General features: G+C 48.7%; 1 non-coding gene across 2 annotated transcripts; it reads left to right on the top strand.

Moving 5' to 3' along the window:
- Positions 1-47145: 47145 nt before the first annotated feature.
- On the top strand, positions 47146-60726 carry LOC109769190 (uncharacterized). Of its 2 annotated transcripts, XR_012204354.1 has the most exons (4): positions 47191-48186; positions 48273-48836; positions 48986-49174; positions 58176-60726. It is a non-coding gene; the product is annotated as an uncharacterized protein (transcript). The 2 variants fall into 2 exon arrangements; XR_005772095.3 differs by lacking the exons at positions 48986-49174; positions 58176-60726 and having other exon boundaries at positions 47146-48186; positions 48273-48892.
- The last annotated feature ends 11363 nt before the right edge of the window (positions 60727-72089 follow it).

The raw sequence follows: 72089 nt of genomic DNA, 5'->3' as shown, positions 1-72089 counted from the left end.
AACATTATTATGGAGTGGTTTTTGGTTGAAAAAAACATAGACTTGCCAATAGATTCAAGGCAAAATGAAAATATCGTTTATGTACGGATGCAGAAAGAAAATACAATACAAAAAGTAAGTTAATATATGTAATTCCCGTAATTTGTTAAGAAATAAAATAATTCATAAAATTGCTTGCCTAAATGTTTTATATTGTGGGATGGAGAGAGTATAACTTTACTGTACATTTCCTCTCTGAAAACAACTTTTCATGGGCTCAACAGTTTGCAACATGGGCCAAGAGGAATCAATATGGGCCACTTATTTTGAGAAGGATGAGGCGATCGTTCTGGAACATTGTGGATGGAGCAGCGATGTACTGTTCATTGCGAATCCCACTCTTTTCAGCCGTTGGATTGAGCACACGAATGGCTAGGATTGATGATCAGCCCAATTCAAAACTGGTACAGTATAAATAGTATAGAAATAAGTAAATAAATAAAGCTAAATGCTCATGCACCAGTTCTTTAAATTCATGATTTAACAGGAGGATATTATTTCCTATGATAGTGTCGTTACATTCAGTCGATATTATTCTTAGGCAAAGATAGCGACCAGTCTTCTTTCTCCCACCATTTTCTTCCTACAACCAGCGGACCCATGCAAATCATAGTCAACGTCGTAAAAAGTTCCGGTCCATTTTTAGTTTTCAATAAGAATGTCCAACCCAGCCCAGCACATTGGCGACAACACTTTATCCTCCGCCTTGGTGCGCTCGCCGCGGCGCCGCCGTCCCGGCCTGTCAACATAGTGAATCGGGAGAGGACTGTAGTTGTGAGTATGATAGTACGGACCCACCAGGTCCACTCCTGAACACAAGCAAGCGACTCTTTTATTACTCAGATGCACCCCTCATTTTTTTACTCTAATCCACCCTGCTGATATCTGGGACCCACATCATTTTCAACGTATAGTCAATTAACGACCGAATTGCACAACTTTTTTGAGTAGTAATTCGGAGGAGCAGGCTATAAACTGGGTTGTGCGGTCTCTGCGGCCTATCTAACAACATGACCAGCCCAGCAGTTTTTTCTTTGGGAAAATAGGTAGCCCAGTATTTCTTTTTGAATAATACCCAAGCTAGGCCTATTTGTTTTCTCCGACTTACCGGGCTGCAAATCTTTCAAGACGAGGAGGGATGCATTCCTGCCTGGCCAAAGAGTATGGTCAGTGTCTGTTAAAAGTAATATCAACGGGGTTAAAAATTCCAAAAAATTTATAGCAAATGGGAAATTAGTTTCTTTTTTTGTTTTTGTTCTTCAAAGATATTTTATATTTCATTGGATTTAACATGACATAGTACTAATTTATTTTTAAATTTGTTTTAGTATGGCTACTAATTTTTGGATTAAGAATATTTTGTTCCCCATCAAAAATTTGCGAATTTTCAAAATTTCGCACATATTTAGTTCAATTTTTTAACCCTGGTACTGACCAGAAAATGGGCAGCAATTCTAAAAATGGAAAATGGGCTGCAATAAATTCCATATGAATTAGAATAGAGTAAAAATTATAAAAATAATAGCAAATGGGCTGTACACGCCATAGATTTTGAGGTTGACTTGTTTACGCAAGGCTTTGTCAGTCAACACACGATTCTAGCAGCAGTGAATGTTGGATGTCCATCCAACGGCTGACGTGCTTCTTCAATCTCCGATCTTCCTGCTCGAGCCGCCTAAACTAGCGGCGACGGGACTGCCTGCTCCCACCTCTTGTGGCCCGCTGTGATGCCGCGCAGGCTTCACCGGCCCACCCTACGCCCCCCGCTGGCCTGGCCGCACGCAATCAACTACCTCCTGATTACGTGAAAAAATGATTCCTCCCACTGACATCTGGGGCGCACTGGTTGGGAGGCTGACCTGTGGGCCTACTAAGTTGACGCGTACACAGGGCTTGTCAACATAGTCAACAAAAGATTCTAGCAGCAGTGACCGTTGGATTTGAATCGAACGGTCCTGCTGCTTCTTCAATCGCTACTCTTCTTGCACCAGCCGCCCAAACCAGCGCCGGCGAGACCGCCTGCTCCTGCCTCTCGTGGGCGGTTGTGCTGCCGTGGAAGCCTCACTACACCCTCCTACTCCCACCGTTGGCCAGGCCCTACGGCGATGGCAGCCTCACACCGCAGCCGAACCAGTGAACCCTCGTACTCCTCTCCGCGTGGGCATCCACTGTCGCGTCTTCCCCGGCTTCGCGTCGTCCCCTTCCTAGGCCTCGCCGTCGTCCACCGCCCTGGTGCTCTCGGCGCGGCGTGGTCAACATGGTCAAGGGACGACTTCCATCGGAAGAGTACTGTACGTGGAGAGGCTGACAGCTGGGTCCACGGCCGCAGCAAGGAAGTGCCTCCTTATTACGTGGAAAATAATGATTCCTCCACCTGACATCGCGGAGCCACCGGACGGGCCATCATATTTCGCAAAAAAAACATTTCCCCCTGACTGCTGGGACCCACCAGCTACATCTTCGCACGCAAAGTAGTGCGTCCATATTACGGGCAAAAAAAGGATTCACCCCCTGACTGCTGGGACCCACCAGCTACATCTTCGCATGCAAGGAAGTGCCTGACAGTCAGGACCCACCCGGTCGAAGCATACGTAGCATTGTCATTCTGGTCGAGAACGTGTACGTATATACTGGTGGATGTAGAGGCGCGCACGTGCCGTAGTAGAGGCGCGCACGTAGCCTGTACACATATGTACAGCGGCCAGGGTGCAAGAAAGAAAATACGGCCACGTACGTACATACGAACGGGGTCTCGAACGCCTACTCATGCATACGTACGGCCAGGGCTCGTGTACATGGCTGCGTCGGAACGGAGAAACCGCGTCATCGTCGTGTTCATGGGGAGCCAACCGGCTGGGTCGGAACGGAATGCGTCGTCATGTTCATCGGGAGCCAACGGCCGATGGAAACGAGGCCTGGCATACCGCAGAACGGAGCAAACGGCCTTGTGTTCGACCCGCCACGGTCGAAACGGGATGATGTTCATCGGGAGGGGTCTGGCCTACCGCAAAATGGAGGAAACAGACTTCTGTTTGACCTCCTACGGTTGAAACGGAGTCATGTTGACTGGGAGGGGTGTGGCGTACCGCAAAACGGAGGAAACGGACTTGTGTTGGAGCTCTACGGTCGAAACAGGGGTCCTGTTCATCGGGAGGGGTGTGGCGTACCGCAAAACGGGAGTCCACAGGATACTGTTCATCTCCACCGTCGACATCCTCCAGCCTCCACGGGCTACTGTTCATCCACCGTCGACCTCCTCCAGCCTCCACCTGTGACTGTTCATCCACGGGCTCTTGTTCATCCAGCCTCCACCGGCTACTGTTCAACCAGCCCTCTCCACGGGGTACTGTTCATCCAGCCCTCCATCGGCTACTGTTCATCCAGCTCTCCACGGGGTCGTCCTGTTCATCCAGCCCTCCACAGGGTCCTATTCATCCACCGGCTCGATCGATCAGGGTACTGTTCATCCAGCGGCAACGACCTCTACTATCACGGGTTCCTGTTCATCCAATCCCCATCGGGAACTGTTCATCCAAACCCCCCAACAACACTCACTGTTCATCCAGAGGTAGCATCGATCGGCTTAAGTTAGCAGCAGTAGCAAAGGAATCACTCGGTTTCAGTTAACAGCAAGGGAATCGATCGATCGCTCGGGTTCAGTGTAACGCGTAGCCTGCAGTGCAATCGCTCGGGTTCAGTTAGAGCCCAACACCTCGCTCGGGTTTAGTTAGAGCCCAACGCCTCACACCCACGCGCATACGTGTACGAGAGAAACGTGCATTGCTCAGCCCCCGACCACCCACCGTAACCGGGAACTCCCCGATATTTTGCGCGCCCTCGCTTCTACCATGGTTTTTTCCTTCATGGACGACCCAAAGAATGTCATGCAGCTACGTCTCCGGCCCGCCCAAGACGAAAAGCCCATTTCCTGTCATGATTTTTTGTCATTGAAGTAGGACCCCACCACATCTATGATGATACCGGGTTTTGTCACAGTTATCGTCATAGAAGTGTCATAAGTATGACAGAAAAAAATTTCGTTCGGCCCGAAATGTCATGGATGTGTCTTTTTTTTGTAGTGCGATTGATGGGACGTGGGAGTCTCCACTTCCCCATGCAGCCTCGGCAACCGTTCGACTTGTCGAGACCCTGCTACATGCAGAGAAGACCATCATTACGTGCGATCGTGGAGGCCATTGGTTGGCCTCCTCTTGGCTATAAATGAGGAGAGGGGAGGAGCCCCCCTTGCTCATCTCCTTCTTCCTGTTGCTTGCTCCTTCATCCTCCTAGCCTTGCTGACTTGCCGTAGCACCCATGGCGCTGATTAGGAGGTTCTCCGTCGCGGAGAAAGGGAAACCCCCTCGTGAGGAGCAGGGGCCACTTCCATCGAAGAAAAGGCTCAGCCGTCTCCGCGACGTCGGCGAGAGGCCAGAGGTGACGCGACCGTGGTACGAGCGGCCTCCACCTAGCTTCCCGCTCCCACTGTAGGCAAGGCTCCGGAGAGGGCGGCCGCACCCCGCGCCGCGCAAGCCACGGCTGTGGTGGCCAGGCTGAGGCTACATGGGCTGCAGGCCCGCGAACCTACGCTGAAGGCTCCTCGCATGAGTTTGTGATATGGGTGGCGATGCCGCCACGTACATGGATCCAGCTCCCATGGTTCTTTGCCGAGGAGATGCCGCCGAGGGGGCAGCTTGAGCTATGGCTGTAGCACGCCGGGTGCTGCAGCCCGGCCACGAGGGCGGAGGTCGAGGTCGTCCCCCCGGGCAAGATATTCATGACCCGGGGATGGGGTGAGGTCGCCCGTGCCTGCCGCGCGGAGGGGGCCCTCGCCATCCATTTTGAGTATGACCCGAGGAAGGCCGCCGCCTGGAGTGCTGCCCCGGGGGAAGCCGCCAGCATGGCGCGGTAGCGGGCGTTGAGCCTGCCTCTGGTCCCGTCGATAGCTCCTCCAGCAGCAGCGACGACTCCTGGGAGTCTGATATGTCTCCAACGTATCTACTTTTCCAAACACTTTTGCCCTTGTTTTGGACTCTAACTTGCATGATTTGAATGAAACTAACCCGGACTGACGCTGTTTTCAGCAGAACTGCCATGGTGTTATTTTTGTGCAGAAATAAAAGTTCTCGGAATGACCTGAAAATCCACGGAGACACGTTTTGGAATTAATGAAAAATATTGGCAAAAGAATCAGCATCAGGGGGCCCACACCCTATCCACGAGGGTGCAGGGCGTGACCCCTGGGGCGCGCCCCCTGCCTCGTGGGCCCCCTCGAACTCCACCGACCTCAACCCCAACTCCATATATTCACGTTCGAGGAGGAAAAAAATCAGAGAGAAGGATTCATCGCATTTTACGATACGGAGCCGCCGCCAAGCCCTAACCTTCCTCGGGAGGGCTGATCTGGAGTCCGTTCGGGGCTCCGGAGAGGGGAATCCATCGCCGTCATCATCATCAACCATCCTCCATCACCAATTTCATGATGCTCACCGCCGTACGTGAGTAATCCCATCGTAGGCTTGCTGGACGGTGATGGGTTGGATGAGATTTACCATGTAATCCAGTTAGTTTTGTTAGGGTTTGATCCCGAGTATCCATTATGTTCTAAGATTGATGTTGCTATGATTTTGCCATGCTTAATGCTTGTCACTGATAATCCCCAAGTGCAAGGAATCATCGTAGCAATTTCCAAAGGTGGAAGTGATAAGTATGGAGTGTTGAAACCACAAGGAGCTAAAGGTAAGATCAATATTCTCTCAAGCCCTATCTGCCACTGATATGACTCTACGTACACTGAACGTTTGCTTCCAACTAGCAACGAGAAATAAAACTACGTTGTGGGTATGAAGAGGATAACTTTGCATGAGATCGGAGAGCTAAAATATAAAAGTAGGTGCTGTTATCATAAAGTTAGAATATACTACTAAATATTATAAATAGCGAGTGTGGAATAATGATGGATCGGTGTGCGGAATTGTCCTAGGCAATTGTTAACAAGACCGATAGTTGTCATTACAATTTCATATGAAGGAGAGGCATAAGCTAACATACTTTCTCTACTTGGATCATATGCACTTATGTTTGGAACTCTAGCAAGCATCCGCAACTACTAAAGATCATTAAGGTAAAACCCAACCATAGCATTAAAGCATCCCATACGCAACAATCCCTCTTACTCGGGTTTGTGTTTCAGTCACTCACCAACCCACTATAAGCGAATCATGAACATATTGCAACACCCTACAGCGGGAATCCCTCACGCTTGCGCGACACGGAGGGCACCATAGGACAACACCAAAATAAAACATACAACTCGTATCAATCTATATCATCAATCAACCCAAGGACAAAAGATATCTACTCAAAACATCATAGGATGGCAACACATCATTGGATCATAATATGTAGCATAAAGCACCATGTTCAAGTAGCGATTACAGCGGGGTGCAGGCGAGTGTACCGCGTAAAACAGATGAGGATGGTGATGATGATGGTGATGTTGATGAAGACGATCACCGTGGCGATGATTCCCCTCTCGATGGCACTCCGGCGCCACCAAGAGAGAGGAGGAGAGGTTCTCCCCCTTGTGCTTCCTCCTCCATGGCCTCCACCCTTTGGTCCTTGGCCTTCATGGTGATGATGGCCCCTCCGGGATACTCCTCCATGGCCTCCGGTGATGATGGCCCCCTCCGGCAGGGAGCCATAGAGGGCCTAGATTGATTTCTCGTGGCTATAGAGGCTTGCGGCGGTGGAACTTCCGATCTAGGTTTCTTTCTGGAAGTTTGGGTATATATAGAAGAGTTTTGTGTTGATTTCACGTTAGGGGGGGTCTCCGGGCTGTCCACGAGGCAGGGGGGCACGCCCCAGGGGGGTGGGCGCACCCCCACCCTCGTGGGCAGCCCGGGACTCTTCTGGCCTGCTTCTGGTACTCCGTGGGCTTCTTCTGGTCCAAAAATGATCTCCGTCAAGTGGCACGTCAATTGGACTCCGTTTGGTTTTCCTTTTCTGCGATACTCTAAAACAAGGAGAAAACAGAAACTGGCACTGGGCTCTAGGTTAATAGGTTAGTCCCAAAAATCATACAAAAAGTGTATAATAAAGCCCATTAAAGATCCAAGATAGATAATATAACAGCATGAATACTTCATAAATTATAGATACGTTGAAGACATATCAGTCACTAGGGCCCGAGTGCCATGATTTCAGATCTGAACCTATTATGTTTTCATGAATATATGTGAGTTCTTGATCCTATTTTGCAAGTCAATAGTCACCTACTAATTTTGCTACTGTTACTTTTGCCACCGTTACCGTTACTTCCATACTAATTTGCTACTAAATACTTTGCTGCAGATATTAAGTCTTTCATGTGTGGTTGAATTGACAACTCAACTGGTAATACTTGAGAATATTCTTTGGCTCCCCTTGTGTCGAATCAATAAATTTGGGTTGAATACTCTACCCTCGAAAACTGTTGCGATCCCATATACTTGTGGGTTATCAAGACTATTTTCTGGCGCCGTTGCCGGGGAGCATAGCTCTATTCTTTGAGTCACTTGGGATTTATATCTTTTGATCACTATGAGGAACTTGAAAGATGAAAGAACCTAGATTGTTCCCTCAACTACGAGGGGAGGTAAGGAACGCCCATCTAGCTCTGCACTTGATTCACCTTCTGTTATGAGTAAATTTGTGACACCTACACCTGTTATTCATTCTGATATGTCGCATGTTGTCGATGCTGCCACTTCTTCTATGCATGATGCTTATGATGAAACTACTTCTATGCTTGATAATACTGTGCCATTAGGTGAATTCCTTGATGAACAACTTGCTAGGGTTGGAGAGAATGAAATTATTGAAACAGATAATATTGATGAAAGTGATGATGAAGATTCTCCCCCTAGATATGAATTTCCTGATGTGCCTGAGGGTTATGTTATGGATGAAGAAACTGCTAGAGACCTTTTTGCTTGCAAAGATAGATATGATCTTAAGAAACTGTTAGCTAAGCTGAAGGAAGAGTCTTTGAATGCCAGAATGAAATATGACCCTGCTTTTGCTACTTCACCTATCTGTATTTCTGATAAGGATTATGATTTCTTTGTTGATCCTGAGTTAATTACTTTGGTTGAATCTGATCCTTTTTATGGCTATGAATCTGAAACTGTCGTAGCACATCTTACTAAATTGAATGATATAGCCACCCTATTCACTCATGAGGAAAAAATACGTTACTACTATATCCTTAACTTATTTCCGTTCTCATTAAAGGGTGATGCTAAAACATGGTTTAATTTATCTTGCTCCTGGTTGTGTGCGTAGTCCCCAGGATATGATTTGTTATTTCTCTGCTAAATATTTCTCCGCTCATAAAACAAGCTGCCTTAAGGGAAATATATAATTTTGTGCAAATTGAAGAAGAGAGTCCCCCACAAGCTTGGGGGAGGCTTCTCCGATTACTTAATGCTTTGCCTGATCATCCTCTCAAGAAAAGTGAAATACTTGATATCTTTTATAATGGACTAACCGATGCTTCCACAGACCACGTGGATAGTTGTGCTGGTTGTGTTTTCAGGGAAAGAACTGTTGAGCAAGCTGAATTGCTATTGAATAATATATTGCGTAATGATAATGATTGGACACTTCCTGAACCAATTCCTAAGCCAACTCCTAAGAAAATGGGTATTCTATTTCTTAGTCCTGAAGATATGCAAGAGGAAAAGAAATCTATGAAAGAAAAGGGTATTAAAGCTGAAGATGTTAAGAATTTACCACCTATTGAAGAAATACATGGTCTTAATAACCCGACACAGGTAGTAAAGGTAAATTCTCTCTATAGATTTGATGAAGGTGATATTCCTTGTAATAAGTCTGCTAGCCAATGCTTGGATGAGTTTGATAATTTTATTGTTAAGCAAGAAAACTTCAATGCTTATGTTGGTAGACAATTGAAACGTAATGCTTATATGGTTGAACACTTGACTGATTATATGTCTAGAGTTAAAGGTGACCTTAAACTTATTAGTAAACATGCTTCTATGGTTACCACTCAGGTAGAACAAGTGCTTAAAGCTCAAGATGATTTGCTCAATGAATTAAATAATAAGAAAAATGATAATGCTGTTAGAGTTCTGACTAGAGGGGGTAAAATGACTCAGAAACCTTTGTATCCTAAGGGCCACCCTAAGAGGTTGAGCAAGATTCTCAGAGAACTAATGTTGATACACCTACTCCTTCTAAGAAGAAGAAAAAGAAAAATGATAGGACTTTGCATGCTTCTAGTGAACCTGTTGTTGACAAACCTGAGAATTCCAATGATATTTCTATTTCTGATGCTGAAACACAATCTGGTAATGAACATGAACCTAGTGATAATGTTAATGATGATGTTCATGTTGATGCTCAACCTAGCAATAACAATGATGTAGAGATGGAACCTGCTGTTGATCTTGATAACCCACAATCAAAGAATCAACGTTATGATAAGAGAGACTTCGTTGCTAGGAAGCACGGTAAAGAAAGAGAACCATGGGTTCAGAAACCCATGCCTTTTCCTCCTAAACCATCCAAGAAAAAGGATGATGAGGATTTTTAGCGCTTTGCTGAAATGATTAGACCTATCTTTTTGCGTATGCGTTTGACTGATATGCTTAAAATGAATCCTTATGCTAGGTATATGAAAGATATTGTTACAAATAAAAGAAAGATACCGGAAGCTGAAATTTCCACCATGCTTGCCAATTATACTTTTAAAGGTGGAATACCTAAGAAACTAGGAGATCCAGGAGTACAAACTATACCATGCTCCGTTAAAAGAAACTATGTTAAAACTGCTTTATGTGATCTTGGAGCCAGTGTAGTGTTATGCCTCTCTCTTTATATCGTAGACTCGATTTGAATAAGTTGACGCCTACTGAAATATCTTTGCAAATGGCCGATAAATCAACTGCTATACCTGTCGGTATTTGTGAGGATGTGCCTGTTGTGGTTGCAAATGTTACTATTTTAACGGACTTTGTTATTCTTGATATTCCCGAGGACGATAGTATGTCTATTATCCTTGGTAGACCCTTTTTGAATACTGCAGGGGCTGTTATTGATTGCAACAAAGGCAATGCCACTTTTCATGTTAATGGTAATGAGCATACGGCACACTTTCCGAGGAAACAACCTCAAGCCCACAGTATCAATTCTATTGGAAAAATTTCAACGATTACTATTGGAGGTTTTGAATTCCCTCTTCCTACTGTCAAGAAGAAATATGATATTCTTATTGATGGGGACATGCATATCCCCGTTGAGGTAACCTAGTGTTATTCGAAAATTCTCCGGTTTCATGCGACTCGGAAAGAGTCTGTTAACAAGACTTGATCAACCTTGTTAGTGGATTCCTTTTGATGAGCACGAGATGGATGAATTTAGAAAGCGCAACTCTCTGTACCCTCCTTTTACTTTCTGTTATTTAGATTAAATAAAGCAAAAATAGTATTTTCTGTCTGTTTTCTGAATTATCCTTGCAATAAAAATACCCCAAAAATAAAAGTTCTCCAAATGTACTGAAAATGAAATATGATTTTTTGTAGAATATTTAAGAATTACTGGCACTGAGAACACACTAGGGGGCCCCACCATTTGGCCACGAGGGCACAGGGCGCACCCCGTGGGGCGCGCCCCTGCCTCGTGGGCCCCACGTGGACCCCCTCCACTTATTCCAGCACCCACTCACTTCGTCTTCCTCTAGAAAAAATCCTCCCATAGCTCAAACCCGTGTTCTAGCTTATCTTGCTGCCATTTTCAATCTCTTTGCTCAAAGCTCCATTCACAAAACTATTTTGGGGGATTGTTCTTCGGTATGTGACTCCTCCAATGGTCCAATTAGTTTTTGTTCTAGTGCTTTATTTATTGTAAATTTTTGCTGGTAAGGTGACCCTGTTCTTGATCTTGCATGTCAAATTTATATGGTCCAAAGTAGTTTTAATGCATGATATAGCCTCTAGGCACTTGTGGGAGTAGTTGCTATCAATCTTGTTGAGTTTGATTCACTTTCATTTTGAGTCACTAAAATTTCAGAAATTTTTTAGAGAAAGAAGAATGCATAGGAAAATGTACCTAGGTGGTTCCTCAAGGAAGCAAGGACCAAGGCTAGAGATACGTGAGCCAAACGATGAACCACCGAGGGAAGCTCAAGTGCGGCCTTGTGAATGGCCGTCAGAGGAGTTTATGGTCCAGGCAGGCATCAAGGATGAATTTGACGCGTATGTGCGTAATGTTGATCTTGAGGACTTCGTGTCAGATAAGTGCCTACAGCACCGCTACCTAACTGGTTCCTTTGTGAGGAGGTTTAAATTTACATCCTCGCGCAATTCTCACACTATTTTATTTGATCTTTATGATAAATCAGATACCATGGACTTAGAAGATTTTAATACTTCTTGTAAACTCCCGCAGTGGGGCAATGTTAGTGAACCTCGCAAATCTGAATATAAAGACTTTCTTGCTAGTATCACTGTGGGGGAATCTAGAGAAATCACACAAGCTACCATAGGGAGTATTCATTTCCCTTCCATACATGATTTTGCTCTCTTTATAGGTAGATGCATTAACGGTAAAGATGAGGCTTCTCACATGTGCGTTCCAGATCTTAGTGTCCTCAAGAGTGCGGTATTAGGTGATAAAGAATATAACTTGGGGGCCATTGTTGCACGAAGGTTGCATCTTAACGGTACAAGTGGATATTTGTTTGGTGGAATTTATGCAACTCGTGTAGCTAATTATCTTGATCTACCAATACATGAAAATGATATGCAGTTGCCTCCTTCTTATCTAGATTATAGTGCTATGGTTCGCCATCTGTTTCTTGAGAGGAATGATCAGTTCCTCCAGTATCGACTAATCTTTGACAGACGTCGCACTGTCCATGTTGCTCTCCCTGCTCCTACTTTCTTTGACTTTCAGGCAAAAAGGAGATATGTTATAACCAGGAAGGAGGCGAACGAGTATGAAAGGAGGACGGAGGCAGCTCGCCTCCAAGCTGCAGCTTGTCAGGCAGTAGCCGCTGCATCTCAGTACGACCCTAGTTACAACTTTGGATATCCGCCAGGCCAGTAGTGGCCATAGACCAACTTTTTCCAAAAGTCTAAGCTTGGGGGAGTATGTATCTCTCACCGACATTACATTCATATTCACACACTCATGCCAGTTGTCGGTGCTCATACTTTTTCATTGTACTATCCATGCTAGTTTATATTCTTTTCTAAGCCTTCTTCTTGTGTGTCTGAAAAACCTTAAGAAAAACCCAAAAAATAGTTGTAGCTTTTAGCTAGTTTACTTTCCATGCCTGTAGTAGTAATTAAAATAAAACCCAAAAAGATTTCTCATTCTTCTTTTGCTTGTTGGGAGCTTTCCCGTGTAAATAGTTTTATTTCTTTTCTTTTCTTTGGGGGTCGAGAGGAGAAGACCATGATGAAAATGTTGAGTGGCTCTCTTATGCATTATTGTTGATTTAATCAAGAGCCCATATTACCTTGTCTTCTCACTTGTATTAAATGCCTGCAGATTCCAACTTAGTCCAATGCACGTGCACTATTATTATTATTCACATCGTTCGGTCGTGCGAGTGAAAGGCAATAATGACAATATATGATGGACTGATTGAGATGAGAGAAGCTGGTATGAACTCGACCTATCTTGTTTTTGTAAATACGATTAGTTCATCATTCCTGATTCAGCCTATTATGAATGAAACATGTTTGCAATCACAATTATAGATTATAGTTGCTCATGCCATGCTTAATTTGCTAGGAGTTTATAATGGTTTACCTTGCGGGCCAACATGCTATTAAAATGGTTGTGATGTGGTATGATAGGGTGGTATCCTCCTTTGAACGACGAGCGGCTTGACTTGTCACATGTTCACGCATGTAGTTGAAACAAAATCAACATATATAGCCTCCACGATATTTATTTTCATGGTGATTTATATCCTACTCATGCTTGCACTCATTGTTGATTAATCTTGATGCATGTTCATGATCACTCTCTAGTTGGTCGCTTCCCAGTCTGTTTCTAGTCTTCACTTGTACTAAGCGGGAATACTGCTTGTGCAACCATTTCCATAAACCCCAAAGTTATTCCATATGAGTCCACCATACCTTCCTATATGCGGTATTTACCTGCCATTCCAAGTAAATTCGTATGTGCAAACTCAAAACCTTCAAAGGAAATTCTGTTTTGTATGCTCGAATAGCTCATGTATCAACTAGGGCTGTCTATATCTTCCATGCTAGGTGGGTTATTCTCACGATGAGTGGACTTCGCTCATCATCCACGAGAAAATGGCCGGTAACCGGGATGCCCAGTCCCATGCTCAAATCAAAATAATTGCAACAAAACTCCCCTAGGATTGTTGTTAGTTGGAGGCACCCGTTGTTTCTGGCAAGCCATGGATTGATGTTTGTTGGTGGTGGGGGAGTATAAACTTTACCATTATGTTTGGGAACCGCCCATAATGTGTGTAGCATGGAATATATCGTGATCTCTTGGTTGTTATATTGACAATGAAAGTATGCCGCTCAAAATATTATTGAATATCTATTTCAAAACTCGAGCTCTGGCACCTCTGCAAATCCTTGCTTCCCTCTGGGAAGGGCCTATCTATTTACTTTTATGTTGAGTCATCATCCTCTTATTAAAAAGCACCAGTTGGAGAGCACCGCTATCATTCGCATGCATTGCTATTAATTTACATTGAGTATGACTGTGACTGGATCTCTTTTACCATGAATTACATGTCTAATCAGTCCTTGATCTTCATGGGTGCTCTGCATTTATGTTTTGCGGTCTCAGAAAGGGCTAGCGAGATACCATCTTGTTATATCATGTTATGATTGTTTTGAGAAAGTGTTGTCATCCGAGATTTATTATTATTGCTCACTAGTTGATTATGCCATTGATATGAGTAAACATGAGACCTAAATGTTATTGTGAATATGGTTAGTTCATAATCTTTGCTGAAAACTTGAATGATGGCTTTACATACTTGCAACAACAAGATCAAATAGAGTTTGTAAAAGTTTTTCTTTATCACTTTCAGTTTGTCAACTGAATTGCTTGAGGACAAGCAAAGGTTTAAGCTTGGGCGAGTTGATACGTCTCCAATGTATCTATTTTTCCAAACACTTTTGCCCTTGTTTTGGACTCTAACTTGCATGATTTGAATGAAACTAACCTGAACTGACGCTGTTTTCAGCAGAACTGCCATGGTGTTATTTTTGTGAGAAATAAAATTTCTAGGAATGACCTGAAAATCCACGAAGACACGTTTTGGAATTAATGAAAAATATTGGCGAAAGAATCAGCATCAGGGGGCCCATACCCTGTCCACGAGGGTGCAGGGCGCGCCCCCTGCCTCATGGGCCCCCTGGGACTCCACCGACCTCAACCCCAACTCCATATATCCACGTTCGGGGAGAAAAAACTAGAGAGAAGGATTCATCGTGTTTTATGATATGGAGCCGCCGCCAAGCCCTAATCTTCCTCGGGAGGGCTAATCTGGAGTCAGTTCGGGGCTCCGGAGAGGGGAATCCGTCGCCGTCGTCATCATCAACCATCCTCCATCACCAATTTCATGATGCTCACCGCCGTGCGTGAGTAATCCCATCGTAGGCTTGCTGGACGGTGATGGGTTGGATGAGATTTACCAGGTAATCGAGTTAGTTTTGTTAGGGTTTGATCCCTAGTATCCATTATGTTCTAAGATTGATGTTGCTATGACTTTGCCATGCTTAATGCTTGTCACTAGGGCCCGAGTGCCATGATTTCAGATCTGAACCTATGATGTTTCCATGAATATATGCGAGTTCTTAATCCTATTTTGCAAGTCAATAGTCACCTACTATGTGTTATGAGCCGGCAACCCTGAAGTGACAATAATCGGGACCACTCCCGGTGATGACCGTAGTTTGAGGAGTTCATGTATTCACTCAGTGTTAATGCTTTGGTCCGGTACTCTATTAAAAGGAGGCCTTAATATCCCTTAGTTTCCAATAGGACCCCGCTGCCACGGGAGGGTAGGACAAAAGATGTCATGCAAGTTCTTTTCGATAAGCACCTATGACTATATTCGGAATACATGCCTACATTACATTGATGAACCGGAGCTAGTTCTATGTCACCCTATGTTATAACTATTGCATGAGGAATCACATCTGACATAATTATCCATCATTGATCCATTGCCTACGAGCTTTTCACATATTGATCTTTGCTTAGTTACTTTTCCGTTGCCACTGTTACAATTGCTACAAAAACTGCTACTGTTACTTTCGCCACCGTTACCGTTACTACCATACTACTTTGCTACTAAATACTTTGCTGCAGATATTAGGTCTTTCAGGTGTGGTTGAATTGATAGAGTATAGCGACTCTCCCGAGCCTAGCGAGTCTCTGGAGTCGAGCGGCGACAACTACGTGCCTCCGAGCTCTCACCGGGCCCGGAGCGTGGCAGCGGCATCCGCTCGGTGTCGATGATGATTTGGATGGGGTTGGCGTCGGCCTCTCGTGGCCCACTGTTGATGATGGCGTTGATGGCGACGCCCGTAGCCAGGGCTTCTTGAGGTTTTTCCTTATTTTGTTCCATGCTAGGAATCGAGATAAACCCCGTGGGGGTGTGTAAAGAACTTGTAATGCTTTTGCTCCAATGTTTATTAGTCCTAGCATAAGGTTGCGGCTGCGTGTCTTGCTTCGGCATTGTTCTCCCTTTTCGTTCTCGCGGTAGCTTAGCGGCCTACGCCGGTAGGTCCCAGTCCCCAGGCAGGCCTCGGGCGTCGCTGGTATGCCAGGTCGCGATGCCGTGGTCAAGGCCAGGAGGTGAGTGGCCCAAGGTCCGATAAGAGCTCCTGAGGCGCGATGCTCAAGAGGTCCCCTTTGGCGTGCAAGCATCTCCCTGAAGGCCGAAAAGGGAAGCGTCATTGCCAGAGCTAGATTGCGAGAGTCAAATAATCCAGGCAGCGAGTTCGCGCTGGTTAGTATAAGCAACTTATCTTGACGAGCCTAAGGTGATTCCTTTGTGCGACGCCCGATTTGCGCTTCAACGGTGGTGCTACTACGTAGGGCTCACGCCGGCCTCCCCTTTCCTTGCTCATCTGAATGCTCTGCGTCGTCGGGTTCCGACCCTCGAGCGAGGCTCAGCCGCCGCTAGTATGCTAGGTCACGATGCCGTGGTCAAGGCCAGGGGGTGAGGGCTGGAGAGTCAGTAGGAGATCCTGAGGCGCGATGCTCAGGAGCCCCCCTTTAACGCGCAAGCGAATCGCATGAAAAAGGGGCAGCCGGCGGGGCCGCCTGCAGTTAAGCTCTAGAGATTCCTGCGGGTTAGTCTGAGAGGAGAATATAACTCATAATCGCATTTGCTGTCCTGCCACTGATCTTTCCGTAAGAAGATGGAGGAACTGAGGATCTAGTGAGGTGACGTGCGCGGGGCGAGCCGCGAGCCAGAGCTCAATCTCTCAGGTTTGTCAGCGTTGTAGGGACGGACCCGAGCACAAGCGCTGTGCCAGCATGTGTAGCCCCCGTTGCGGGATGAGCAGGAGGCCGGTCAGCACACGGGAGGCTGTGAAGGGAAACAAGCAAGCAGGTGATAACATAAATCATCTTACTGGAGGAGATAACGCTAGTTCTGATAGATGCAAGAACAATACATGCCATAGGGACGGAGCCACGCGGACTGGGGATAATGCAGCCCGAGGGGCACCCCCAACAAAGTAAATCAAAGACACGAAAGGATACATGTCACAGGGATAGGCCCATGCGACCTGGGGATAATGCATCCCGAGGGGCGCCCCCAACTGAATAAACCGGAAAATGTCACCTGGCACCGTTGCTGAAGAGATGTTGAAGTACCTGAAGACGCGTGCTGAAGAATTTGCTCCTCACGAGCCGCCTGGGTCCTGAACCTTAGGAGGCTCTGGGTGCTCAGGTGGCTTGCGAAGAACAGTCGCCATCTCCGCCAGGACCGCCTGGTGCCTGGCCTCCAAAGCCGCCAGAGCGCTCCGCATGTGATGCTGGAAGGTAACAGCCGTGTTCGGAGGACAAAAGGCATGTGAACGTAGCTGTGAGGGGGGCCCTCACACCAACCAACGTGCGATGGCCAGAAGTGCTCCTGGGACGCGGCCATGTTGAGCCCTGGAATGTTGACGTAGACGCGCAGCTCGTTGTCCTTGCCAGGACAAGGAGCCGCGCCAGGTGGTGGGCGGCGGTCGTCGCGCATGGCTCTCGCCTCTTGAAGCTCCTCGGTTGCCGTGGTGATGAACTCCTGAGCACCAGGCACCCCGTGCCTGGTGCCCTCCTGGCAGAAGCGCGCGCTGAAGCACGCCTCCACGTGGTGCCCGATAGCCTCCCTCGTGACATTGGCTAGGTTAGAGCCCTTCAAAAGAGAGCCCCCGAGCCCAGCCTGAGGAGGGCGCCGGGCCCACCTTCCTATGCGAGAGAGGGAGGCGCCCCATCCGTGGGCGCATGTCCTGAGGTGGTGCCGCCGGAGACACCGCTCTCCTGGGGCTCTTAGCGGAGCGACTGCTTCTTCTTCTTGGGGATAGCCTCGGGAGGGTACATGGTGCCTTCGTTGTCTGGGTCCTCGACCGCTGCAGCCTGGTAAGCGCGCTCAAGAGAGCACACCGCATGCTTCTCCTCACAGGCGATCGTGATGATGTCGCGGTTCCCTAGCATCTTGAGGACATTGTAACCATGATGAGTAACCGCTATGAACTTGGCCAGGGCTAGATATCCAAGGATGGCACTGTACGGAAGGCGGATGCGGGCGACGTAGAAGTCGATGAGCTCGATGCGGTAGTTGTCGCGCTGGCCGAAGGTGACAGGGAGGCGGATCTGCCCTATCGGGGTGGTGGAGCTGTCGGTCACTCCTGAGAAAGGCTTCGTGGGCTGCAGCTGATCATAGGGCACTTGGAGGCGGTCGAACGTCTCGATGGAAAGAACATTGAGCCCCGCACCGCCATTGATGAGGATCTGCATGACAAGGACATTACTGATGACGGACGAGCAAAGCATCGGGAGGGCGACGGCAGTTGCCGCGCACTTGAGCTGGTCGGATGAGCTAAAGGTGATGGTGCACTTGGACCACCTGAGCGGGTGTGTGGCCTCGAGCCTGGGGAGAGCCGCGTTCACCTCACGAGCAAACTGCTTGAAGATGCGCTGAGAGGTTGGGGCCTGAGCGCCACCTAGGATGCAGGCGATGGCGCGAGGCTCCTGGAAGCCCCCAACCCCCTCGTCCTGGTGGTGGTCGTCGTTCCTTCTTGGTGGTGGTGGCAGCAGAGGGAGGTCGGTGTTGTCCTAAGGACGGTCCTCACGGGGCTGATCCCTCCAGGCGCCCTCGTGAGGCTGGCCCTGCCAGCGGTCCTCACGAGGCTAGTCGTGCCACTCCTGGCGGGGGCCGCGGTCGTCCCAATGTCCTCCACTTTGACCTCATCCATGGCCGTAGCCTCAATCGTTGCGCTCGGGGAAACTACTAAGGCGCTCATCGCGGATGGCCCTGAGCTCTTGACAGTCATTGGTATTGTGGCTGGGTACGTTGTGGAAGACACAGAACGGACGGCTGCCTTGGATGACTCTGGGTGGTCGCAGCTGGGCTTCATCTCCGGTTCAGCCATGAGCACGGCCGCCCCCTTGCGCTTCACGTCCTTGGCCTTGGCCTTCTTGTCTTCTGGGTCGGCCGCTGGGAGCTCGAGGAAGGAGAGGCGTCCTTCCTCAGCTCTCGCGCACTTGGTCACCATGTTGAACATCTCCAGAGCCATGCACAGGTCCTCGTGTATGGCGAGCTCCTCCTTCATCTTGACATCATGGACCCCATCGGAGAACGCCGAGATGATGGCCTCGTTCGAAACCTTGGGGATCTTGAGGCGAACATTGTTGAAGCGTTGGATGTACTTCTGAAGGGTTTCCCCTAGCTGCTACTTGATGCGTCGCAGGTCACCCGCGACAGGCGGGCGGTCGCGAGTGCCCTGGAAGTTGGCGACAAAACACTCGCGCATCTCGCACCAGGAGAAGATCGATCCCACGGGCAGGTTCAGGAGCCACGAGCGTGCACCATCCTTGAGAGCCATGGGAAACCAGTTCGCCATGACCTTGTCATCGCCGTTGGCCGCCTCGATGCTCAGTTCGTAGAGCTGCAGGAACTCTGCAGGGTCGGGGGTGCCGTCGTAGCGCAGAGGCAGGTCGGCTTGAACTTCCCCGGCCAGACGATGCTGCGTAGCACATGATTATAGGCTCGGCAGCCCACGGTGGTCATGGGAGCTCGGCGCGAAGGTGGAGCCTGATCTTGGTGCTGACGTGCCACCACCGCGGGTGGCGCGCGGTCTTGACGTGGTGGTGCAGGGAGCGCTGGAGCGTCTTCTGGCAGCCACTGGACCTCCTGGCAGCTCTCTTCTTCACGCGCGGGCGCCCTGCACAGCGGGTCACGCCGTGGGGCCATGCGCCTTGGACCGAGGGCGACGTCTTGAAGGGGAGGTGGCGGAGGCGCTCCATCGGCTACGTTGCCCGCGGCAGGCGGCGGGCGAGGTAGCGAGAGGGACGGTGCAGGAGAGCCCCCAGCGGCACTGACAAGCTCGGTGATGCGGTCCAGCTAGTCTTCGTAGAAGTCATTGACGGGGCGGTAGCGCAGGAGCTCGCGCGCCATGAGCAGTGCAGCCTGCGTGTCTGCCGGCCCGCGACCAGCGTGAGACAACAAAGCATCCGGAGTCAGTGATGGAGTGGCCGTGCGCCCATCACGCTGCACAGAGGGGTGCAGCGACGAAGCTTGCTGCTCGTGCCCCACAGGGCCGGTGGTGGCGTTGGCGGCAGGCGATGGAGAACGACGGGGAGGCCCGCCGACGGGCACCATCTAGGCGACGCGAGCACCGAGGGCAGCCCGACGCTTAGCACGGGCTCGACGGGCATCAGCCATGGAAATGGTGGAGCGGCGACGGGTCAGCCTACTGAAGAGAGGCTCCGAGGCACCATAACCTGGCGCGCCAAATGTCGGATTCGGGGTTCCGCAGACCCTTGAGGGGTTCGAAGTCTGGGGTGCGTGCGAAGAACTCTCCCTCCCCAGTCTGCCTGTTCGACGTTTCCAAGGCCTAGCTCGACGAACCCATGGGACAAGAGACACTACAGTTTATCCTGGTTTGGGCCACCTTGCGGTGTAATACCCTACTCCAACTTTGTGGTGGATTGCCTCGAGGGGCTGAGCATGAACTAGTATAGTGGTTGAGTAGCCTCAGGAGGTGAGGTGTTCTTGTGCTCGATGAGCTGGTGAGCTGGTCAGGGTGGAATGGATCCGTCCTCTCTATGGTGGTGGCTAAGTCCTATTTATAGTGGCCTTGGTCCTCTTCCCAAATGTAGGCGGGAAGGGATCCCACAACGGCCAAATTCGAAGGGAGACAGCTAGTACAAGTTATCCTGACAAAAGTAGTCTTCGCTTGCAAAAGTCTCTCGTGGTGACACTGCAGTGGGCTCCGCGATGACCTCCATCCTGCCGTCCTGGCGGTCTTGGTCTTGTTGCACTGATATGGAAACCTTTGCTTGAATCCTCGGGACCCCGCGCCTGCGCTTGCCTCCTTAGAACCAAAGAGGAAATTGGTACTCTGCGCCCGCTGGCGCCCGCCTGGCCTTGGTCGTCATGGCTCACGTCATATGAACCTCGCGAGGTGCACTACAAAAAAAATACACTTCCGTGATGATACGTGTTTGTCACAGTAGGTCACGTTTTTTTGTCATGCATGTACATCCATGACAAATTTATGACAGAATCAAGATAGTCATACATGTGCTGTCGTAGAAGTGTTCCATGACATTACCAAAATTATCATGACGGAAGTGTCCACTTCCATGACGAGAAATCGTGCGTCACAGAAGTGCTTTCGTCAAGGGTGACCGACACATGGCATCCACTGTAACGGAACGCCGTTAAGCTATCGGGTCGGGTTTTGGATCCGATAACCCATTAACAGCCCCGACCAACGGGGATTTTCCACGTGTAAAATCATCATTGGCTGGAGGAAACACGTGTCGGCTCATCGTTGGGACAGATGTCATCCACTCATTGGACAAAAGGCGCCTATGATACGTCGACATGTGGCACGGCCCAACAGAGGCCCATTCCTGTGAAAAGGCCGGTCCGTTTGACTTGGTCAAAAGGTGGCGGGCCGGTCCATGGAAAGCCTGTTAACGGCCTATTCGCATATAGCCCATTTACAGCCCGCTAACACAAGGCCCGTTACGCCCTATCCGAATTAGGCCCAGTAGCGTCATCAGGGCCATCAAATATGATTCCAGCCCGTTTTCACTTCTGGCCCATGTATGGCCCATGATGTCTTTCGGCCCATATGAGGCCCTATGTAACTCTTGGCCTATTAACGGCCCGTGGTGAAACTCGCCCGTAATGAACAGTGTATCACTTTACACCCATTAACGGCCCGTGGTGAAACTGGCCCGTAATGAACAGTGTATCACTTTATACCCATTAACAGCCCGTTATTCCGTTGGGCTGTTTCCAGCCCATGTTATCTTTCGGCCTTCTCAGAGCCCATTTATTCTTGGGCTCATTTCCAGCATTCGTTTACTTATGGCCCGTTACTGTAATTTTCTGCTTGTGGGCCAAATTCAGCCCGTGGTTACAGTCAGCCCGTTTGTGGTCTGTTAATATGTTGGGCCGTTTTCATAGCGTCATCAAATACGGCCTATTTACGCTGGCCCGTTATGGTCGGCCCATTGACGGACGATTCCAACTCTAGCCCGTTTACGGCCATAATGCGGTCTGTTTGGCCCATGTTTGGCCAATCGATCATACGGCCCGTATAAGGCCCATTGATGATACGGCCCGCAGAAGGCCCATTGTTTCTACGGCCCGTAGAAGGCCCATTGCTTCTACGGCCCGTAGAAGGCCCACTGTTTCTATGGCCAGTAGGAGGCCCAGTGTCACTATAGTAAATATTAGCCCATGGTTATTGTGGCCTAGTTTTAAAAAATAGGTTATTGCAGCCACTAGCTAACCGCGGAAAAAGAACTGCAATGACTACAAGCAAACAAATAAACAAGACAACAAGGAAATAAATAAGCAAGCAACTGATGCTAGGCTATCACGGCTATTACACATATTACATCCACTGGGCATCAAAGTTCGCCACCAGTGCAAATATAGGGAACAAAGCAGCATATCATATACACTGGTTGTCAAAGTTGGCGACCAGCGCAAGTAAACACCGCAGCAAAACAAATCCAGAACTGAAACCACTTTAGAAGATCTCAAGAAACAATATCCTGGGTACCCATAATGCTGGCAAGATGCTTAGGAAGCTTATTAACTTTCTCTTGTTTGGCGCTTAAATCCTCCAGCGCTTGCTGTTGCACCAGAAAATATGCATCTGAATTCTGCAGGGACTTCCTCAGTCCTTCAGCTTCCTGTCGCAGCACATCTGATTGATGGCTTTCAACTTGAAGTTGAGACTCAAGAAGACGAACTGATTCAGGCAACGAGTTCGAAGAGCTTGTGCTAGTAGTAGTGGCCAGTAACTCGAACACTACATCAAGACAGGACTTTTGGGTTCCGTCACTGTCGTCAAGATAGTTTTATCAGCTTTCTTGGAGACCAACAGAGATGTCTCACTATCTTGAACCTTATCTGCATTACTTCCTTTACCATTGGATAACGCGGTACCGTTCTCCAATATTTTGTCCGCATTCTAAAAGAGAAACAAGCAAACACATCACATGTTTACCATGTTGTATATGAAACTCCTTTTGGTAAATGAGTTCAGTAGTAAAGTGGACAGGATAACAGCATGAAACAAACATATATCTATGTATCATGGTCACTTTATGGTCTATATCATTCTAGTTTTTGCCAAATGAAGATAGAGACACAATTCAAATAATATTTGTTCAAGACAAAGCAGAATAGACAGAATATAAGTGTGGGTAACTATAGAGCAATAACAACACTTGTAATGTGCATGACATGAGAACATAACTGTTTATTCAATTGAAATTGAAATCAACATAGAGCAGGTTACAACAGCAAACCAGTTAAAGAAACAGGTTTAAAACATACCTGTTGCGCCATTGGAGTTTCAATTCCATCCTTCAAATTTGAAAATAGTTGGTATGAGTAAATACAGTAATGCAAGAGCAAAGGAGTATGAATCATAGCTACAGAACCTGACCTGAGAACAAATCTTCTTCTCCTTTAAGCGTTGAGTTGGGATTCGGAGTGGTGGTCCTCATGCTTTGGGCACTGCAGTTCCCTTACTAACTGCTCGTGTTTGGGTGCTCTATGGTGGAGACGGTGCTGTGTCAACTGGAACTGGGTTACTATCTGCCGGGGTTGGGGTTAGAAGGGGTGTAGCTGGTTCTCTGTCCAACTGGGTAGGGGTACAATCTGCGAGAGTCTGGGTTATGTGTGGTGGATCTGGTCCTTGGGCAAGTACAACCGTGGTTTTATCTGCATCAACTGGTAGCACTATCTTTTCTGAAGACCGTGTTGTTACTCCCTTAGATACTGCCATCACGCTCTCCAATTCAAATGGCTGATAAACAAGAAAAGTAATTGAAAGTATAGACATTGTATGATGGACAGGTGCAATGGATAGTGGGGAATAAAAGAGGGCATGAAATAATTCATATTTATGTTGTCTAACCAAACAGGATAGCATGACACAATTTCACATATATGATGGCTAACTAAACAGGATAGCATGACACAATTACACATTATGATGGCTAACTAAAAAAGATGGAAAGACATAGTTCAAAATATGAGACTATGTAAACAAGATGACATGACATAACTATATAATGTGTTTATTAAATAGGTTGGCATGCCATAATTCACATACATTCACGGATAGAATGCCATAATTCAGAATATGATGACTGTAAACACTAAACAGGATGAGATGATATAACTATATGATGTCTTTATTAAATGGGTTGCCATGCCATATTTCAGATAGATGATGTGTATGTACTATGTAAACATGATGGCATGATATAATTCAAATATATGATTTATATAGTAAGCAAGTAAGCATATGGCAATCCATATATGATGTAAAAACTAAGCAATGCAAGACAACATGCATGACATGGGTAATATAACCCTGCCAAGTTTGAGCATAGACCTCAGGGGGGAAATAGGACTAGTCATCAGTCTCTGAATCCTCCTCTGAGGAGCTCTCTGTAACTAGCAAGATGTCTGCTTCAGCAGGTAGCATTGTCTGCTCTGAATACCTTGTTTTCACTCCAGATACTTCCATCACCGCTTCAAATGGCTGATGCACAGGAAGAGTAGTTGAATATACAAACATTGTCGACAAATGGAACACGTAATACAAAAAAATGATAGCATGATATAATTCACATACATGATGATTGGCTAAACAACATGGCATTGCATAATTCACATATATAATGCCTTTGCAACAATATAGCATTGTATAATTCACATACATAATGTCTTGCAACAAGATGGCAATGCATAATTCACATATATGGTAATTAGACACTGAACAGGTGGCATTCACACAAAGCATGTCTAAACTAATCAAATAACATAGCAATGCGAGACACCATACGCACGATATGAGCAACATAACCCTGCCAAGTTAGAGCATACACCTCGGGGGGGGGGGGAATAGGACTGGTCATCTATCTCTGAATCCTCCTCTGAGGAGCTATCCGTAACCAGCGAGATATGCGCTTCGTCAGATAGCATAGTCTGCTCTGAAGACCTTGTTTTCACTCCAGAATTTGCCATCACCGTGTCAAATGGCTGATGCACACGAAGAGCAATTGAATGTACTAACATTGTTGACAAATGTAATATGTAACGAAAAAAAGGATGGCCTGATATAATTTACATATAAGATGACTGGCTAAGCAGGATGGCATTGCAAAATTCACATATATGATGCCTGGCTAAACAAGATGGCGTTGCATAATTCACATAAACGATGAATAAAATAAATAGATGGCATTCGCACAAAGGATGTCTCAACTAAGTAGATGACATATTTGATGTATAAAGTAAGCAATGCAAGACACCATATGCATGATATAACCAACATCAGCATGCCAAGTTAGAGCGAAGACCTCAGGGGGTAAATAGGAGTTGTCTTCTCCTTCTGAATCCCCCTCAGAACAGATATCTTCCTCTCGATTACAATCCGAAATGCGTGGAGAGGGGGCTGCCTTTGCGCCTACCATGGAGTGACGTCTGCATGAAATTTTATTGCCATGCAAGGCTCGTCTCTTTTGCTCTACATGTTTAGTTCCCTTGTTTACAATAACTGTCATGCATAGGAATAAAACATAGTGAGATTATGTAAGGAGTGCATGCAGAAATCCAGAGTGATGGTAGCAACCTGTGGATAGACCCAAAACCAATAATAGCAGGCAGATAATGGCTTCAGTTAAAAAATACAGATAATTGCTTCTTTACTGTTTGTTTCCCACCCAACATGAAACTCATAGTAGACACTGGAGATTAACCAGATAGTAGATAGATACTATTGATAGCGGCCCCGATATGTACCCCACAACCATTTAAAAACTCAAGTTTGACCATTAGTTTGGAGCTGACTGAGAGTCTAATCGGTGAACAGTACGATAAAGTAGCATGTAATATTAAGCGATGCATAACGTAAGCAGACACGAAAGAGTGCGACCTCTCTTGCGGACCCATGTAGTCCTTGAGGTCATCTGCTCGGTTAATGATGGTAATGCAGTTTTCAGGGCTGCCAGCGGCGGGGTAGAAGATCTGAGGCGGCGAAAGACAGTCTGGAGGCCGGATCCCTGCTGTGCTGGACCCCTCTGTCGTTGGAGCAGCTGAGCTGGGGTGGACGACAGCGCAGCAGGAGCGGGACAAACCATGCAAGGTTTTCTTTGACAACTATCTGTAAGAGAAGTAATTCTGTAAGGGCTCGTTTGAATTGGAGGATTCCAACCATGCAGGGATAGGAAATAGACAGGAATATGGTAGGAATGCACGTGCAAAACAGAGAATTTAAAAACACAGGATTTCTGCCAATCTGGGTGTTTGATTCACAACAATTGGAAGATCACAGGATGCAAAGAAGCATGGTGAGATTAAGTCAAACCACAAGAAAATGTACGGTTATAATGCTATTATGCTACTATCTCTTAGTCTTGTGCTTCATGAATAGGAATTTGAAAAGGAGGACAAGTGAAAATTAAAATTCCTACGTTTTTTCTTTCAAGGAGACACTAAAGGAACAAATCCGTGTGCTCAGTGGACAATATATATAACATGTAGAGTAAAAAAGAGATGCAACAAGTGTACAACCTCTTTGGCGAAGCCATGTCGATCTCAGCGTGATTGGGTTGGCCGGTGAGGATGCTCCGGCTGACTTTGCTGTCAGAGGAGGGGAAGAAGATCTTAGGCGTCTGGAGATGGAGCCCGAGGTACTGCTCCGCTGTGATGGAGGGTTTCGTCGTTGGAGCAGCTCCGATGAGTTGTACGACGCCGAGGCAGAAGCAGGACAAGAGAGACAACGAACAACGTTAACCTGAGTGGAATTCTAATAGCATCTCCAATACACGACGTAAAATACATAACCACAAAGTGCTAGATGTAGAATACATCAGCCGCTCATCTCTGAACTTAACTGTCGAAATTGAACTTAACTGTCGAAACTGAACTTAACTGTCGAAACTGAACTTAACTGTCGAAACTGAATTTTGCTGTCGAAATTGAACGCACTAGCAACGTGAGGCTACACGTCGGTCGACTGACTTTTTCATCTCTGGTCAGTCGATTTTGCAGCCGTTGGATACGAAATCAAGGGCCTGTGGTTCATCTTCAACCTCCACCCCGCTGAGCCGCCAGCCACCACCGGCTAAACAGCAGACCCCCGCCGCCCGCGGCCGGCGGTGCGCCGCCCCGCCCGCCCCGAAAACACTCCCCACCGCCGGTCCGCCGCCGCCCCGGCCATCCCTCTAGCCCCCCCTCCCGTGCCGAGCTTTTTCTCCGGCGATCCCCACGCCACCGACTCGCCAATGCCCCGCCACCGCCAGCGACCACCGCCCCCATCCTGAACCCTAAGATAGATAGTGGGGTACCTCTCCGGCGAGCCCCCATCCCCGCTGCGGCTGGCTCTTCCTTCACCCCGGCGAGCCCCCCCCCCCCCCACCCCCTGAAAATCGACTGACCCAAAAGTCGATTCAGTCGACTGAAGTGTAGCTAAATTGGAGCAGCATCGCAAGCAAGAGCAAGAGCGAGAGCAGCAGCGCGAGCAAGAGCAATAGCAAGAGCAGACCAGGCAGGGGACCAAGAGCAAGAGCAGAGCGGCAGCGTGAGCGAGAGCTAAAGCAGCAGCAGATCCTACTAATGTGGACGTCACCGCCGAGGGAGCGACGCCGTGGAGGAAGTGGCCAGCGACGCCACCGTGGATGGAGCCGCGCCGTGTCGGCTCTGGACCGAGCGCCGGCAGCACCGTGAGATCGAATCAAGAAGAAAATGCGGCGATTAGTGTACAACCTCTTTGGTGGCGTCGATTAGGCCGCAGCTTCATCCGAGGAAACAATGATGATGATGCTCTTCCAGCGGTGCAGGTGAAGACGGCGGTGTGGGAATGGAGGTGGCGCGAAAGACGAGGGGAACATCGGGGCAGCTCCTTGGAGGTGGAGGACGGGGTGGCTGAGCCGGCGGGTCGATGAGATCGACGATGGATCCTCATCCGGTATGGTGGATGAGGGACGTCGAGGTGTTGCTGTGGACGACGTCGTCGGGGAAGAGGCTCCGACTGGGTGGCGGACGGAGCAGGGTGTGGGGTTTCGTCGCTGGTTTTCGCGGCCTCGGTGTACGAATGGGTGGGCGGATGGGATGGCAGTGGGGAACCATGGCTTAGAGACGCGCTTGTCTGAAATGTGGGGTAAGTTACGAATGTACCCCCACCGATTTGAGGCGGTTCTTTCGGTTCAGGGGTACCACGGGCATTTCGCGTGTCGGGATTTCACAGGAGGTGGGAGTTTTCACGCGCGTTGTAATTTCGGAATAGCAAGGCGCGGGTTGAGATGGAGGGAGTTGTCGGAGCACAACAAGACAAAGATATATCTTAAATATTTCGGGCTAACAAGACGCGGGTTGAAATTTTCGGACAAGCCTAACGTGTACTGTACCAAATCAATGCGCACTACCAATGTCATTCAAAACTTTGAATTCATGTTATGTTCAGTTAAATTGTTTCGCTACGTGTATAATGCATGCAACCTACTACTCAAATGAACGTTTTAGTGCATTCCAAACGTATATACTACCGCTTCAATATGAAATAAATTTGAATTCGTTTCTTTATTTGAATAAGATCTACTGTAATGATTGTTGTGAAGTCAAAGCATTTGAATTTGTTTATCTGTTTTAATAAGATCTACAATCATCATTATTGTCAAGTTAAACCATCGTTTGTGTATTATCTTCACAACACACCACATGATTAGTCTCGAGTTACATATGAACTATGTGTACTATATGAACTCGAACTAGATTTTTTGAATCCAATTTATTTTGATTTCAAATCACATTACATTTCTAGCTCTAGCTAGATCTTCATAATCTAAACCATGTCTCATATGTATAATGTGTTTATCACATTATGTATGGTGCCCCGCCCCCTACGCCTACAAGTATTTAGATGTGAGTTGCAAACACCACACATTACCACAAATTCAAATAAAATGTGAGAATGTTCGATATATAGTATTGTTTAGATTGTTCGATATTTAGTTGTAAGCTGCAAACGCCACACATTATCACAAATTCAAATAAAATGTGAGATTGTTTGATGTATAGTATGGTTTAGATTGTTCGGCATTTAGCTGTGAGTTGCAAACGCCATGCATTATCACATTATGGTATAACATGTGCACAGCACGTGTATCACCGCTATATTCATGCATGCAATGTTTAAAACACTATGATCTCCTATTCAAATATATGAATCCGCTTTCATATCAAATTATGATCTTTGTTAGTCTCTTACACCCACATAATCCTCTAACCTTTGTAGCCACCACTAACTTTCTCTCGTGCATGCACACGCCCTCCTCGCCCTCCCCCTCCCTCGGCATTCTATGCACCGGGCACATTGATTTTTCTCTTTAGGTCGTTCTCCTAGAGTCTCCACAACTCCTTTCCGACACACACCGATCGATAAACCTCTCCAGCGATGCCTGCCTACAACATACACACACACCTTCAATCTCCTCCTTTATGTGTCCTTGCCTCGTGTCTCTCATATGGTCAGACACACATGTAAACTCTCGCCCCTCTTTTCATCGATCTCACAACCACACACTCCTCCCCCTATCTAGCTAGTAGTTGGGCCTCTCGCACCACCTCCTAGCTCCATTCTCTCTGTCTATCCGTCTCGCTGGGCCTTATTTGCCTCTAACAAATGGACGTACACCGACCGATCTCTCGCTATACATATAGCTAGCTAGGTCCTTATAACTCGTTTTTACCCACACGTCAATCGATCTACCTCATTAGTTGTGTCTCTCCCTTCCTCCGGCAAACAACAATTGATCTACCGATCTAGTTAGGTTTGCTTACCAAACACATGGTTCCCCTTCATCATCCATGGATGCGTCCCGACAGATCTATCACGCACAGGCACACACAGAAACACATCCCCACTCTTATTGATAACATTGCAGTTCCACCCTCAGTTTGTCTAGTAGGCCCCTCCCACCATCTTCGAGAAGCAACTCCATCACCCATCCAGCACTCTACCCATCTCCCTCCCTCTCTCTCTCTCTATCCCATCATATTTCCCGTCCTTCAGTTATGTATGGATGTCGACCGATCTCCCTCAAGACATAGCTGGGTCTCTCCTTCTCAACACATATATGAGTTGTTCTACCTCTATAGTTAGGCCTCTGCCTACCCCTCCCCCCACCCCCCTCCCCCCACACACAGATACATCGAGCGCTCTAGTCATGTCTCCCTGCCACACACAAACTTGACATGTGCCCTCTAATGTTCCGGTAGGCCAGTCGCCCTATATCTTTGACTTGCACACACACACAATTTCGATGGCTCTCTTCATCGATCTCGCACCCACCCACTTGATCCTCTCTTCGACTCTATCGATAGCTATGACCCCTCCCTCTCTTCTTGTGGATTGCCCGACCCTCTATGTATGATATGGATAGGCCTCCATTTCACACACATTGCATGCAAAATTTTGTTTGAGATGTCATCGACACATATTCCCACAAATAATTCACGAAATCAACCCCCCACCCCACCCCACCCCAAAACAAAAAACACTCATGAACATGGTTTGTATCTCTCACACACACCCACGTAGGTGGGGGATGTGCACGAAGAGAAGAGGTGCATGCACGGCGCACGTACTCCCATCTCTTTCCCAACCACACCCGCGCGGGTACACGGTGGAGCTCATTTCTGTATGAAAAAGGCAGCCCACGTGGTAACTTGGCACGTGTACTGGTTGTCCACTTGGTGGAGGGAGGATCGTCTACCACGGGTGAACAAACAAAATGCGAGTTGACGTGTTATGTTAAAAAAAGAGGCAAACCATGTGGGGCCTACCTTAGAGGCAAGGCTCTATACACTGGAGTACTTTTGATGTGTCCCGTCAACTCGCAGAACGAGGAGAAGCTTGCTTAGTACGCCGTCTGCCCCGCCCACGGGCGCGGTGGCTCGCAGGATGAGGTGAAGCTTGCTCCGCCTTACGCCCGCTCCTTCGCCCATGCGCGCGGTGGCTCGCAGGACGAGGAGAAAAATTTACTACTCCCTCCATTTACTCCTCGTCCCTACTACCTTGGTTATAGAGATTATATCATATTGTTTGGAATATATATGTCCTTTAGTAGATTTCAACATGAACTACTAGTACATACTCCAAACACTGATGTATATAGACGTATTTTAGAGTGTAGATTCACTCATTTTGCTCCGTATGTAGCACTCTCCCTCGCCCCTCGCCCACGTGGTGGACGTGCAGCAATTCATTTGGTCTCATATAGCCAGAACAATATATACTGCACTACCATTATTGCTCGACTTCCCGAAGAAGCGAAGAGCCAATCGCAAGGTTAATATTTTGGAGATGCCAAGCGCAAGGTTATAGGAGAGCGAGTAGTAGGTGCCGCGTCATTTATAAATAAAGTTTTTTTCTTCAGTGGCACGTATGCAATATGATAGGTTCATATGGAGAGAAAAGGAAACCGCTCCACTATATACATAGTTAGGACGGGCCAGCCTACACGGTTGCTTGCTGGGGTTGCTCTCTTCACACTCTCTCGCACAAAACGACTGTGGCCACATCTCTAACATCCCAGTAGATCACGTCCGCTTGGGGAAGGGGTGGATGCTTAGTGTAGATGCGGTGGCCGTCGCCGACGGCGAAAACCCACTGTCGGCACGTCCCGATCAGGGGTCCCCGCCGTTCTCTCTCACAAAGCCGGTGAGGTTGCCTTCGTCCCTTGCTCACTGCCGCGACATGGGCAGTTGCCGCCTCCCGCCGCCCTCCTCAAGGTTGAGCTATGTCCCTCAGGTACAACTCCCGTTACAGCCGGCTTGCACCACTGCTCCAGCTGCCCACATCACTCCCTGTGGATATTTTTCTACTTCTTTGCCCCGCACATACCTCTACTGGCTTCTACGTACTGTATTTGTGATGAGTTTATGTCTCATCAACTAGTCCCAGTCATCTTATTCTAATCACGCTTCTTCAATTTCTTTGCCACAGGGATGCTCATCTCGATTTTGGTGAAACTGCACAAAATGATCCGATGGTCAAAAGGTTGCAAACTTCATTTATTAGGAAGCTCGAACGTTGCCAGCAAATTGAAGCCTCGTCAGGGTTCACGGTTCAAGGGCTAGGGACTGCATGGATCGTTTTTTTCTTTAGCTGCCTCTGTTCCAAAATAAGTGTCAACTTTAGTAGTAGTACAACTTTGTACTAAAGTTTGCACAAAGTTGAGACACTTATTTTGGAACGGAGGGAGTACATATTTGCTATGATCTGTCAATCATTGAGATGCAATAGCATGGATGTTAGTCTCCTTTGTATTTGATGAAATGTTGCAACGGGCAACCTTGGACGCAAGATACATGTAACAGAAGCTGGAAGCTTCATAGCATTGTACAAATTTATCTCGCTGATAAATTACAGTACGTACTATACTAGTACTTCTTCCGTTCCTAAATATAAGTCTTTGTAGAGATTTCACCATGAACCACATGCGGATGTATATAGATGCATTTTAAGTGTAGATTCATTCAGTTTGTTCCGTATGTAGTGGAATCTCTACAAAGAATTATGTACTAGTAATAGCTAGCCCCCACTACTAGGAATTCTCTATCCTCTCCTTGAGCCACATCATCAAAATTGATGTAGCCGTTAGATGAAGTAAATTAGTCCATAATAGCCGTCTGATCCAGACGTTGAGAGGCTCCGCACTAAGCCACATGCAAGCATGCAGAAATACCGTGGCACATGCATGTGAGTGGGTTTTAAATCACATCAACATGTCTGCATGCAAGCATGCACCGGTAGCATGCATGTAAGTGAGCTTTTAAGTCCCATTAACATGTCAAAAAGAAAAATATAATCCCATTATGCAGTAGGAGTTGGCTGATCTTTTTTCCTTACGTGGGTGATCTAAATGATGATGGGAGTTTATTTAGTTTGGCTACCACATTTGTCATGCGGTTATAGAGTTTTTTAGTTCTATGAAATCGATAATTTTGCGCAGAGAGATATACCGCTGTTCCGCGGCAATGCGCGGGGACTCATCTAGTAATATTTAGGAACGGAGGGAGTACTATGTAAAGAGTTAGGTGTCGCACGGTGATAGTGTGAGGTGGGCCATGTAATCACTGAGCCTGTGTGTTTTCACTCCTCTTGCACGGGTCCGCTGTAAGAATGGAGAAAATTGTAATCTAGTAGTAGTACCTCCTTTCGCCGAAAGCGTGGGACATCCAGTAGTCCTACCACCTCAGTAATAAAGACCAATGAGCCGTCAAATCACATAGACCCAGCAGTAAGTTGGACGGACGAAGCAACCATCACTCTTGCGCCAGTGAGAGGTCGCGTCCGCTCTGCCCGGGCATGAATGCGGCACCGATTCTTTGGAGCGGCGCTGACCGTTTCGGGCGGGAAGCCCGCGCGGGCGATGGAGGGGCTTTGGGTGGGCCAGGCTGGTCAGGAGCGGGCGTGGCAGCTGTCCACATGTCCCTACCGGACACGCCCGGAAACGAGAGGATGCACCGACTCTCGCGGCTAAAATCGTACTACACTACACAACATCTCTCTGTAGGAGTAGGTCGATCTGTCGCTCTCTCTAACCCACACATGTTGTTAAACACACACACACACACACACACACACACGCACACGCACACACACGCACCTTGGTCCCGTTGCACCTTCTAACGTGACTTATTACAGCTAGACGGAGGGAGTAGTAAGTATACGAGATACGGTGGCACACTGACTTAAGTCGAATACAAGTTCCCAAAATTTGTGTGCATGTTATAATAAGGATTCACTTAAAGTAGTACGTGACCGAACAGAGGGATCAATTGGACAGTGTTCCCGAGCAGCAGCGAGATGTGTGAGGTATGATACACCACTGGCACTTTTAATTTTTCTTATTAATTTGTTTGTTTCACCCTCTGACTGGTGGGACCCAACGTACTACGTGGAGAGAGGTAAGGTGACTAAGGCTGCATTATTTCTGCACCACTGTGGATAGTCTTACCACCAAAGCCACATGACACGATTATGATTGAAATCCCAATGACTCCCACACACACACACAAAAACACGGCATGCTTGTCACACGAATGCAGGAATGTATAAAAGGTTATTTCCCTCTCGTTGAACATAACGGGAGGGTTGTGTAGCTGGTTAGCCTGTTTTCTCATCAAACTTGAGGTCTCGGGTGGATTCTTTGACTGGTCAAAATGCTTTCTAGGGTTTGCACACTTCACACTCTCTCTCCAGTATATATATACACGCTGGGGCCTCAGCGCTTGTAGTTGCTCTCTTCACACTCTCTCGCCCTCTTTCGCTGGAGGCTCAGCGCTTGTAGTTGCTCTCTTCACACTCTCTCGCCCTCTCCAGATCTAAACAAGACTTCGTTGGCATCTCTCTCCCCTCAATGCTGCTCAAAGAGCCGACAGGATCCGTCCGCCGGGAAGGGAAAGAGGCTTAACGCTGTCGCCGTCGGCGAGGGACTACCGGCGCAGCTGTTCACTTTCCACCCAGCGGCGGCGCGGGAGGGCCTCTGACCCCTTCTTCTTCGCCGCCGTCCCGTCGCCCACCGAACCACGCCCCAAGAACCGTATAATTTACTTACACCACATGCATTGCTCTAGCTGCATGTATACCATGAATCTAGGACATGGTTCAAAGAGGAAAGGAGTGGGGGAAAGTAGTGGGAAAAGTTGTATATAGCATGAATCTAGGACGTGGTTCAAAGAGGAAATGAAGGGGGAAAGTTGTATAGCATGAATCTAGGATGTGGTTCAAAGAGGAAAGGAATGGGGGAAAGTAGTGGGGAAAGTTGTATCGCATAAATCTAGGACGTGGTTCAAAGAGGAAAGGAAGGGGCGAAAGTACTAGTTCAAAAAGGAAAGGAAGGGGCAAGGCTGTAGAGTTTGAGCAGGACTAGATTTGCTGCGCTCACATAGGGAAAGGTGTCTAAAGATAACAAAACTGGGACCAACACAAATATGCTCCTTGGTTGTTTGTTCTTTGTTGCAACAGACTGTGCATGACCACAGTACATCGGTAGATGCACATGGTGCTGGTACGTCCCCTGTCCCGTGCAACTCATTAGCTGTTGTTAATCTAAGGCCCTGTTTGGTTAAAAACACCCTAGTCCCTACCTGCTTGGTTCCAGGGACTAAACATGGACTAGAGGTTATTAAATGACATGCTAAAAGACCATGTTACCCGTAGTAATGAACTAATAGAGACAAGGTGCGATGCGTGGCAGGGGCAACTGTTGGAAAAAGTCCCAAAAAGACTCCCTTGGGGTCTTCTTTCTTTAGTACCAAATGCCCACTTTTAGTCCCTAAAAGTCCCTCCTGTATGGTTTAGATGGGACTGACACGGAGTTTTTTTAGTCCCTACACCAAAATGTCCCTGTAAACAAACACCCTCTAATAATGCCGCTGGAAAATTGATGCAATGCCACGGTTAAAAGCAAATTACATGTTTAACAAATTTTATTGTTAGTATAATCTCTATGTTAATATTAATCAATGCCACCGTTTGAGAAATGCTACTGTCTTGCTTTCTTTCCCATTTAGATAAGGTAGGTGCTTCTTTTTGTTGGCTTCGGTGTCATCCACCGTTATTGACCACTAATTGTTTCCTTTGCACCTCTGTGTAAACAGGGTTATCTACTTCACCTCGTTGCCATTGTGACCTTTTGTTGCACTGCACAAAACACTTTTATTTTAAGAGTGTTTTGTGCAGTTCAACCAAAATGTCACACCGACAACGTTGCTTGATTGCTTGATCTTAGAGGAACTTCACAAGAGGAGATCTTACTTCCTATCCGTTAAGGCGAATTTGGTTCAGATCTTTTTCTTGTGAGTTGTTTGAATTCTGCATCATGAGAGGTCAGTACTGGCCTTCTTTCACACAATAATGTTGCTTGATTTTAGTGAACTGCACAAATGGAGACAAGACTTCCAATCTGTATGTGCACCGTAATATCCCATTGAGGTAAGATAAGGATATTACACAACTGCTGGCCTGTATTTTGCCACTTTCATCAGAAAATTAAGTTTAGTACTATACTTGTGCTCCCAAATTGACATGCCAAATCTTACATTGAAGGCGAAGCTTGTCTGTTATTGAACCATGTGATGAAGGGGAAGAACAAGTGGAAGAAAACCAAAAATCAACTCCCGGTGCTGTAATGAGGCACTGGAACTGTGATGACACAAGTAATGATATAGTTTTGCATCTTAATTTATTGCTATGGCTGGAACGAACAATTGTTTTGCCACTGATTTGATGCCACTCTTAATGTAATATGTAATTATCTCTACTTGTGCAAACAGGGATCTTCTTTGAAGATACCATATATTTTAGTGGAACTGCACAAGAAGATGTTGGAAACATTAAATTAATCGAGGAGTATATAGTAAGCATGGCCACCACCGTAGATAGCAACAGATGGTTCCGGAGAAGTGCTTCATCTGTATGCTCTACACAATAAGCCTCCTGACAAAGGTTGGTACTCGCCCACTGATTTCATCCATATGATTGAGCTTTGTCATCTCTATTGGTGTTGTGCTACTGTTTAGATACTGTCATGAAAAAGTGGTATTGTCCTTGAGAAGTGCTTCATCCGTGCTGTTTTAAATATTTCCTTTCCTTTTTTTTGAGCAAACAGGGATGCTAGCATATAGTAGTCCTCTTGTCTTTGCACAACAGGATCATCTTCCTCTTAAGAAGAATATGGAGTACGTGAAGTGACTAGTTCCGATTATGCCAGGATGAAGAATCCATGTCTATCTTCTCATCAGAAGGAGCAGTTGAAGGATGGTTACATTACTCCCCACAAGACCAAACTAACTTCAGCTCAGAAGGACTGACAAATCTCCATTTTTTTGCTATGATGCGCGAGTACAATGTTGTTCTAGGATTCTTTCTGGTGAGTTCAATTTTTCTAAAAGTGTGCTCTACATGGACCATGTAAGTGCCTATTGAAACTGTCAATTCATAGTACAGTTTGCTTTATACTAATCACTTTTTTGTATTTGTGCAAACAGGGGTGCTCAGCTTGATTTCAATGGGAACTGCACAAAATGTTCATGAATACATCGAATCATTCATTTCCACCACAAGAAAGGAGGTGCCGATAAGTTCAAGGCGTTGCAACATATAAGGGCGAAATCATACAAGCTACGCGCGAATTTGGTTGATTTTGGTGGAACTGCACAAAAAGAACAGCTGGTTTATTTAGCACGAGGTGCCATGTCAATGTCCGAACTGATGGCAAACCTTGCCCATTCCACAATCGTAGGCATTTGATATTTTGGAATGGGACAACCTTGTCAAATTTTGCTCATTGATTTTAGCAAGACATGCGTTTGATATTTTCGAATGGGACGCCCTTTGCTGTCAGCAGCGTCGATCAATTTTTTCTTTATTCTTTAGTTGTGAAGTAAATATTGCCTCTGACATGTGAGCCGCTGAGATGCATAATCATCGATTGTTTTGAATGTTCTCTATGAATTGTCAGGCCTGTGTGTTTGATTGCAATGTACAGAAATGCTAAAAAGCTGCTCAAACTCTTTGTACTCCTTCTGTTCCTTTTTACTTCGCACATTGTGAAAGTGCATACTTTTTTGTATAAGATTGGTCAAAGTAGAGATACTTTGACTGCAGACAAAACTTGTATGTAGACTAGAAAGGACCGGAGGGAGTACATGTGAAACTGCTGCAAACGAGGTGATCACCCTAGGAATAATGCTAGTACGTATTGTTTTGCATGTTCATCCAATGCTAGTGATACAGGAATTCAAACTAATAGAAATAAAATCATTCATGCACGGTCGGATTTCATATAAACATGCCGGATTTCATTACATTTCATACATTCTTCAACTAAAAAGGGGTGCGCTGGAGGTATAATTAATTAACCGAAGCTACCGACCTGTGTCCCGCTGAGCCGAACAGAAGCTTCAGTGACTTAACTGCAGGTGCAGTTGCGTAACTGACATGTGGCCTGTTGGGCCCACGTGTCAGTCAGCCAACTGCACCAGCAGTTAAGTAGAAGCAGCGTTCTTCTCCAGCGTAGCTCTCCGACTCCACGTCGCTGCCAAGAAGCTAACCGGCCGTCAATGGTCAACCCGCCTAGCTTGGCTTCAACCGGAGGGTAGCAGCGGTGGCCTTACTCGGACCCGAGTGGCGGCGACCTACCATGTTCTACTCTTCCTCGTTTTCTGTGTGGTGCGGCCTCGTTGGCAGCGGGGCGGGGCCTCGGCGAAGCCGGCGATGTCCTTTGTCTCGTTGCCGGCGGGCGGCGCCTTAGCGGAGTGGTGGAAATCCTCCCCTACGTTGCCGGCAGGGTGGGGCCTCGGCTGAGCCGGCGATGTCCTCTGCCTCGTTGTTGGCGGGGCGGGGCCTCGGCGGAGCCGGCGGTGTCCTCTGCCTCGCTGTTGGCGTCGCTGGGCCTCGGCGGAGCAGGGCCTCGTCGACGCCAGCGGAGCGGGGACTCGTCGGAGCCGGCATTGTCCTCTGCCTCGTCCTTAGTCTCGCCAAACAGCGCCTCGCCCGCTTCATCGCCCTCTTTGCTAGCCTCTTTGTAGGCGGCCGCAGCCTCCGCCACCCGCATGCGGTACTGCCAGCGCTCGAGGCGGCCCTTGCGGGCGAAGCGGTACGAGTCGAGCATCGCCTCCTGCTCCGCCCGCTCCGCGGCTATCTGCTCCTCCGCCTGCAGGTGCTCCTGGAGGAGATGGTGGTTGTAGGCGGCGTCGGCCTGCGCCTCACGCATCTGCCTCACCCTGTCCATATATTGGGCACGGGCCTCGCCGATGGTCATGGTGCAATGCACCGGCGAGGATGGCGCGGAGGAGGGGGTTGGCGCCGGATCGTCGACTACCATGTTCTCCATTGGGACGTCGTCGTCCTCCGGCTGCCTGCCGGCCAGCCGGTCGGCAGCAATGGCTGCCATCTCCTTGTGGTCTGTCGTCCACCCGTCCTGAAGAATGCTGGAGCGCGAGGAAGCCATGGTGGGCAGTAGTGGTGTGGACAGGAGAAAGGGAACGGATGCGGATGACTGTGGCTATGGCCAGCGCAGTAGTTTATATAGCAATGGTGGGCGGGCGGAGGGACGGACGTGTGGCGCCGGAGTAGCCGCCTTGGCAACCGCGTATCATTAATGTGGGCGGCAGATGGACGGACGGACGACACTTGTGTCGTTTGAAGGCGGAGCAATTGCCTGCACCGGGAAGCGGGGCGGGCGGCGCTGACTGTTTCGCGCGAAAAGCGCGCGCGGGCGAGGAGATGACTTTACTTGGAGAGGATGACAATGGGGACCCACCAGGTCCATAGCCTCACGTATGCAAGTGCCTCCTTATTATATATATATATATATAACTATAATTTATTTTGCTTCCTCCTGGTTTCCTGACATCACGGTCCCACACCATTGTCAACCTATGTAGTAGTCAATAAACGAGAGAATTGCACAAGAAGCGGCCGACAGCTGGGACCAAGCAGCTCGAGCAGTATTTGTGTTTTTGAGGTGTGAGCACTGCAGAGTTTTTCGATGTTTAGCCCAGATATTAATTTTTCTCCTCTGAACAACAACGAAAACATCGCTGTAGGTTTTAACTGGGCGGGCCGTGGCCCGTCTAGCCCAGGCCAGATATCCAGCCCAGATATAAATTTTTGTCAAGCTGAAAATGGCTAGCCCAGCTATACTTTTTTTGGGAATACCCAGGCAAGGTCAAGTTGTTATTCTCCGCCCCGCTGGGCTGCAAATCTTTCCTAGGAGGGATGCATTAGGCTTAACAAGAAAATGGGCTTTAAGAAATAATAGATGGGATGTAATTATAAAAAACTGGGCAGTAACTATAAAAAAATGCACCAAACACGTGATTACTTTATAAAATATTATTTTTGGAGATTGAAAATTTTAATTTCATTAATTGTTGCGAGCGCAATGTTTCGCTGGATTTTTACGTAATATAAGTTTATATTGAAATTGTATTTAATCTGACTAGAAATTTCGGGATAAAAATATTTCGGATCCCATCAAAATGTGGGAAATTTTATTGAATTCTGGTTTGAACGGTTGGTTGAAATGGGCTGTACTTTTAACAAACTGTAAATGGGCTATAGTAAATTCCATTAGAATTCAAAAATGGGCTACACATTCTTACAAATCTCAAATGGGCTATAAGTTCTCTACCACACACTTCTGGCCTTACTAAATTGACGCGTCCCCTAAAAAAATAGAGATGACGCGTATGCAAGGCTTTGTCAACTTATAGTCAACACACGGTTCTAGCAGTTGGATGTCCATCCAACGGATGCCGTGCTTCTTCTTGAATCTCGGATATTCTAGCTTCACCTGCCCAAAAAATGATTCCTCCCTTTGATATCTAGGGCACACCTTTTCGGAAGCTGACCTGTGGGCCTACTAAGTTGACGTACCAAGGGATTTTCAACTTAGTCAATATAAACGATTCTAGCTGCAGTGACCATACGATGTCCATCCAACGGTCGTCGTGCTTCTTCAACCTCTGGTCTTCTAGCTCCAGCCGCCCAAAGCAGCGCCGGTCGTGCCGCCTGCTCCTGCCTCCCGTGGCCGGCTGTGCTACCGCGGAGGCCTCACCGCCCCCTACTACTCCCACCGCTGGCCAGGCCATCCCTCCACTCACCCACACCCCCTGTTATTCTGCAGTGACGGCAGCGCAGCCGAACCAGTGAACCCTCGTACTCCTCTCCGCGTGTGCATCCACTGCCGCGTCTTCCCCGGCTCCGCGTCGTCCCCTTCCTAGGCCTCGCCGTCGTCCACCGCCTAGGTGCGCTCGGCGCGGCGTGGTCAACGTGGTCAAGGAACGACTTCCATCGGACGTGGACTATACGTGGCGAGGCTGACAGCTGGGTCCACGGCAGCCGCAAGGAAGTGCCTCCTTATTACGCGGAAAATAATTATTCCTCCACCTGACAGCGGGGACCCACCGGACGGGCCACCAGTATTTGGGAAAAAATCGTTTCCCCATGACTGGTGGGACCCACCGGACGGGCCACCTTATTTCACGAAAAAAAATGTTCCCCCCGCTGTCAGCTTGGACCCACCGGAAGTGCCTCCTTATTACGCACAAAAAATGAATACTCCCCCGGCTAGCTGGGACCCACCTTGGTGGGAGGCTGACTTGTGGGCCTACTAAGTTGACAGGGACGAAGGGCTTTGTCAACTTAGTCAATATGAACGATTCTAGCTCCAGTGACCGTACGCTGTCCGTCCAACGGCCGTAGTGCTTCTTCAACCTCTGGTCTTCTTGCTCCAGCCGCCCAAAGCAGCGCCGGTCATGCCGCATGCTCCTGCCTCCCGTGGCCGGCTGTGCTGCCGCAGAGGCTTCACCGCCCCCTACTATTCCCACCGCTGCCCAGGCCCTGCGGCGACGGCAGCCTCACACCGCAGCCGAACCAGTGAACCCTCGTACTCCTCTCCGCGCGGGCTTCCACTGCCGCGTCTTCCCCGGCTCCGCGTCGTCCCCTTCCTAGGCCTCGCCGTCTTCCACCGCCGTGGTGCTCTCCGCGCGGCGTGGTCAACGTGGTCAAGGAACGACTTCCATCGGAAGAGTATTGTACGTGGAGAGGCTGACAGTTGGGTCCACGGCCATAGCCCAGTTTTTTTGTGATTTGCCAAGTAAGTCGCTTTGTCAGGCCTGTTGGGCTGCAAATCTTCCAAGACGAGGAGAGCTTTCATTCGGCTGGCCGAGAAAATGGCCCATCAGTAATGAGAAATGGGCTGTACATTTTTAAAACACATCAAACCGGCAATTAGTTTCAAATATCTTTTTTTTCATTTCAAGATTTTAAATTACATTAATTTTTATGCGTGGAGAATTTGTTGGATTTCATATTGATATACATTTATTTTTAAAATCAGTTTGAATGTGAGTCAAAATTTCGGGATTAAAAACAGTTCGGACCGCACCGAAATAGGCAAAATTTCATATAATTTTTTAACCGTGGCCACAATATGGGCTGTAATGCTAACAAAAAGAATATGGGCTCCAAAAAAACCCTCAAGAATTAGCAAATGGGCTGTAAATTATTAGAAATAATGGCAGATTTCTGTATGCAGTTTTCCACAGATTTGAGGCTTTCCTAAAAAAAGGTTGACGCACAAGCACTGACTGTTGGATGTCCATCCAACGGCCGTCATGCTTCTTCAATCTCTGCTCTTCCTGCTCCAGCCGCTCAAACAAGCACCGGCGGGACTTCCTGCTCCCTCCTCCCCGCGGCCGGCTGTGCTGCCGCGCAGGCCTCACCGCCCCACCGTACTCCCATCGCTGGCCTAGCCATCCCTCTACTCACCCACACCTGTTGTTATTCTCCGGCGATGGCAGACGAACCAGTAAACCCTCGTACAGTCGTACTCCCCTCCGCGTGGGAAACAACTGCCGACTCTTCCCTGCCTCCGTGTCGTCCCCTTCCTAGGCCTCGCCGTCGTCCACCGCCGTGGTGCTCTCGGCGCAGCATGGTCAATGTGGTGAAAGACCGACTTCCATCGGAAGAGTACTGTGCGTGGAGACGCTGACAGCTGGGTCCACGGCCGCAGCAAGGAAGTGCCTCCTTATTACGCGCAAAATAATTATTCCTCCACCTGAGAGCGGGGACCCACCGGACGGGCCACCGTATTTCGCGATAAAAACGTTTCCCCACTGACTGCTGGGACCCACCAGCTACACCTTCGCACGCAAGGAAGTGCGTCCGGGCAAAAAAAACAAAAAAATTAGCCCCCCTGACTGCTGGGACCCACCAGCTACATCTTCGCACGCAAGGAAGTGCCTGACAGTCGGGACCCACCTGGTCGAAGCGTATGTAGCGTTGTCATTCTGGTCGCGAACGTGTATGTACATATATACTGGTGGATGTAGAGGCGCGCACGTGTCGTAGTAGAGGCACGTACGTGTCGTAGTAGAGGCGCGCACGTAGCATGTACACGTACGTATAGCGGCCAGGGTGCAAGAAAGAAAATACGGCCACGTATGTGTACATACGGGCGGGGTCTCGAACGCCTACTCGCGCATACGTACGGCCAGGGCTCGTGTACATGGCTGGGTCAGAACGGAGAAACAACGTCGTCGTCGTGTTCATGGGGAGGCAACGGAATGCGTCGTGTTCATGGGGAGGCAACGGAATGCGTCGTGTTCATCGGGAGGCAGCGGAACACGTGGGAGCCAACCGGCTGGGTCCGAACGGAATGCGTGGTCGTGTTCATCGGGAGGGCTTGGACGGAACAGACGATGGAAACGAGGCCTGGCGTACCGCACAACGGAGGAAATGGACCTCCTACGTTTGGAACGGGGTCCTGTTGATTGGGAGGGGTCTGGCGTACCGCAAAACGGAGGAAACGGACCTCCTACGGTCGAAACGGGGGTCCTGTTGATCGGGAAGGGTGTGGCGTACCGCAAAACGGATGAAACGGACCTCCTACGGTCGAAACGGGGGTCCTGTTGATCGGGAGGGGTGTGGCGTACCGCAAAACGGACGAAACGGACCTCCTACGGTCGAAACGGGGGTCCTGTTGATCGGGAGGGGTGTGGCGTACCGCAAAACGGGACTCCACGGGATACTGTTCATCTCCACCGTCGACCTCCTCCAGCCTCCACCGGCTACCGTCGACCTCCTCCAGCCTCCACAGGCTCCTGTTCATCCAGCCTCCAACGCGCGCTACTCCACCGGCTACTGTTCAACCACCCCTCCACGGGCACCCCTCCACCGTCTACTGTTCATCCAACCCTCCACACAACGGGGTCCTGTTCAACCACCCCTTCACGGGCGCCCCTCCACCGTCTACTGTTCATCCAGCCCTCCACACCACGGGGTCCTGTTCAAGCACCCCTCCACGGGCACCCTCCACCGTCTACTGTTCATCCAGCCCTCCACCACACCACGGGGTCCTCTTCATCCAGAGGCAACGCCACCGCTCACTGTTCATCCAAACCCCCCCCCCCCGCAACGCTCACTATTCATCCCAGAGGCAGCATCGACCGGCTTCAGTTAGCAGCAGTAGCGAAGGAATCGCTCGATCGAGTTCAGTTAACAACCATCGATCGATCGCTCGGGTTCAGTAACGCGTAGCCTGCAGTGCAATCGGTCGGGTTCAGTTAGAGCCCAACGCCTCGCTCGGGTTCAGTTAGAGCCAACGGCTCGCACACACGCGCGTACGTGTATGAGAGTAACGCGCATCGCTCGGCCCCCGACCTCCCACCGTAACCGGGAACTCCCCGAAATTTTCCTCGCCCTCGCTTCTACCACGGTTTTTTCCGTCATGGACGGCCCAAAGAATGTCATGCAGCTGCGTCTCCGGCCCGCCCAGGACGAAAAACCCATTTTCTGTCATGATTTTTTGTCATAGAAGTAGGAGCCCACCACATCTATGATGATACCGGGTTTTGTCACAATTATCGTCATAGAAGTGTCATATGTATGACAAAAAAATTTCGTTCGGCCCAAAATGGCACGGATGTGTCTTTTTTTTGTAGTGGTGCACCTTGCATAGATATCTCCGCTCCTCGGGAGCCAGCCTAGTGAGGCCACCCCTAGTGAGGTCTTGGTGTCGTTCGCCTCGCGAGGCTCGACCCCTCGCGAGGGTCTTGGGTTGTTGTTGCTGAAGCTGGGCCATACCGGGCCGTTGACGGAGCCACGCCGTGGGCCGCAGGCAGGCAAGTCTGGGTACCCCCGTTCCCAGGACGCCGACAATCTCTTTTATGCATGATTGCTTATAGCCTCGTATTTCTTCTCCGATATTGGGTTTTGTTTGGCCAACTTGATCTATTTATCTTGTAATGGGAAGAGGTGCTTTGTAGTGGGTTCGATCTTACGGTGCTTGATCCCAGTGACAGAAGGGGAACCGACACGAATGTATCGTTGCTACTAAGGATAAAATATGGGGTCTATCTCTACATAGATAGATCTTGTCTACATCATGTCATCGTTCTTATTGCATTACTCCGTTTCTCCATGAACTTAATACACTAGATGCATGCTGGATAGCGGTCGAAGTGTCGAGTAATAGTAGTAGATGCAGGCAAGAGTCGGTCTAATAATATTGAACGTGATGCCTATACAATGACCATTGCCTGGATATCGTCATGATTATTTGAAGTTCTATCAATTGCCCAATAGTAATTTGTTTACCCACCGTTTGCTATTTTTCTTGAGAGAAGCCACTAGTGAAACCTACGGCCCCCGGGTCTCTTTCTCATATTATTTGCCTTTGCGATCTACTTTTCCTTTGCTTTTATTTTCAGATTTATTAAACTAAAAATACAAAATACCTTGCTGCGTTTTATTCTTACTAGATAGTGACGCGTGCTTTGCCGCGCCGTTTCTCGGTTGTGAGTTAATTTTTTGTGGCTATTACGGTTAAAGATGAGCATTTTTACACCGAAAAACTAACAACCCAACTGAACTGATTTGAGCGGTATTCTGGTTTACTTGGTTTATGGTGTTTGGATTGATGTTTCCATCGCTAGTTGTTTGTGTCTTGGTATATTGCCAGTTTTCATTCAATAGACCTCCCTTTTATCTAACTTCCCTACTTTGCGCACGTGCAGGCATAGCCCTAGACCCATGTACGTCGCACGCCCCCATGCACCCCAGTTCGCTCATGCCTTTGCTCTCAGAATCACTCCCCTTACACTGGTTTTCGTCCCCAAAAGGACTCTAATCTCACAACTTAGTTGCCTCCCAAACTTGAGGTAATGGTTAGGTTTAGTGCCATGAGGCCTATGTAGAATGGCTCTCCGACACGTGCCCATGTTGTCTTGGCTCTACAACGTTTGATCTTTCCGTTCTAGCTCTCCCCAACGCTAGCACAATGTCGGTCTTTCACCATGAATCCATCACCCAAAGAGCTCAATGGGGAAGACGGAGAAAGCGGTGACCCAATTGCTTGACGTAGAACCAACAAGCTAGCACCAACCCCCCTCACAAACGCACAAAGCAGAAACCTGGTTTGCCCCTCCACCAATAGCGAAATAATCCGCACACACAGAAGGTGCTATTCAGCATGCAACGCTTAAAAGGACGACCAGGACGTTCACTTCGGTTGGCTACCAGTCCCCCTATTAGGCCTCAGCCCACCCAAAGAAGCGGATGAAAAAATAAAGAGAAGAAAAAACTAAAAAAAAGTAGTCAAGATATTTCAAATGTTCTGAAAAAATAAAAAATATTCACAAATTTAGAAAATGATCATGAATTTAAAAATGTTTATAGATTTGAAAAAAACTGCTCAGGAATCCCTAATATGTTTTAAAATTTAGAAAATGTTTGTGAATTCCAAAAAATGTTCCTCGCAATAATCTTGAATTAAAAAATATTCATGAATCCCGAAAATGTTCTCGAATTGCAAAAGAAGTTCCCCGAAATTCAAAAAAATTCATAAATTTAAAAATATTCATGAATTTAATGGTTTGTTTATCGATCAATATAGTACCACCACGTCAATGTGTGAATAAAAATCCAACCGTAGCCCACAATCGATCAACTTTCTGACATGTGGGGCCACAAATGCAAAAATCACCTTATACTGGGCGGCAGTCGGCACCGGCAACACACAGGGTGTGACAATCGGGAGAATGCCAGATGTGTGCATGGCTGCGTGCATGTGCAAGAGTTAGGTCCAAAGGCATTGATTTGAGCCAACCAGCTTGTGTCTGGGCCTTGTTGGCTTCACGTTTGGACTCAAAATGAAATACATATTGATAAATCTTGCACAAGCGACACACAAAACACACTTCTGGATTCAGCTTGCACCCTGAAATAAATCAGTTAAACCAACGGTTACTCCCACTGACCAGTGGAGTCCACCATGATGCCAAAACCTTGATCGCTCACGACTCCCTTTTTCGAGGGAGCTTAATATCTTAAATGATCTCGAATTGCAAAAGAAGTTCCCCGAAATTCAAAAATGTTTATAAATTTAAAAATATTCATGAATTTAGTAAATGTTCATGAATTTTAAGTTTTGGTTATCAATCAATATAGTACCACCACGTCAATGTGTGAATAAAAATCCAACCATAGCCCACCATCGATCCACTTTCTGACATGTGGGGCCACAAATGCAAAAATCACCTTATACTAGGTGGTAGTTGGCACTGGCAACACAGGGTATGGCAATCGGGAGAATGCCGGATGTGTGCGTGGTTGTGTGCATGTGCAAGAGTTAGGTCCAAAGGCATTGATTTGAGCCAACCAGCTTGTGTCTGGACCATGTTGGCTTCACGTTTGGACTCAAAATGAAATACGCATTGATAAATCTTGCACAAGAGACACACAAAATGCACTTTTGGATTCAGCTTGCACCATGAAATAAACCAGTTTAAACCAACGCTTACTCCCACTAACCAGTGGAGTCCACCATGATGAGCCTAGATCGCTCACGGCTCCCTATTTCGAGGGAGCTTAGTATCTTTAGTGATTAATCGGTGCTCTTCCGGAAAATGAAAATTCGGTGCTAGCACGCGTGCATCCAGTAGGTTCTGGCTGGTACAAGACCAATCTCATTCCATTTCATTAAAGAAAAGCACTGATCGCCCACTGCGTGCCTTATCTCATCGCCACTCCTCTTCTTCTTTGAGGACGGGGCGTCGACCCGTTGGCTGGGCAGCTAAGGTTGCTGCCAGCCCACCCGAGTTCAAGTCCCGGCTTGGACGCGTGATGCTCGCGGAGTTTGCCCTATAAAAAATGCCAACGAGGGTTAGCCCTTGGGTTGGTCTCATTTTTTTTCCTTCTTTTATCCAGATCGCCAATTCCTCCGCTCATCCTAATCCAGCGCTAGTCCTCTTCTTCTTCTCCATCCAATCTAGCCAAGAGCCGCACGTGCGCGGGGCCGTGGTGGCTGGACAGCGCAGCACCCCCTAATCGGCGATGAACCCAGAGGCCGCCAAGGCTGGCGCCTTGGAGCTCCTCTGCCTCGTCCTGATCTGGCCGTGCGCCCCAGTCGTCGGCCCCGTGCTCCTGATTCAGACCGCCTAGCCTTCGCCACCTGCGCCATGCCCTAGAGGTTCGGCCGATCCCGCGTCGCTCATTCTCGCTTCTTCCTCTGCTCGCGGCTCGCGTTGACTGCGGTAGGCCACATGCCTCGTCCAACCACATCCTCTCACTGCCTTTCTCCTCCACCACCACTCCTCTCCCTTCTTCCTCCCCTCCCTGCCAGCCAGGGCACTCTCCCTCTCCCGCCTCCGTTCGCCGCAGGTGAGTGCGCGGCTACGGGTGTCTGGCCAGCAGCAACAGTTGCGGCAATTCCGTGCCCGGAGAAGCCGCGCGCTGGGCGATGTGGAGGACGACGACCTGCCGCTTCCTCATTCGGGCGTCCTCCTCTGCGCCGTCGGTGAGCCCTCCCCTTCTTCCTCCATCTCTCTTCTCTCCCCCGTGCTTCTTCTCTAAGAGCTCTCTCTGCCTTCTATTTTTCTACAGAGAGACGGCCATGGCCGCCCGATGCCCGCGCGCCGCCGGCCAAGGATCCGCCGGCGTCCAGACCCCCTCCACGCCATCCCCATCTCGCCAGAGACCTACACCAAGTCCCATCCAGCGCCCGCAGCTCTGCAGCCCGAGCGCTTCAGCCGCCTCGCACCCGAAGCAGATAAGAGGAGCTCCCAACCACGAGCTTCTCCAGCCCCGGCAAACCAGCAGGGCGACCCCTCCTCCTTCTCACTTCCCTCCTCCTTCCTTTTTTTCCGCCAGGATGCATCACCCCTTGCTTGGCTTCTACGGCGTGGAAGCAGGCGGCAAGCTGTGGCCCGTGCCAGGCGGTGGAGAAGGCAAATGGATAAGCGGTGGTGGTGCCCTGGTGGTGAAGCAGTTTAATTAAGGACCGCACGTAGAATTGTAACTAATGCAGGGGTGTTTATGTAAAAACGAAGCGTTTTCTCACGTACCCACTTAAGATAGGACTGCGGATTGAATTCCCAAAAACAAAGGGGCTTTTCTGCAAAAGTGCAGACGACGTACGACCAGAAGCAATCGCTGGTTTATTAGTAGGTACAGATTTATTTTATTTGGCGTTCGATCTATCAATCTACTACAATTTTATCTCACGTCTATTTGCCTATCCTTAGGTGACGTTACCCGAAAGGGATTGACAACCCCTTTAACAGGTCGGGTTGTGAGGATTTGTTATCTGTGTGCAGGGGCTGTTTACGTTGTGTTGCTTGGTTCTCCTACTGGTTCGATAACCTTGGTTTCATATCTGAGGGAAATACCTACCGCTGCAATGCTACATCATCCCTTCCTCTTTGGGGAAATACCGACGTAGCTTCGAGCCGCATCAAAAGGAATTTCCGGCGCCGTTGTCGGGGAGGATCTTCAACATATACCAGGTTCCTAATCACAAATCTCATCTCCTCGCAATTTACATTATTTGCCATTTGCCTCTCGTTTTCCTCTCCCCCACTTCACAAAAATTTGCCATTTTATTCGCCCTCTTTTTTTACGTTCGTCGTTTCCTTGTTGGATCTGTTTTGAGTGGAATCTTGTTTGCTTTTATTATCGTCATGGATAGTCCTTCCTCTATTGCTTGCACTCCCGAGAATGAAGTTCTCTACTTTAAACAAAGGGGAGGAGAAAATTTAAAAGATGCTTGGTATAGAATTTGCAATACACATAATAGATCTATTTGAAAGCAATCTACCGCCGTTTTTCTACGTTGTTTTTATGTGGGCATCACCACTTGGTATAGATTCGTCCTTGATACAATTACCGGTGGAAATTTCTTGATGTGTCCCTCTCTTGATGCTTTTAATGCTATGGTAAATTTAGTAGGTTCACCGCCCCTTATGATTAATGAAACAACTTTGACTCTTGAGCATGTCATGGAAAGATTAGATGCTATGGAAAAGAAAATGCTTACTGAAGAGCATATTGAAAATTTGGATAAAAGATGCATAATTTTGCTACTAAAATTGGGTCAAAAGCGGGGGAAGTTTTTAAGTTGTTAAAAGAAAAGGGAACCATAATTCATGAAAGAATTGAAGAAAGCCCATCTCGGATTGATAAACTGGAAGAAATCTTTAGTAATTTGAGTATGACTTTTGCCTCCGCTAAAAATATTGAAAAAACTCCCGTAAAAATTGGAAAGACTACCCAAGTTACTAAGAGCAAGGGTGCAACTTCTAGTAAAGAGGATCTTAAGATGATTAGTATCCACCCGGATTTTGTTGAAGCTATAAGAGATCCCTTTCGCAAGAATGAATTCTTTAAATTTGTTCCTAGGAGTATTGTCATTGAAAATCTCTATGCTAAATCTCTAAGGGATTCTAAGTGTTTGATTGAAGACTTGAACAAACATGACTAAACTTAGATCCTTGCTTTATGCCTAGCTAAGGGCGTAAAACTATGGCGCTTTTTGGGAGGCAACCCAATGAATAAAATTTATTTTTGCCTTTGCTTTCTATTCTTGAGTGTTTGCACAATTATGCTACTATTATGATTGTGTTTTTATGTTTTAATTAGTGTTTGTGCCAAGTAAAGCCTTTAGGATCTTCTTGGGTGATAGTTGTTTGATCTTGCTGAAGACAGAAACTTTTTCGCTCAGGAAAACAATTCTTATTTTTAATCTGAGCGTGATAAAATACCAATTTTTTGCAGCAGATTAATATAAAAATTACCTAGGTTGTCCTAATTGTCGGATGTGGGGTTGCGGCAAACCCTTAAGGTTCGAACACTGGGGTCCGCGCGAAGTCTCTCCCTCCTACCGATCTACGCTCTAGCTCGCTAAGATCTCGCGGACGAACTCAACGAACTCGCAACACAGAAAGACACGAGGTTTATACTGGTTCAGGCCACCGTTGTGGTGTAATACCCTACTCCAGTGTGGTGGTTGTGGATTGCCTCTTGGGCTGATGATGAACAGTACAAGGGAAGAACAGCCTCCTGAGGTTGAGGTGTTCTTGTGCGTATGAACTTGTGGCGTGAGGATTCAATCTGAACTAGTGCGGGATCAGTTCAGGCTCGCTTTAGTTGCCTCTACTGTGGTGGCTAGCTCTACTTATATAGGCCCTGGTCCTCTTCCCAAATATTGAGCGGGAAGGGAGCCAACAACGGCGGGCAAATTTGAAGGGGGACAGCTAGTACAAGCTATCCTGACAAAAGCGGTCTTCGCCTGCGAAAAGCTCCGGGGTGACGCCGTCTTGGGCTCCACGATGACCTCCGCCTTGCCGTCCTCCTGGTCTTGGTCTCGTTGCACCAATATGGAAACCTTTGCCTGATGCCTCGGTACACTTCGCCTTCGCTGGCCTCCTTAGCACCAAAGAGGAAATAGGGACGCTGCGCACACTGGCGCCCGCCTGGCACCCGCCTGGTACCGTTCGTCATGGCTCACGTCACGAAAGCCTCGTGAGGTTTCCCTCGCCTTGATATCTCCGCTCCTCGTGAGCCTGCTTGGCTAGGCCACTCCAGAGGCGGTCTTGCATCGTCCGCCTCGCGAGGCTTGGACCCTCGCGAGGGTCTCGGGTGCCTTGTTGACGAAGATGGGCCGTACGGCCTGCTGCTTGGCTACGCTGTGGGCTGCAGGCAGGCAAGTCTGGGGACCCCCGTTCCCAGAATGCCGACAGTAGCCCCCGGGCCCAAGGTGCGCTCGGGCTTGGCTTCGCGGCGAAGCCAAAGGTCAAGTTCGGAGCACCGCGGGCCCCAAAAGCCTGCGGCCTCGGTCGACGCGTGGCGGTTGATTGGACGAGAGCGTCTCCGCTTCTCCACGCTGCCTCGGCAACTGCACAACTTGACAAGTCCCTGCGACATGCAAGGAAAACCATCATTACCTGCGATCGTGGGAGACGCCGGTTGGCCTTCTCTTGCTATAAATGGGGAGGGGGGCAGAGCCCCCGTTGCCCATCAGTTCCTCGCTTGCTTGCTTCTTCCTCCTTGCTCCACTGCTGACAACAATGGCGCCCATCAGAAGGTTTTCCACCGAAGAGAAAGGAAAAGCTCCCCGTAACGATCCGGGGCCACTTCCATCGAAGAAGAGGTCGATCGATCGCCGTGATGAAGCGACGATGCTGTGGTGACGAGTCCTTGGTGCGAGTGGCCTCCTCCGGGGTACCCGCTACCCTTGTACGCCCGAGCCGAGCGCTCGGGAGGTTGGAGCGACGCGCAGCACCGTGCGCGCCACGTTCGGGGCTGCCGCGCCACGGCGTCACGTGCCGTCGCCCCTGGGGTCCACGCCGCGGAATCCTCGCACGAGTTGGTGTTGTGGGCGCCGATGCCTCCAAGCTCCTGGATCCGCTTCCCGCGGTTCTTCTCCGACGTGATGCCGTCGAGGGGGCCTCTCGAGCTCTGGCTGCAGCACGCCGACTGCAGCGCTCCGGCGACCGGAGTGGAGATCGAAGCGGTCCCCACCGGCAAGATCTTCATGACTCGCGGCTGGGGCGAGGTCGCGCGGGTCTGCCGTGCGAGAGGAGCCCTCGCGATCCACTTCGAGTATGACGGCGCCTCCACGCTCTTCTTCAAGGTCTTCGACGCCGAGGGCTGCCGCCTGGAGTGCTGCCCTAGGAGGAGCGCCAGACCGACGCGATCTCCGCCCGCAGCTATACCAAGAGCAGCAGCCCATGGGAGTCCAGTAGCTCTCCTGAGCTTTACGAGACTCCGGAGATGAGCGACGACAGCTACGTGCCCCCGAGCTCTCGCCGCGCTCGGAGCAGGGCTGCGGCGTCCGGCCGTCGCCGCCGCTGATCTGGATGGGGTTGGCGCCGGCCTCCCGTGGCCCACTGTTGATGATGGCGTCTGCCACGGAAGGGTGTAGATAGGATTCCCCTTAGTATCAGCTTTTGTTTCCTGCGAAGGATCATGAATCACCCCGTGGGGGCATGTAAGGGTCTGTAATGTCTTTGGTGCTTATCTTCCTTGTTATGAAAACTTGGTGAGTGCATGTCCCGTTAAGGCTTGGTCCCCCCTTTATTTCCTCGCGATGGCTTGTTGCCTTACGCTGACAGGTCCCGGTCCCCAGGCAGGCTACAGCCGTCGCTGGTATGCCAGGTCGCGTGCCGTGGTCAAGGCCAGGAGGTGTGCAGCCCGAGGTCCAGTAAGAGCCCCTGAGGCGCGATGCTCAGGGGGTCCTCCTTAGCGCTCAAACAGCCATGGTAAGGCAAGAAAGGAAAATGACTTAGCCGCAACGGAGCAGCGGCATGGCGTGATTGACCATTAGGCCCAGATATTTAGCCGATCCTGGGGCGAAACTTATCTTGCTGACTTCGCGGCGTTTCCTGATGTCGCGCTTGGGCTGTGCGCCAACTCGTGCGGCATAGCCAGGTCGGCCCATACGAGTTCCCCTCCCCTCCTGCTCTCCTTAGTGCTCTACGTCCTCAGGTCCCGGCCCTCGAGCGAGCTCAGCCGCCGCTGGTATGCCAGGTCGCGATGTCGTGGTCAAGGCCAGGGGGTGAGGGCTGGAGATCCAATAAGGGCTCCTGAGTCGCGATGCTCAGGAGCCCCCCTTTTAATGTGCAAGAGAATTGCGCGAGAGAAAAAGGCACTCCCGGTGCCGCCTGCTATCCTTCCCTCGGGATCCCTGTGAGCAGGCACAAGAAGAAACATGGTTTGCCGTTACAGCTGTTAGCCTGCCGCTAGTTGCTCTGGGTGAGGTGAAGGCACTGAGGGCCTGGTGAGGTGACGTGCGCGGCGCGTGCCGCGAGCCAGAGTTCGACCGCTCAGATTTTTCGGCATGGCAGGGACGGACCCATGCACCAGCGCCGTGCCTGTGTGAAGGCCCCGGGGGAGGCGATGATCGAGCAGGCGATAGCCGTTGGCAGGTTATGCATGGAGAGCAGATCGATTTGGATAAATGCAGGAAGGTACATGCCACTGGGTCCGGCCCGAGCGGCTTGGGGATGATGCAGCTCGAGGGGCGCCCCCAGCAAGGTAAGCTAAAGACTTAAGCAAAAGGGATACATGCCATAGGGACGGACCCATGTGGCCTGGGAATAATGCAGCCCGAGGGGCACTCCCAGCTTAAACGAGCTTGGAAGATGTCACCTGGTTCTGTAGACGAAATAGAGTTGGTGCAGCTGAAGCCGCGAGTTGAAGGAATGGCTCCTCATGAGCCACCGGGACCCTGAGCCTCGGGAGGCTCTGGGGATTCAGGAGGTTCCCCAAAGACCGTCTCCATCTCCTCCAGGACGGCGTGGAACCTGGCCTCCTGAGCCGCCAGGACATGCCGCATGTTGTGCTGAAAGGCCGACACCACGCTCGGCAAGCCGAAGGGCATGCGGACGTAGCTGTGTGGTGGGCCCTCGCAGCGGCCCACACGCAATGGCCAGAAGCGCTCCTGAGATGCGGCCCTGTTGAGCCCTGGGACGTCGACGCAGACACGCAGCCCGGCATCCTCGCCTTGATGGGGAGCTGGGCCTTGTGAGCGGCTGTGGCCGCGCATGGCTCTTGCTTCTTGCAGTTCCTGGGTGGTCTTGGTGATGAACTCCTGGGTGGTGGGCACTCCTTGCCCTGTGCTCTCCTGAGGAAGGTGTGCCGTGAGGCACGCTTCCAAGTGGTGCCCAAGCGCCTCCCTCGTGAGGTTGGCAAGGTCTGAGGCTCTCCAGAAGAGAGCCCCCGAGCCCTGCCTGAGGAGGGCACCGGGCGCGCTTTCCTATGCGGTGGAGGGAGGCGCCCCTGGAGCGGGCGCTGATCCTGACGAGGCTTCGGCCGCGACGCCATCTTCTTGGGGTCCTATGCGGCGCGACAGCTTCTTCTTGGGGATGGTCTCCGGAGGGCCTTCACTTCTGCTGTCGGGGTTGTCGATTGCTGCGGCTTGAAAGGCGCGCTCAAGGGAGCACACCGCATCCCTCTCTTCACACGGGACCGTGATGATCCCTCCGCTTCCTGGCATCTTGACAACGTTGTAGCCGTGATGAGTGATTGCCATGAACTTGGCCAGGGCTAGATACCCGAGGATGGCATTGTACGGCAGTCGGATGTGCGCGACGTCGAAGTCGATGAGCTTGGTGTGATAGTTCTTGCGCTCCCCGAAGGTGACAGGCAGGCGGACCTGCCCTATTGGTGTGGTGGAACCGTCGGTCACTCCTGAGAAAGGCTTGGTTGGCTGGAGCTGCTCATATGGCACTTGGAGGTTGTCGAACGTGTCGACGGACAGGAAGTTGAGCCCTGCGCCGCCGTCGATGAGAGTCTTGGTGACTTGCACATCGCTGATGACGGGGGAGCACAGCATAGGGAGGGCGCCGGCGGTGGCTGCGCACTTGAGCTGATCTGCCGAGTTGAAGGTGATGGCACATTGGGACCACCTGAGCGGGCGCGTGGCTTCGAGCTTTGGGAGAACCTCATTCACCTCGTGACCGAACTGTTTGAAGATGCGCTGAGAGGCTGGGGCCTGGGACCGCCCAAGATGCAGGCGATCGCACGCGGCTCCTGGAAGCCCCCAGCCCCCTCGTCCTGGTGGTGTTCGTCGTTCCTTCTTGGCGGCAGCAGCGGGGGAAGACCGGCGTTGCCCTGTGGGCGATCCTCATGAGGTGGGTCCCTCCAGGCGCCCTCGCGAGGTTGGTCCTGCCAGCGGTCCTCACGAGGCCGGTCGCGCCACTCCTGGCGTGGGCCATGTTCGTCCCAGCGTCCACCTCCGCGGCCGTAGCCCCGGTCGTTGCGCTCGGGGCGTCGACCGTAGCGTCCTTCCCGTATGGCTCTGAGCTCTTGGCTGTCGCTGGTGTTGTGGGTGTTCAGGTTGTGGAAGGCGCATAACGGTCGGCCGTTCTTGGATGACTCGGGCTGATCTCTGCCTTGCTTGGTGTCGGGCTCCGCTGCGAGCACCACTGCCTCTTTGCGCTTCACGTCCTTGGCCTTGGCCTTCTTCTCCTCCGCTCCTGCAGCTGGCAGCTCAAGGAGGGAGAGGCGCCCCTCCTCAGCTCTTGCGCACTTGGTCACCAGGTTGAACAACTCCTGAGATGTGCAAAGCTCCTCGTGGATAGCGAGCTCTTCCTTCATCTTGACGTCATGGACGTCGTCCGAGAACGCGGAGATGATGGCTTCGTCCGTGACCTTGGGGATCTTGAGGCGGGTGTTGTTGAAGCGCTGGATGTACTTTTTGAGGGTCTCTCCTGGCTGTTGCTTGATGCGGCGTAGATCACCCGCGGCCGGTGGGCGGTCGCGAGTGCCCTGGAAGTTGGCGACGAAGCGGTCGCGCATCTCGTCCCAGGAGGAGATTGAGCCGTGCTGCAGGTTTAGGAGCCAGGAGCGGGCCCCATCCTTGAGAGCCATGGGAAACCAGTTCGCCATGACTTTTTCGTCGCCGTTGGCCGCTTTGATGCTCAGCTCATAGAGCTGCAGGAACTCCGCGGGGTCGGCGGTGCCGTCGTAGCGAGGAGGCAGATCTGGCTTGAACTTGCCTGGCCAGGCGACGCTACGCAGTTCGGGGGTGAAGGCGCAGCAACCGGCCGTGGTCGTCGGGGCCCGCTTCTGAGGTGGAGCTTGATCTTGGCGAGGCCCGTGCTGCGCCACTGCAGGCGGCGCGTAGTCTTGATGAGGTGGCGCGGGGAGCGCCGGTGCAGCTTCTCGCGGCCGCGGGATTTCTTGGCAGCTTCTTTCTTCACGCGCGGGCGCCGGGCACGGTGGATCACGCCGCGGAGGCGCGCGCCTTGGTGCCAAGGCACTGTCTTGGGGTTGAGGTGGTGGAGGCACGCCATGAGCCCCGTCGCCCGCGGCTAGTTGAGGGGGCGGCAGAGAGTGGGACGGCGCCGGAGAGCCCCCTGCGGCGCGGACGAGCTCGGCGACGCGGTCGAGCCACTCCTCATAGAGGTCGTCGATGGGGCGGTAACGCAGGAGCTCGTTTGCCGCGATGAGCGCGGCCCATGCCTCCATGGGAGCGCGGTGCGCGTGAGACGAAGAACCGGCAGGGGTAGGTGATGGAGTAGCGGTGCGGCCGTTTTGCCGCACCGAAGGATGCAGCGAGGATGCCTGCTGCTCGTTCCCCGCGGGGCCGGTGGCAGCGTTGGCGGCGAGAGACGTAGAACGACGAGGTGGCCCACCTACGGCAGCCGTCCGAGCGACGCGGGCGGAGAGGGCAGCCCGACGCTCTGCTCGAGCACGGCGAGCGTCTGCCATGGAAACGACGGAGCGATGGAGCAACGAACTGATGGAAGGGAAACTACGGCGCACCCCTACCTGGCGCGCCAAATGTCGGATGTGGGGTTCCGGCAAACCCTTAAGGTTCAAACACTGGGGTGCGCGCGAAGTCTCTCCCTCCTACCGATCTATGCTCTAGCTCGCTAAGATCTCGCGGACGAACTCGACGAACTCGCAACACAGAAAGACACGAGGTTTATACTGGTTCGGGCCACCTTTGTGGTGTAATACCCTACTCCAGTGTGGTGGTGGTGGATTGCCTCTTGGGCTGATGATGAACAGTACGAGGGAAGAACAGCCTCCTGAGGTTGAGGTGTTCTTGTGCGTATGAACTTGTGGCATGAGGATTCGATCTGAACTAGTGCGGGATCACTTCAAGCTCGCTTCAGTTGCCTCTACTGTGGTGGCTAGCTCTACTTATATAGGCCCTGGTCCTCTTCCCAAATATCGAGCGGGAATGGAGCCAACAACGGCGGGCAAATTTGAAGGGGGACAGCTAGTACAAGCTATCCTGACAAAAGCGGTCTTCGCCTGCGAAAAGCTCCGGGGTGACGCCGTCTTGGGCTCCACGATGACCTCTGCCTTGCTGTACTCCTGGTCTTGGTCTCGTTGCACCAATATGGCAACCTTTGCCTGATGCCTCGGTACTCTTCGCCTGCGCTGGCCTCCTTAGCACCAAAGAGGAAATAGGGACGCTGCATGCACTGGCGCCCGCCTGGCACCCGCCTGGTACCGTTCGTCATGGCTCACGTCACGAAAGCCTTGTGAAGTTTGCCTCGCCTTGATATCTCCGCTCCTCATGAGCCTGCTTGGCTAGGCCCCTCCAGAGGCGGTCTTGCGTCGTCCGCCTCGCAAGGCTTGGACCCTCGCGAGGGTCTTGGGTGCGTTGTTGACGAAGATGGGCCGTACGGCCTGCTGCTTGGCCACGCTGTGGGCCGCAGGCAGGCAAGTCTGGGACTCCCTTTCCCAGAACGCCGACACTAATTTTTTAGAATTTTTGGAGTTCCAGAAGTATTCGAATAAATCAGATTACTACGGATTGTTCTGTTTTGACAAATTCTGTTTTCTTTGTGTTGTGTGCTTGTTCTGATGGCTCTATGGTTTTCTTTGATGAGTTTTTGCCATAGATAAGTTGGAATACAGTAGATATAATGCAATAACAAAATATGAATTGGTTTGATAGAACACTTACAGTAGTGATTTATTTTCTTATACAAATGGATCTCACGAAGGTTTTGTTGAGTTTTGTGTGATTGAAGTTTCAAGTTTTAGGTTATCTTACGATGGTGAAGGAATAAGGAGTAAGAAGAGCCTAAGCTTGGGGATGCCCTGGCATCCCAAGCTATTATCCAAAAATGAGTAAGCAACTAAGCTTGGGGATGCCTCGAGTGGCATCCCCTCTTTCTTCTAACGGCCATCGGTATTTTACTCAAAGCTATATTTTTATTCGTCACATACTATGTGTTTTGCTTGGAGCGTCTTGTATGATATGAGTCTTTACTTGTTTTATTTTTTGTTTTAAGTCTTGATTCCTTGCTGGACACACCTATTTGAGAGAGCCAAAATTATGTCATGACTTGTTAGATTTGCTCCCTATGCTTCACTTAATGTTTTTATGAGCTATGGACTTGCTCTAGTGCTTCAGTTATATCTTTTTGAGCAGGGTGTGCTTTAGTATTTTTTGAAGAAATGCTCTCTTGCTTTACTTAGATTTATTTGAGAGTTAGTAAAATTTCAAGAAATTCTCTCTTGCTTCACTTAAATTAATTGAGAGACAGAAAAAAATTATGCTCATGATCTTCACTTATATTTGTTTGAGCTTATCAAAAGCAGCATATGGAAATTAGTTCCAAAGCTATAGATATCCAAGAAGGATATAATAAAAACTTTCATGAAGTTCATTGGACAAAATAAACTTGATTCTTAGTAATAGTTTTGAGATATGATGATGTGATATGTGAGTTATGTCGATGAGTAATTATGCTTTAGTAAGAATATTGGTGTTAAGGTTTGTGATTCCCTATGCAAGCACGAAAGTCAATAATTATGCAATGAAATTATATCCTACTTGTGGTGCATTATTCGGTGTTAATTATGCTTAATGCTCGCTTATGGGATTATTCGTTTCTTGGTTGGTCGCTTCTCAATCTTTTGCTAGCCTTCATTTTGCACTAAGTATGATCTCTACTTGTGCATGCAAAAACCTTTAAACTAGTTTTGCCACATGAGTCCACTATATCTGCCTATATGTGGTATTCTTTTGCCGTTCTAAGCAAATTTGTACGTGCCATCTCTAATTTTCAGAATAAACTTCTTTTTGTGTGTTCGTTCCGCTCGCGAAGCGGTGAGGGGTGGCTAATATTTTCCATGCTAGATGTGTTATTCTCACGATAAGTGTTTATTCACTTGTCATTGCACGAGAGTAAGGCAAAGGTATTAGGGATGCCCAGTCCCGAAATAAAAATGAATTTACTTTATGTTCTCAAATAATAAATTCCTTGGAAAGTGTTGGTATGGAGGGCAACCGTGGATACGGCTAGCCATGGAAAGTGAAAGTATGGCTGAAAAAGGAATAAACTTTATTTTTTGTTTGGGAACCGCCTATGATATATCTAGCATGGAAAGTGTTGGGAACTCTAAGTCATTTTCGTTGGTGGGAAGGATACACCTCCCAAAATGTTTTTATCTCTGAATTTTCGCTTTGAGATCTGGCACCTCTACAATTCCCTACTTCCCTCTGCGAAGGGCCTTTCTTTTACTTTATGCAATTTTTATTTTGAATTTGAGTTTCCATCTTCTCTTATAAAAGCACCAAATAGGAGGCAATTTGATCGTACTTGAGTATTGTGTGTAGTTAATATGCGAGTGTGTTTTATGAATGGATCAATGATTGAGCATGATGGGCTAGGGATAACTTATTTTAGCGTTTATATTTTGAAAGACATGGTTGCTTGTTGATATGCTTGAGTATTTAAATTATCATGTCAAAACTAGACTATTGCTTTGAACAATATAAAAGTCCAAATGTCCATGCTATAAAGAAAAGAATATGATATGACATGTTAGGCAGCATTCCACATCAAAAATTCTGTTTTTATCACTTACCTACTCGAGGACGAGTAGGAGTTAAGCTTGGGGATACTGATACGTCTCCAACGTATCTATAATTTTTTATTGTTCCATGCTGCTATATTATCAATCTTGGATGTTTTATAATCATTTTATATCATTTTTTGGTACTAACCTATTGACATAATGCCAAGTGCCAGTTGTTGTTTTCTGCATGTTTTTTACATCACAGGAAATCAATAGCAAACGGAGTCCGAATGCAACGAATCTTTACGTAGATTTTTTATGGACCAGAAGACACCTAATGGGCCAAGGCTGCGCCTGTGGGGTGCTCCGAGGAGAGCACAACCCACCAGGGCGCGCCAGGATGCCCAGGCGCGCCCTGATGGGTTCTCCCACCTCGGGTGCCCGCCGGACCGCCTCTTTGCTCTAAAAATACGCCAATATTCCAGAAACCCTAGGGGAGTCAACGAAAATCAATTCTAGCCGCCGCAGAGTCCACAACCACCATATCCAATCTAGACACCATCACGGATGGGGTTCACCACCTCCATTGGTGCCTCTCCGATGATGCGTGAGTAGTTCTTTGTAGACCTTCGGGTCCGTAGTTAGTAGCTAGATGGCTTCCTCTCTCTCGCTGAATTATCAATACAATGGTCTCTTGGAGATCCATATGATGTAACTCTTTTTGCGATGTGTTTGTTGGGATTGGATGAACTTTGAGTTTATGATCAGATCTATCTTTTTATATCCATGAAAGTATTTGAGTTTCTTTGATCTCTTTTATGCATGATTGCTTATAGCCTCGTATTTCTTCTCCGATATTTGGGTTTTGTTTGGCCAACTTGATCTATTTATCTTGCAATGGGAAGAGGTGCTTTGTAGTGGGTTTGATCTTACGGTGCTTGATCCCAGTGACAGAAGGGGAACCGACACGTATGTATCGTTGCTACTAAGGATAAAACGATGGGGTCTATCTCTACATAGATAGATCTTGTCTACTTCATGTCATCATTCTTATTGCATTACTCTATTTCTCCATGAACTTAATACACTAGATGCATGCTGGGTAGCGGTCGATGTGTGGAGTAATAGTAGTAGACGCAGGCAGGAGTCGGTCTACTAATCTTGGACGTGATGCCTATATAATGATCATTGCCTGGATATCGTCATGATTATTTGAGTTCTATCAATTGCACAACAGTAATTTGTTTACCCACCGTTTGCTATTTTTCTCGAGAGAAGCCACTAGTGAAACCTACGGCCCCCAGGTCTCTTTCTCATATTATTTGCCTTTGCGATCTACTTTTCCTTTACTTTTATTTCCAGATCTATTAAACTAAAAATACAAAAATACCTTGCTGCATTTTATTCTTATTTATTTTATTTGGCGTTCGATCTATCAATCTACTATAATTTTATCTCACGTCTGTTTGCCTATCTGAGGCGCCGTTACCCAAAAGGGATTGACAACCCCTTTAACACGTCGGGTTGTGAGGATTTGTTATCTGTGTGCAGGGGCTATTTACGTTGTGTTGCTTGGTTCTCCAACTGGTTCGATAACCTTGGTTTCATATCTGAGGGAAATACCCACCGCTGATGTGTTGCATCATCCCTTCCGCGTTGGGGAAATACCGACGTAGCTTCGAGCCACATCAAGACCCCGCCCGTATGTACGTACGTGGCCGTATTTTTTGGCCTATGGCTGTACGTACGTGTATAGGACTTAGACGGGACCGCGTGAACTGCTATGTCGGGTGCTCTACAATGACACGTGCCACTACTTACTCGGCCACGGTTCATACTTGCAGAGAGGCCGACCGACTAGTATGTACATACACGTTCGTGACCAGACAGACAATGCTACGTATGCTTTGACCGGGTGGGTCCCAGTGGTCAGGGAGGATAAGGACGCACTTCCTTGCGTGCGAAGATATAGCTGGTCGGTCCCAGCTGTCAGGGGGAGGAATCATTTTTATTTTGTGAGTAATAAGGAGGCACTTCCTTGTGTTCGAAGATGTAGTTGGTGCGTCTATCTCTCAGCCTCACCGCCTAAAGTCCTCTACCGATGGCTGTCCTTCGTTGACCACATTGACCATGCCGTGCCGAGAGCAGCAAGGCGGTGGACGACGGCGAGGCCTAGGAAGGGAATGACGCAGAGCTGGGGAAGACGCGGCAGTGGATGCCCACGCGGAGGGGAGTACGTGGGTTGGCTGCTTCGGCTGTGGTGTGAGGCTGCCGTCGCCGGAGAATAACAGGAGGTGTGGGTGAGTATAGAGGAATGGCATGGCCAGCGGTGGCAGCACATCCGGATACGGGATTCAGGAGCAGGCGGCACAACCGACACTGGTTTGGGCGGCTGGAGCAAGAATACCAGTGGTTGCAGAAGCACGACGGCTGATGGATGGACATCGTACGGTCACTGCAGCAAGAATCGTTTATATTGACTAAGTTTACAAAGCCCTTGGTACGCGTCAACTTAGTAGGCCCAAAGGTCAGTCTCCGAAATGGTGCGCCTCAGATGTCAGGGGGAGGAATCAATTTTTGGGCGACTGAAGCAAGAATATCCGAGATTGAAGAAGAAGCACGACATCCGTTGGATGGACATCCAACGGCCACTGCTGCTAGAACCATGTGTTGACTATAAGTTGACAAAGCCTTGCATACGCGTCAACTTAGTTTTTTAGGGGACAGGTCAACTTAGTAGGCCCACAAGTGTGGTAGAGAACATATAGCCCATTTGCGATTGGTAAGAATGTACAACCCATTTTTGAATTCTAATGGAATTTACTACAGCTCATTTACAGTTTGTTAAAATTACATCCCATTTTCTAGCTAGGACAATGATTAATAATTTCAACCAACCGGTCATAATAGAATTCCATAAAATTTCCCACATTTTGATGGGATACGGAACAATGTATCCAACTCCCTCCAAAAGGTGGAGATGAAGGTCATCGGTCTAGACGCAGAGTACACGAAGCGTGCCACTGGGAAGATCCAACGCGCCGCCGTCCATCAGTTGTGCCTCAAAGATGATGTTTTGGTGTACCACATCATACAAGCTCCTGAAACGTCTCCAACGTATCTACTTTTCCTAACGCTTTGCCTCTTGTTTTGGACTCTAATTTGCATGATTTGAATGAAACTAACCCCGGACTGATGCTGTTTTCAGCAGAACTACCATGGTGTTGTTTTTGTGCTGAAATAAAAGTTCTCGGAATGGAACAAATTTTTTTATATGAATAAAGAGAATTTCTGGAGCCAAGACCAACCAGAGGGGGGCACCAGAGGGGGCACAACCCACTAGGGCGCGTCCCCTCCTGGCGCGCCAGGTGGGTTGTCCCCACCTGGTGGCCCCGCAGACCCTGAAACCGACGCTATAAAATCCTACTTTTCCAGAAAAAAATCAGGGAGAAAGAATTATTGTGTTCCACGAGATGGAGCCGCCGTCACCTCCTGTTCTTCATCGGGAGGCCAGATCTGGAGTCTGTTTGGGGCTCCGGAGAGGGGGATCAGCGTTCTTCGTCATCACCAACCCTTCTGCATCGCCAATTCCATGATGCTCCCCACCGGGAGTGAGTAATTCCTTCGTAGGCTCGCTGGTCGGTGAGGATTTGGATGAGATTCATCATGTAATCGAATTAGTTTTGTTAGGGCTTGATCCCTAGTATCCACTAAGTTCTAAGATTGATGTTGCTATGACTTTGCCATGCTTAATGCCTGTCACTTTGGGCCCGGGTGCCATGAACTCAGATCTGAACCATTTATGTTATCATCGTTATATCCATGTTCTAGATCCAATCTTGCAAGTTATAGTCACCTACTAGGTGTTATGATCCGGCAACCCCGGAGTGACAACAGTCGGGACCACTCCCGATGATGACCGTAGTTTGAGGAGTTCATGTATTCATCGTGTGTTAATGCTTTGTTCCGGTTATCTATTAAAAGGAGGATATCCCTTAGTTTCCAATATGGACCCCGCTGCCACGGGAGGGTAGGACAAAAGATGGCATGCAAGTTCTTTCCATAAGCACGTATGACTATTTACGGAATACAGGCCTACATTATATTGATGAACTGGAGCTAGTGTCGTATCGCCCTAGGTTATAACTGTCTCATGATGAATATCATCCAACAAGTCACCGATCCAATGCCTACGAATTTATCTTATATTGTTCTTGCTAAGTTACTACTGCTATTGTCACTGTTGCACCTGTTACAAATCATTGCTATCACTGTTATCGTTACTGTTAGTGCTGTCACTACTATCAAAACTATCATATTACGTTGCTACTGATCACGTTGCTACAGACAACTAATCTGCAGGTGTGGTTGAATTGACAACTCGGCTGCTAATACCTTCAAATATTCTTTGGCTCCCCTTGTGTCGAATCTATAAATTTGGGTTGAATACTCTACCCTCAAAAATTGTTGCGATCCCCTATACTTGTGGGTTATCAAGACCTTTTTCTAGCACCGTTGCCGGGGAGCATAGCTATATTTGTTGAGTCACTTGGGATTATTATCATATTATCACTATGCAGAGTCTGAAGGATGCTAAGACTAAGATTTATCCATCTAAGACGAGGGGAGGTAAGGAACTGCCATCTAGTTTTGCTTTAGATTCACCTTCTATTATAAGTAAACTTGCAACACCACGTGCTATCAATTCTGATATGTCGCAAGTTATCGATGATGCTACTTCTACTCTAAATGATGCTTATGATGATGCTAGTACCTTGCTTGATAATGATGTGCCACTCGGTGACTTTCTTGATGAACAAATTGCTAGAGTAATACAACATGATGTTGTTGAATCTGATGATGAGCTTGAAACTGAAACTCCTGAAACACCTGGTAGAACTAGCCTTCCTAGATATGAATTGCCTAAGGTACCGGAAGGTTATGTTATGAATGAGGAGACAACTAGAGATATTCTTGCTTGTAGGGATAGAGATGATCTAAGAAATTATTATGCAAGTATAAATAAAAATCTCTGAATGCCAGAATGAAGTATGATCCTAAGTTTGCTACTTCACCTATCTTTATTGCTGATAAGGATTATGAATTCTCTGTCGACCCAGAGTTAATTACTTTGGTTGAATCTGATCCTTTCCATGGTTATGAAACTGAAACTGATGTGGCACATCTTACTAAGTTGAATGACATAGCCACCCTTTTTACTCATGATGAGAAAACTCGCTATTACTTTATTCTCAAATTATTTCCGTTCTCATTAAAGGGTGATGCTAAAGCTTGGTACAATACTCTTGCTCCTGGTGTGCGTAATTCCCAGGATATGATTTATTATTTCTCTGAAAAATATTTCCCTGGTCATAAGAAACAAGCTGCCTTACAGGAAATATTTCATTTTGTGCAAACTAAAGAAGAGAGTCTCCCACAAGCTTGGGGGAGTCTTTGCCAGTTACTTAATGCTTTGCCTGATCATCCTCTTAAGAAAAATGAAATACTTGATATCTTCTATAATGGACTAACCGATGCTTCTAGGGATTTCCTAGATAGTTGTGCTGGTTGTGTTTTCAGGGAACGAACTATTGGACAGGCAGAAGAATTATTGAATAATATATTAAAAATTATGATGATTGGACTCTTCCTGAACCACCGCCTAAACCCACTCCAAAGAAGAGGGGTATATTATATCTCAGTCCTGAAGATATGCAAGAGGCAAAGAAATCTATGAAGGAAAAAGGTATTAAAGCTGAGGATGTTAACAGTTTACCTCCTATTGAAGAAATACATGGGCTTAATACACCACCACCAACCAAGGTGGTAGAGATAAATTCTTTAATGAAATTCAATGATAATGACAATCCTCACAATATGCATCCTAGCCAATGCCTTTATGTGTTTGAAAACTACATTAGGAAACAAGATCACTTCAATGCAAATGTTATGAAACAATTGAAATATAATTTTGATATGATTGCTCGCTTGAGTGACTTGTTATTTAGAATCTCAAATGATGTTAGAGGCGTTGGAAAGCATGCTTCTATGGTTCAAACTCAGTTAGAACAAGTTGTTAAATCACAAAGAGAATTGCTTGACGAAATGAATAACAATATAGATGACTTTGTTGTTAGAGTTGCAACTAGAGGAGGTAAAATGACTCAGGAACCACTTTATCCTGAGGGACACCCAAAAAGAATTGAACAAGATTCACAAAGAAATAACACTAGTGCACCTAGTCCTTCTAAAAAGAAAAGGAAGAAGAAAAATGATAGGACTTTGCATGCTTCTAGTGAACCTGAAGTAGAAAAACCTCCCGATAATGAAAATGATGTCTCTATCTCCGATGCTGAAACTCAACCTGGTAATGAATATCCACCTAGTGATAATTAAAAAGATAATGCTGATGTTCATGAAGATACTCAACCAAATAAAAAAAGAACCAGACAGTGATGTTGAGATAGAACCACCTGTTGATCTTGATAACCCACCACCTAAGAATAAAAGGTATGATAAAAGTGACTTTGTTGCTAGAAAAAAGGTAAAGAAAGTGAACCATGGGTCCAAAAACCTATGCCTTTTCCACCCAAGTCAACTAAAAAGAAAGATGATGAAGAATTTGAACGCTTTGCTGAGATGCTGAGGCAAGTCTTTTTGCGTACTTGCTTGACTGATATCTTGAAAATGCCTCCTTATGCAAAGTACATGAAAGACATCATCACCAATAAGAGAAAAATACCGGAAGCTGAAATCTCCACTATGCTTGCAAATTATACTTTCAAAGATGGAGTACCTAAAAAACTTGGAGTTCCGGGAATACCAACTATACCTTGCTCCATCAAAAAGAATTATGTGAAAACTACTTTATGTGATTTAGGAGCTGGTGTTAGTGTTATGCTTTTCTCTTTATATAAAAGACTTGATTTGAATAAACTCACACCTACTGAAATATCTTTGCAAATGGCTGATAAATCAACTACCATACCTATCGGTATCTTTGAGGATGTGCCTGTTGTTGTTGCTAATGTTACTATTTTGACTAACTTTGTTATACTTGAGATGCCCGAGGACGACAACATGTCGATTATCCTTGGTAGACCCTTCTTGAATATTGCAGGGGTTGTTATTGATTGCAATAAAAGCAAGGTCACTTTTCATATCAATGGTAATGAGCATACGGTGCACTTTCCGAAGAAACAATTCCAAGTGAATGGTACTAATGTTATTGAAAAATCTCCGACAATCACTATTGGAAGTTTCCATCTACCTCTACCTACTGTTAAAAAGAAATATGAAATGCTTATTGTTGGGGACATTCATATCCTCGCTGAGGTAACTTAGTGCTTTACGGAAGTTCTTCGGTTTCATGCTAATCGAAAGTGGTTGTTAATAAGACCTGATCAACCTTATTAATGGATCATTTTTTAGAGGTATGAAGTTGATGAATTTAGTAAGCACTACCTTCTGTCCCTACTTTTTGTTTTCTGTTTTATTAGTTAAATAAAATAAAATGCCATGCTTTATCTATTTGGTGAATTTCCCATGCAATAAAAAATGACCCAAAAATAAAAGTTCTCAGAATGCTCTGAAAATTTAATACGATTTTTTCTGAATATTTAAGAATTTCTTGTGCAAATAATATCAGAGGGAGGTGCACCAGGTGGGCACAACCCACCTGGGCGTGCCAGGACCCCCAGACGCGCCCTATTGGGTTGTGGTCCCCACGTGGGCACCCTCACTTATCTCTTTACACCACATCATCACCTACCTCCAGCAAAATTTCTCCATTGCTCTCGCTCCCGTGTTCTTGCTCTCAAACCCACATATTTTGATCTCTTTGCTCGAAGCTCCGTTTCGAAAACGGTTTCGGGGGATTGTTGCTTGGTATGTGACTCCACCGTTTGTCCAATTAGTTTTTGTTTTAGTGGTTTATATTTTGCTTAATTAGCTACTCTTGGTACTACTGTAGATGATCTTGCATGTTGAATTCTTAGAGTTCTAAGTAGTTTGAATGCTTGTTATGGCCTCTATGTATCCCTACGAGTAGTTGCTATCAATTTAATAAAGTTTTGTTGACAAATTTTTGTCATCCAATAATTTTCAGAAAATTGTACGCGGACATGATGAACCTATTTGGAAGGAGGTCTTCGAGGAGATGATCCTCGGGGGCATCTTCTAGTGATAGCTCCGCTCGCCTGTCTTATCTTGAACCAAGTGAAAGTTCCATTCGAGATGCAGCCACCAAAACATGCTTATGGCCTTGCGATGATTATATGATGTGCGTGGGCATCAAGGAGGAATTTGAGCAATATGTTCACAATGCCATTCTCGGTCTGTCGGTGTACAAAAGTAGGGGCCTTCTGTACCCCTTTACTTGTGCACGGGCAGTTGTAGCCACACCTGCGGCCACGCTTGGTGGGGCAGAGGAGGCAAGGAACAAGACTACCAGAGTTATGCTGAGACCAGAGGCGCGAAGAGCGAAGGGGCAAGGTGTCGGTGTACAAAAGCAGGGGCTCTCCTTTTGACCCCTTCACTTGTGCACGGGCAGTCAGAGCCGCGCGCCGCGGCCACACCTAGCAGGGCAGAGGAGGGAAGCCGGAGAAAAGCCGAAGCCCAAGACAAACAAGGCAACGCCAAGACCAGAAACACCAAAGAGCAAGAGGGTGAGGTGGACCCCCCGGCAAGGCCCTTGCTGGGGCGGCCTCTGCGGCCCCGGCAAGAGCCTTGCCGGGGCAACTTGCCCGACGCCAGCGAAGCGTGCCACCCTTGAGCACAGCGGTTCCGGACGCCGTTAACAGCTACGTTGGAACCAGGGCTCGGGAGGCACCTCCGTGGTGGCATGCAGATCTTCGTCAAGATCATAAACATGTGAGATCAGATGAGGACCAGAAGATGGCGACCCTCGGTGGGATCCCGGTCGAGGGAATCCACAAGACCCCCGGCAAGCACCTTGCCGGGGATGACCGCAACGCCATGGCAAGACCCTTGCCGGGACGCCGGCAAGGCCCTTGTCGAGGACATCAGCGGGGCCACCGCCAGGCCCGCGTCGACCAAGACTCCGCCGCTGTTCACATGCTGCTGCAAGCCCAACCAGCTGGGCAGGCACCTGCGTGGCAACGGGTGGCCTCTACACCAACTCAGCAAGCACCTACGTGGTGGCAATGCAGATCTTCGTGAAGACCCTACCACCACGCCACCTCAGCTGCCTGCCTGCCTACATGGCGCCACATGCATATCTGGCCTGGGTGCGTGTCGAAGCAAGGCGAGGCGGCGACGGGCGGGACGGGCCTCGTTCCCGTCCCCGATAAAGCTAAGGGACACCTAAGCGACGCATTAAATGCGTCTTGTCCTGTAATACGGGCGATAAGCTCGCGGCACTGTAGACCTTTCCACCTCCTGTGTGCCACTGTGGCAGCCCCTTTCGACTATAAAAGGAGGCCCATGGCATACTGGAGGCGGATTCGGCTCTTTTGGGTAGGTTATACCCTGTAGCTAGCTCAAGAACATAAGAACACGATATACACCCACCAAAGCAGGACTAGGGTATTACGCATCCTCGCGGCCCAAACCTGGGTAAACGATCTGTGTGCTTCCTGTTAGACCTGCTCTTCTCTCAACCCCGCGCCCCGCCAACCGTAGTAGGGATTCCTGTGATCCCATAGGTGTCGTTACCCCGACATCTTTGGCGCGCTAGGTAGGGGGTAGCGCAGTTGTGAGAATCTGGTTTAGCAGCTGGCTTAGCAGTTTCTTGTGGCCACGGCTTCTGGAGAAGAAGACGGCCAAAAGAACCGCGCTGCCTGCAAGCGCGAAGGGCGCCAGTGCAGCGCCAGGAAAGCTAAGTCATGCCGAACTTTAAATATTTCCTTTTTATATAAGGTTATTCCCCTCGTAGATCTCGTTCTTTGTATGCAAAACCTACACGCAAAGGGGCCCTCCCGCAATTGGCAACGCCCTTGTTCTGTTTCGAGTCCGCTCAACAGCTCAAGCGGCCGCGTCGAGAGTGGCAGGGTAGCCTTCCGCAATTGGCAACGCTCTCGATTCTGACTCGAGTCAAGCTCGACAGTTCGAGCGGCCGCGTTAAGGGCAGTAAGGTGGTTTTCCCGGCAGCAAGCACACCCGACAGGCCATTGGGGATCCGTCCTCAAGACGCCGCCCTGGGTTTACGTGCCGGCAAGCCTACCCGGTTAACGTAGGGTGGACATACAAAGGAAAATCGAACAGGAAAGTAACATGCATTGTATCAACAGTACTGCAGAGTTATATTACATAAATTGTTTCCGCGGTTCTAACTAAAGATAGAAATTGTCTTGGCCATGAATCCGCAGCGGCGATGAGAAACGGGGTGCCTAATTCCGGCGCTGGCCTCCACCCTCTGGATTCCGTCGATGCGTCTGATGATGGGCTTGATAAGCTCCTTGAGCGCCGCGATGTCTGCATCCTTGGGCAAGCTCTCCAGCGCAGCTTCGAAGTCGAGGTCAAGATTCTAGTGCGCCACCTTGGCGAGGACCTTGGTCATGGCACCCCGGCAAAGCATCCGGGACTCATCGGCCAGGGAGGCCTCCCGGTTGGAGTGGAGCTGCTCCAGGTCCCCGAGGACACCCTCGAAGAATAGGGTCAGCCTGGCGTTGGAGGTCGTGCTGCGATCCGGGGCATACCTCACGTTTGGCATACCCCATGGTGGCCAGCTGCGTGGCGATCCTACCGGCGACGTCCTCGAGGCGGCTGATCCAGCGATTCTCGCCATCCACAAAGTCCTTGTGGTTGGCGGCTTCATTCTTCCGCTGCAGCTTCTCGGCCTCTAGATCCTTGGCCAGGGTCTCCTCCCGAGCCCTGGCCTCTGAGAGCATCCCCTCAAGGCCCTCCAGCTTCAGCTTCAGGTCTTTTATGGAGTTGTTGGCCTTGGAGAGCTCCCCGGCCCTGCTGACGGCCGCGCCCTACGCCTCCGTCAGGGCGCCGTTGAGCGTGTCCTTCTCCTTGGACAGCTTCAGGGCCTGGTCCATCAGCTCGTCCCGCTCCACCTCCAGCTCCTTCACCCTGCTGGCGTGAACCAGAGCCTGGGCATCGAGCGCCTCTCTGTGCCTCTGCTCCAGCTCTTGGGTCTGCTGCACGACGAGCTTCTCCACCTCCTCATCCTTCCCGCGGAGCGTTGCGGCAAGCTTCTCATCACGCGCCGTAAGATCCTCCTCCTGGGAGTTCAGCGCGGCCTCGTGCTGGGTCCGAGCGGCTGAAAGTGCGTTATATCGACTAGAGGGGGGTGAATAGGCAATTTTTATGAATTCTTCACTGAGGAATTTGCCAGTGAGGAAATTCCTTAGCGAAGAACTACTTGCAGCGGAATAAGTACTCAAAAGTATGCATAGCAGAACACAAGCATAGTCATCATGATGAAATGAGGACAAGCACAGAGTACAAAAAGTGTAAACACAGGATAGCACGGGATGAAGACAAACAGACTGAAGAAATTGAACTGAGGAAATTGAGAAAGTCTTCAGTCAAAGTCTTCAAACACAGATATGAACAAGTGCACAACACAGTTATGAGGAAATGAAAGAGTTGAGGAAATAGAACCAGTAGGCTTGGTGAAGACAATGATTTGGTAGGCCAGTTCCAACCGCTGTCTCAGTTGTACATCTGGTTGGAGCGGCTAGGTATTTAAACCTGAGGACACACAGTCCCGGACACCCAGTCCTGAACATGCAGTCCAGGACACCAAGTCCTCACCGTATTCACCTTGAGCTAAGGTCACACAGGCCTCGCCCAATCACTCGTGGTAAGTCTTCAGGTGACTTCCGAATCTTCACAAACTTGGTCACTCGGCGATCCACAATTTCCTCTTGTATGCTCTAGACCATGACGCCTAACCGTCTGGAAGAAGCACAGTCTTCAAAGGTAACAAGCGTCGGATCCACGCAGGATCAATCTCTTCAGTGATGCTCAATCACTTGGGGTTTGTAGGTGTTTGGGTTTGGGTTTTCCTCACTTGATGATTTTCGCTCAAAGTCCTCGGAGGATGGGATGCTCTCAAATGACAAGTGTCAGTTTCTCTCGGAGAAGCTAACCAACTAGTGGTTGTAGGAGGCGGCTATTTATAGCCTAGGGAGCAGCCCGACATGATAAGACATAAATGCCCTTCAATGATATGACCAT

The sequence above is a fragment of the Aegilops tauschii genome, chromosome 3 (assembly GCF_002575655.3).
Source record: "Aegilops tauschii subsp. strangulata cultivar AL8/78 chromosome 3, Aet v6.0, whole genome shotgun sequence".
Lineage (NCBI taxonomy): Eukaryota > Viridiplantae > Streptophyta > Magnoliopsida > Poales > Poaceae > Aegilops > Aegilops tauschii.
Note: the sequence above shows the minus strand (reverse complement) of the source record. Positions and strands in the feature narration are given on the sequence as shown.